General features: G+C 38.0%; 3 protein-coding genes and 1 pseudogene across 3 annotated transcripts; 1 reads left to right on the top strand and 3 right to left on the bottom strand.

Annotated features, from left to right (window-relative positions):
* The first annotated feature begins 18,240 nt into the window (after positions 1-18,240).
* On the top strand, positions 18,241-20,026 carry LOC125264465 (gastrula zinc finger protein xLCGF3.1-like). The gene has a single exon (XM_048183803.1). The coding sequence runs from the start codon at positions 18,290-18,292 to the stop codon at positions 19,397-19,399; it is 1,110 nt and encodes a 369-aa protein (XP_048039760.1). The 5' UTR covers positions 18,241-18,289; the 3' UTR covers positions 19,400-20,026.
* A 1,916-nt stretch (positions 20,027-21,942) lies between these two features.
* LOC125278843 lies at positions 21,943-31,569 on the bottom strand (annotated as a pseudogene).
* An 11,913-nt stretch (positions 31,570-43,482) lies between these two features.
* LOC125264420 lies at positions 43,483-51,858 on the bottom strand. Its single transcript, XM_048183704.1, has 4 exons — positions 51,780-51,858; positions 51,615-51,690; positions 46,003-46,066; positions 43,483-45,744 (listed from the first exon to the last, which is right to left on the bottom strand). Exons 2-4 carry the CDS (start codon positions 51,640-51,642, stop codon positions 45,018-45,020), a joined length of 819 nt encoding a protein of 272 aa, XP_048039661.1. The 5' UTR covers positions 51,643-51,690; positions 51,780-51,858; the 3' UTR covers positions 43,483-45,017.
* A 4,290-nt stretch (positions 51,859-56,148) lies between these two features.
* On the bottom strand, positions 56,149-64,329 carry LOC125278190 (intracellular protein transport protein USO1-like). Its single transcript, XM_048207485.1, has 7 exons — positions 64,072-64,329; positions 63,563-63,664; positions 63,155-63,214; positions 62,306-62,938; positions 60,677-61,285; positions 58,408-60,461; positions 56,149-58,293 (listed from the first exon to the last, which is right to left on the bottom strand). Exons 2-7 carry the CDS (start codon positions 63,582-63,584, stop codon positions 56,149-56,151), a joined length of 5,523 nt encoding a protein of 1,840 aa, XP_048063442.1. The 5' UTR covers positions 63,585-63,664; positions 64,072-64,329.
* Between the last annotated feature and the right edge of the window lie 7,760 nt (positions 64,330-72,089).

Here is a 72,089-nt window from a genome sequence, read left to right as displayed (position 1 = left end):
TTTTACATTTACAGACATAGACATCAATTTATCTGCTAACTCTTAATTAACCATTAATATAGGCTAATATATATCAATGAAGCAAAGATGTAATATGTGTTGCATATAATTTAATAGGTCATCAAACGCATGTGTGATTAAACTTTCATGACATAATCGAAACTTACAGCCATAAGCGCGGGAAATGGGGGTGCTGGGGGTGATGTAGCACCCCCTGTTTTCACAGGACAGGCAGCCTCAAAGCTGGGTGCAATTTTGAAATAGCCTACTGGATATGCATTTTGTATTTTATCTCAAATGACACTACCCACATTATTTTTGTATTGTAATCCATTATTATACATTTACATGAAACACTGATGCAGAAGTTGCACTAGTTAATTATTAGGATATCCATCACTCTGACGGAGTTAGTTGAGTTTAAAACGTCTTTTGTTTTTATTCATTATGTAATTTCCCATGTATATAATGCCACTCTATTTTGTGTTTGTAGATTTGTGTATCATTTAAATATAACATAATAAAGATAAATATTTTCAACAATTAAAAATGACTTTAAATGAAAGAAAACACGGGTTCGCATGACTGATAACACCTCAGTAAAGTCAAATTATTCATTAGTTGCTTTTCACACCATGATCTAATACAAAAAGCCTCAAAACAATATTGGAGATCATAAGTTTAATATAACATAAGTTCTAAATATGGTGCATGCTTGCCCAATTTGGTTAAACAAAACTCCCGTTCAACCTGTTAATCAATCCCCCGTCCAAATATTAATTAAAAGAAAAGTCGTGACAAGATCATTTTTATACAGTGGTGTAATAATTCATAGAAGTATAATCCATACTGCTGTATGATATTCATTTCAATTTGACATTTGACTTTTTAATTTGTGGTGCGTTTTTCATGTGCCTATTCAAAATTTCGATTTCAAAATGTTTGCGTATGAACTTCTGTGTGTCATTTGTTATTTAACTGTATATTCTTGTTGAAATATAAGTAAAAAGAGTGTTGTGGGCTGGTTTTGGACATATAATTTCTGGCCAACTTTGAAAATGGGCCGGTTAGTAAGAAGTTACAGTCAATCCACTGTGTGCAACAGGTTCCCTCGCAGATGAAACGTCGAAATGAAGATGAAAGCACAGTCTGGCTTGATCGCCATCTTTACTCCCCGCGTCATGCACGTCCGCACCACAGAAAAATTTTGGTTCAGTATACTCTAATCTGTAACCAAAATCTTTATTATTATTATTATTATTATTATTATTATTATTATTATTTTAACTCCGATGTGTTTCCTTTTGGTCCCCGACCAGGTAAGTGTTATTTCTTTTCTTTTTAAGGTTTCAAAATAAAAAATTTATTAACAAGCTATTTCAAGCTATTTCACTCCACTTCTTCTCTCTCTTTCTCTCTCCTTCAACCATTCTGCTGTTGCACTCTCGCTTTCGTGCACGCGAGTGATTCTCGTAAAGTTGAAGTGTCAATACAATCTCTTTTAGGCATATTATATTATCTTTCATATTATAATATTCTTAATTGTTGCAATTATTTAGGCTATACACTCATTTAAATCACATTTTAACCACTTTTTTTAGAAGGGGGTTGATTGACAGGTGGGAGCAGAGGTTGCTTTAAACAAAACTAGTAATTGTTGGGTTTTTAAAAACAAAAGAGCAAATTTAAATATTCCACTTAAGATTTTTACAACTGTTACTGGTACTGTATACATGGATTCTCTCTTTCTCTTTGTGTGTGCAAGAGAGAGAGAGAGAGAGAGCGCTGTCTGCCAAGTGACACGATGTTGCATAGCTTAAGTAACGTAAGATGCGCAGCTTTAAATACAAAGTAACAAGTGTGATAAATTACAATTTAGTTATCAGTCACGCAATATGTAACAAATGCTTTTATCAGCACGTGTGAAAGCTGGATCTTTCCCGGGAGTGATAGGGCTACGCCATATAATAATATTTAGAACCACCACAGTGCGAAATGTGTACTCAAACAATAAATATTTATAATATTGCACACGTCCTCCACCAAATAAGCCTGTGATTTGCGCTTTCCATGTCTTTCTGATAATAAACACTTCTGCTTTCCGCGTCCCGTGTGAAACCTCCTTTATGTTGTAGTGGTACTGCGGCCCAAACTCTGATAATTGCTAAATCGATCAAATTAAGCAATTAAAGTCAAACCTGAGTGTTGATGTCTCTGTGTGGGTATCATCTGTCCAACTCCAGAGGTTCTGAACGTTCTCTTCAGACCCCTTTATACTTATAGGAACAACGGTTCCTGGCAGTCATGTCAGAAAGTGAAAGTGTTTTCTGCGATGACACATTTCCTTTTTGTAGAGAACCGTTAGCCTATTTATTTTGTATAGGAAATATCTTGTCACACAGAGATGTACAGATTATTTCATAATGTCTGTACATCTCTGGCTGACCAAATCTGTAAAATATATAGTATAAAGGGTTAAAGCATCTTTGGGAGCAAATCAATACTATGGCAAACACACAGTTGCAAATGTGGTCCGATTTACACTAAATTAAGAAGATGCAATTGAAAATTGCCCTTAAAAGAAGGCACACAAACCTGTTCTTCACAAGATAAGTGTGAACCTTGCCTTATGACAACTTTAACAGGACCTGAGAGAACACAAAATGATTGCTAAAGACCTCGTGCTCATCAATCAATCCACAATAAGATACATTTACCTTGAAAAGCAGTTAAGTACAGACTAGAAAGGATTTTTTTTTTTTTTTTTTTTTTAAGTGAAAGTTTTAAGAGTGATTTTTTTTTAAGTTATTTTTTTGGCCTTTTTGTGCCTTTATTAGGCAAGACTGTATATCAAACAGGAAAGGGAAACAGGATTGACAGTCAAGCTGAGACTCAAACTCTGGTCTATATGTTGAAACACTGGCTGCACTTTATGAGCAATGACTGCACTAATGCCAGTGACAAGTAATATCTTTGTTCATTCATTTTACAAGCTAATTCCTTTGGCTCAAATTAATTTCTTTACAAGTTTTTATAACTCAAAAGGACTGATGCAAACAGTTGTGTAAATTTACATAAATATTATTTATATTTTTATATATTCTGTCAAGCTTAGAATGTTTTAATTTTGTTTTTATTCTCTGACTACAGGATGTAGGTTTGTAAGAGGAAGTGGGGGTGGGAGGGTGCGGAGCCCGTGGCTGTTCTGTACACAAGCATCAATGTCTTGAATTTGATGCGAGCAGCGACTAAGAGAGGTGTGACATGAACATCATGCTCAGTTAGGAAGGGCCTGATCTTCCTGATGTTGTACAGTGCATGAGATCAACCATCAAAGATCATTTCAAGAGCACAAAACCCATCACAAAACACTTCCAAAACACTTATACATTTCTGTGTTCTGTTGAAAACAAAGGAAGATATTTAGAAAAAAGTTTGTAACCAGGTACTACTATGGAAGTCAATGGTGGCCAAAAGCAACCTTTCTTCAAAATATCTTCCTTTGCATTCAGCAGTACAAAAAATATATATATACAGGTTTGGAACAAACCTAAGGTTGAGTAAATAATGACAGAATTTTCATTTTTGGGTGAACTATCCTTTTAAAACCAGATATAGGAGCTATTTGTTTCAGTTTGTGTAGTTTTTCTTTCATGTTGTATTTTCTTTCATGATGTTTTTTGTTGTCAAAACGTGAAGAAGGTTAAACAAACTTTTTGAGCTTGATGGACTTCTTTATTGTTTGTTGCGGTTTGAATTTTGAGCAAAGAAAGATACAATAAATGGATTGGAATATCCAACTTTATATTTTGAGGTATGGACATTGTATTTTATAGTCAATCTTTTCAAGAACCAAGAATGCATTAAAACCAAGATCTAAAAATTGGACAATTGTCCACCTACAACTTAAAGTCAAAAAGTTTGACAGTACAGGAGCTGGTTTTGATGTAGCTACGCTTTAAGTCAGACATTTGGTTCCCATAACGTAGGGAATACACACACACACACACACACATTCATTCAGTTACAGGGAAATGGTGAGGTTATTGTTCGGAGGTGAATGGATTCCCCAATTGTTTAGCTTTTAAGTTTCTTTGATCGTAACCTGAGAGAATTAATACACTAGCAATTCAACAATAGTTTCATTTGCTTAATAAAATTGCACCAGCTCAGCACAATTACGAGTCCTTGTGTTACTTGCTTGGCCGCTGCTTTAAGCGCGTGTTCCCTTCGTGACAGAGTGGAAGGAAGCGGCGTGGCTTCTGAAGGACGACGTCCGTGGGGAAATAGTTGGCTTTGCAGAAAATGGAGTCTTCGTTGAATAGCCGCAGGGTTTACGCGTTGTTGTGTGGGTGTCTCTCTGCGTCTCAAGGAGTTGTTGGAAACAAAGGACTTTTGGTGAGTCGAAGGTTCTTGCAGGGGTTTGAGTGAGTCTTGAAATGGTTTGGCTTGCAGGCAGGACGATGTTTGGTCCGCCGCCTCAGCGAATGCCAAGACGAAGTGCAAAAGCCGAAAGCAAAAAGCAAAAGCCATTTCACAATGCGCGGTATTGAGTTTTGAACGGTTTGTTGGTTCCGCCTTTCCTATTGTTTTAGCCAATCAAGGTCCTGCTTTGGGCGGGGTCCAACGCCCAGTTCTCCTGTCTTTGTATACAATTAGCATACTGTCCTTACAGTCCTTTGTTCTCAAACTTAGGGATTTTGGTCAGAACTTAGAGAAGTTAATTTTGCTGGTTCAAAAGTCATACATCTGACATAAATCAATTTTGCACCAAAATACTGGAAAGCATTCATCCATCACAACCATACCAAACAGTACACACTTTCTGTAATTGAGGTAGATTTTCTTCAAATTTACCAGTAATCAATATTTAAAACACACAGAAAGAATTACATACGTTCCACGAACAACACAAAAACATACTTAATACGTATGACATATTAGAGACTGCTTTTTGGTGATAAGTTCATATCTTTAGCAGTATTTTTCTAAATTGTCTCTGTTGAACTTTGGAATGTCTTTTGAAATGCAAAGCTGGGCAAAGGGAAGGTTTCTTGTGGGTGATTCCCATGGTGCCCTGCTTTGATCTTCACCTCGAGATGTGTCGCAGGTCTAAGTTTTCCTGCGGGAATTTACGCCTTGTATCTTGGACTTTGTTGATCCACCTGTTCCTTCGTCAACAAAGTGAGAGATAGTCTTTTTGATCTGTCCCTTCAGTAAATGGTCTCCAAATGGTGGCAATTGGAGAACAGGATCTTTCAGCAATACTGTGATTCATGTAGGTCTTGGTGAGGGAATGAGTTGATTCTTTTTGATCTTTTAATGTGTCATTTAATGTGCTTCTTTCAGTAATAATCCTACAGGCCATAAAGAAGACTTTGTAATAATTCATCAACTTGAGTTCTTTAGCAATCGCTTGGCATAAATCTGCACTTTTCATTGATTGAGAATCACTTTGAAGCAGTCTGAAGCGCTGTTGCGCGAGCTTGTAGAAAGCGCAACAGCGCCGCCTTGTGACTTTGCAAAGTGCAGCGCCTGTGGGAATGTCAGTGGGAGTAAACAGTTCTGACGCACACATAACGAGCAGGTATGAAACGACTAGTTTATCGATCGCGGATGGTTTCGTTATCTTGCGCGGATATAAAAGTATAAGAGGATAAAAATAATAAAAGCAAAAACGTGTCTCTAAATATACTTGGGCAGCCGTTATTAAACGTGGGCGGCCTGCCCAAGTAAAGTCTATGTGTGGGAAGCACTGGATTCGATATATTGTGATAAATTGCGATACTGTAAGAAAGGCGATATAGTGCGATATTTCTTGTTTTTTTTCTTTTTTTTTTTTTTTTTTTTAGAAAAATTTAATTTTAGAAAAAACGGTCATAAAGAACACACCACCATTTGCATAAAACCTTACAACTTTATTTTATTTAATCAATACAGTACAATTTGCATTTATATAACTAATCACTATTTTGTGCAATCTAAGGGAAAAAAGTAAAGTGACTGCAGGATTGTTTAGGTGTATGTTTTAAAGGTTCATAGTATAGCAGTTTTAATTTCTAAACTATTTAACAACTAGTGCATAGTCCATTTCATGACTGAATGTCTGTTTGTTTTTTTATTTAATACTGTAAAGCTGCTTGCTTTAAAGCAGTCTGATGTATAGTGCTATTTAAAGATGCCCTCGAATGAAAAATAGAATTTATCTTGGCATAGTTGAATAACAAGAGTTCAGTACATGGAAATGACATACAGTGAGTCTCAAACTCCATTGTTTCCTCCTTCTTATATAAATCTAATTTGTTTAAAAGACCTCCGAAGAACAGGCGAATCTCAACATAACACCGACTGTTACGTAACAGTCGGGTGTACGCCCCCAATATTTGCATATGCCAGCCCATGTTCCCAACATTATGAAAGGCATTACACAAGGGCAGCCAGTATTAACGTCTGGATCTGTGCACAGCTGAATCATCAGACTAGGTAAGCAAGCAATAACAACAGCAAAAAATAGCAAGTAAACTGTCTTTCTAAATGTTTCGTTAGCATGTTGCTAATGTACTGTTAAATGTGGTTAAAGTTACCATAATTTCTTACTGTATTCACGGAGAAAAGAGCCGTCGCTATTTTCATTTTTAAACACTTGCAGTCTGTATAATTCATAAACACAACTTCATTCTTTATAAATCTCTCCAACAGTGTAGCATTAGCCATTAGCCACGGAGCACTATCAAACTCATTCAGAATCAAATGTAAACAATATAACAGTATGCAATACTCACATAATCCGACGCATGCATGATGAACACTTTGTAAAGATCCATTTGAGGGTTACATTAGCTGTGTAAACTTTGTTTATGCACTGTTCAAGGCAAGCGCGAGCTCTGTGGGCGTGGAGCACGAGAATTAAAGGGCCAGTAGCCCTGAATCGGCTCATTTATAATGATGCCCCAAAATAGGCAGTTAAAAAAATGAATTAAAAAAAATCTATGGGGTATTTTGAGCTCAAACACATTCAGAGGACACATTCAGGGGACACCTTAGACTTATATTACATCTTTAAAAAAAGTTCTAGGGCACCTTTGCCTTCTCTGAAGTGCTGAACAGAGCTGGTGCAAACATATCCACATCGCTATGATCAGATGCTTTCTTTATGCTGTCACCGCTGTCATTTTTTGTTTTTTTATTTTGTTACTGCATCGCCAGATTCAATGAGTTTTGGATTATATAACAGTCTATTTTGCAAACAACTGACCCTTGTTGATCTCCTTAGTGGGTTCTTTATAGTTGAAGCCAAAATGAGTCCACACTTCAGCTCTGTATGCCGCAGGAGAGGAATAATTCTATCGTCTTGTGAGCTTGGTTTGCTAATGCTAACGCACTTCTCCGGCTATGCGTCAGACCTCTACTTAATAAGAGATCACACTCAATTTAAGTATATTTTAAATGATTAAATTCTTCTTGCTGACAAATGAGTGAAATCTAGTGGTTTGAAGGAAAGTGGCAAAGTATAAAGATTTAAAATGACAATTAAAGGCTCTCTAAGCGATCCTGAGCGGAGTAACTTCCTGTTGACGTTCGAAGTGTTGTCAAACAAAACAGAGGCTAGCTAGACCCTCCCTCCTCCTCCTCCTGGCCCTCCCCTCCGTGCTTCCTGAAACAGTCATGAACGCGCATTTAAAATGTAAGTAGCTTGCGTATTGACGCTGCTTGTCTGTTATTGGCTGGAGCATGTTTATTATGTTAAGTGGTCCAGGCTGCATCAGTTTGTTTTTATTGCCGTTTTCGACTTGGGTAAAGTTGGTTTTATATTGGCACATTCGGACATCCGTATTCAATAGCCTTGTTAATCACACTACATTGGACATTCAGTGGACATTCACAAGTAAATATGCCATTAAAACAATACTTGCCTATTTTGATCGACTGTGAAAAATGTTGTAAGTTGACAATCGTTGGTTGTCAATATCATGTCGCTGCTTAAAATTCGCAAACATTAATTTATTGCACATTTATTGGAAAGTCTGAATTTATCAGAAGTCCGAATGTGCGAATATAAAACCAACTTTACCCAAGTCTCCTGGAGGGCCACTGTCCTGCAGAGTTTATCTCTAACTTGCCTCAACACACCTGCTTGGAATTTTCTTGCCTATAGTAAGAACTTGATTAGCTGGTTCAGGTGTGTTTAATTAGGGTTGGAACTAAACTCTCGAGACGGTGGCCTTCCTGGAGCAGGATTGGAGACCCTAGAAATAAAGAGTGTTTTCAGCAGTTTCTCTGTTAATATTGATGATCCTCAGACTATCAACACTCATTCAACAAGACAATCAGATCACCTCACTTTATTCTGAGTGTTTGCTGTTAGAAACTGATTATTTGAGTCAGGATATATGAGATAAGACTATAAAACTGATCTATTGAAAGACAATTATTTCTCACAACATCGAAACAATCACACAAACGAACACAAAATCGCTCAGAGGTGCGTTTCCCAAAGCGAACTATGGTCGCAAGTTCCGTCGTTACCAATAGAGTTCAGTGGGACTTACGACCATGGTTCACCAACGATGCTTTCGGGAAACTCACCCCAGGTCTGAATGAATTCATCATATTTTCCTCACATGCTGCACTAAATGCTTATTTCAGCAGGAAGACGACAGAAAAGACACACAAGTATCGCTGTGCTCGATGAAAACAACACAGAAGTGAGCCTGTCGCTTGATCAAACTGTATAAAGTGTGTTTGATGATCGTGTAAATATGAGAAATACAATGAACTGCTCGACTCTCCTCAGAAGACTCGACGCTGAAACTGAAATGACGAGCTGTGACGTCATCGGTCAGAGACGCGCCAAATAGAGGGGCTGCGTCCGACAACTGGAAAATGCTGCCTTCCGAGGACACATTTCAAGGTAGTAAGGCATCAAGGCACGTCCGAATCCAATGTTAGCTTCACTTCCTCTCTCATGAGATACCTTCATCTGATCGATTTTTGAAGGAAGCATAGATGTATCCTTAGCTGCCTTTGATATCCCACAATCCTGTGCTTTCCATTCTGTGACAGTTGAGCTAGAAAAATAAAGATGGCGTCCGAAAGTTGCGTTTGCTGCTCAGTTTGTGTATAAATGTAAGATTTTGATCAACATATTTCAATTTTGATATCATTTCTATCGAGAAATTACTACTGTAGTAATTAAATCTTTGTTTAGTTCTTACCAAAGCTCGCGCTATATTGCTGTAGATCATTAAACCGTTACGCTGCCTCAGAAGTCTGTCCGAAATCAATTTCGTGAGGTACCTTCATGCACAAATGCTGCCATACAAGTCATTCTCTTATAAGATAGCGAGGCAGCAAGACAGCTACCTAGGTTTTCGGACGCAGCCAGGGTATGCATCGACGTCAGTTTCCCACCGGAACGCGCTCCCTCAGCTGGACTGAGTGGCAAAAGAACCTGCTGCGTGACTGGATTTAATAGGGGAAACTGAGAAAACCGAGTAAATCAAACGAATTACACTAAAGGTTGGACTCGAATAAACCTAATCCATGGATATTGACATGGAGGAGTGGTGTTTCCTGACATGTGCCTGATTTCGACGCCAGGGAAATACATAAAGCAAATCTGCCTGTGAATATTTTATATTAAAAAAATAATTTTATAATATTTTAAAAATTCGTTTTCATAATATTTTATATATTCAAAATTCAACCGTTAGAAATGGTAACGAATAGAACTAGAAGGGTAACACATTTTAAATATTTAGGTTTATGGTTTGACTTCAAATTAACATAAAATTCATGTCAACTATATTCAAAAGAAATGCAGCAAAGCACTAAATCTAATGAGATGTATAGTAGGCCAAGAATGGGGGACTGAAAAACAATCAATGATCAACAGTCGTGTGCTCGTTTATGATCTGTTTTAGACTATGGATGTGTTATATATGGATCTGCATCAATCACTATGCTTAAGAGGTTAGATTTAATTCAAGCACGAGCTCTGAGATGTATCACAGGAGCAATTAAAACAACTCCAATCTCAGTCCTCATTAGATATTAGACGTCAAAAATTATCTGTTGCTTACTGGATCAATTTACAAGGGCATAAACTGGATCAATAATAGTTGGGAGACAATAAACTTAACAGGAACAGGTTTTGCATGGAAAGCAAAGGAATGGGCTGCAGAAATGTCGCTAAATAATATATAATTTTCATTAATGGTAACAATTTCCCCAATACCTTCTTGGTTTCTTAGTCAACCTGAAGATGATTTACAAATTCAAGATAGTATTCAAAAAGGACAAAATGACACTAAGAGCTATACAATATAATATATCAGAACAGTTTATTATACATTTCTTCCAATATACACAAATGGATCAAGAAACCCAGAGATAGTTCGTACTTGATCAACATTTTATATTCCTGAATATAAAATAGGAAAATATGGGAGGTTAACAGATGGGACTAGAAATGGTGGCAATTCAGATGGCACTTAGTTATAGGAGAAGTGATGCCAAATAAGGTTGTGATTTGTTCAGATTCAATGGCATCACTACAAACATTTCAAACAGTTAGATGTGATGTCTTAATAGAAATACTGAATATATTGTATAGATTAAGGCAAGCTGGAATAATAGTTAATTTTGTTTGGGTACCAGCACATATAGATATACCTGGAAATAAAAGATCTGATAAAATGGCTAAAGAGTAAACTGAACATCCCTACTATTACATTTTCATTAAGTAGGATGGGAGGAAAAAGTATAATTAAAGAAGCTTGCAATCAGAAATGGCAAAGAAATTGGAAAGAATGTAAAACAGGAAGACATTTTTATAATGCACACAATAGCGTAAGACAAAGTGTAATGACACAAAATTTAAGTAGAGAAGATCAAGAAAGGACTGAACTACAAAGAGGATGCAAAGAATTACATATTAAACACAAAACAAGGATCTGGTAAAATTGTAAAGACAGTTTTAAAATTAATTTAGCATAGTAGACTTAAGAATAGAATATAGATAACATATTTTTGCTTACACCTACACCTAATAAATCCACAGAATAGAAGAAGAAACCCACAGTAGAGGGCGCCAATGCTTTATGTGAGAACACGAGATGATGAAGAAGAAGAAGAAGAGCCGGTGAGTCGAGCAGTATTTCTCATATTTACACGACCATCAAACCATCAGTTTGATCAAGCGACAGGCGCATTTCTGTGTTGTTTTCATCGAGTACAGCGATACTTGTGCGTCTTTTCTGTCGTCTTCCTGCTGAAATAAACATTTAGTGCAGCATGTGAGGAAAATATGATGAATTCATTCAGACCTGAGCGATTTTGTGTTCGTTTGTGTGATTGTTTCTATGTTTTATAGTGAAAACTGTAAAGTCAAAGTTTGAGATCTGTGAAGGGGAATTGATGGGAATCGATCTCTAGTGTTTGCTGCTGCCATTTTATTTCTACTCTTTTAACATATTTGACAGATCAAATGTGTTAGTCACTTGTTCAAAATATACTGGAACAGATACTGTTAAAGGCTCTCTAAGCGATCCTGAGCGGAGTAACTTCCTGTTGACGTTCGAAGTGTTGTCAAACAAAACAGAGGCTAGCTAGACCCTCCCTCCTCCTCCTCCTGGCCCTCCCCTCCGTGCTTCCTGAAACAGTCATGAACGCGCATTTAAAATGTAAGTAGCTTGCGTATTGACGCTGCTTGTCTGTTATTGGCTGGAGCATGTTTATTATGTTAAGTGGTCCAGGCTGCATCAGTTTGTTTTTATTGCCGTTTTCGGAGCTTGTGGCGACTACAGAGACCACGTTTTTTACAGTGTGTTCAGGGGACAGGCAGCTAGCGGATAGTGAGGAGATGTTTGCTGTATGTGACAAAAAAAAATTGGGCCTAAAAACGCGTCAAATCGCTTAGAGCGCCTTTAAATACTGTACATTGAGCCTGTAATGAGCCATCTGATGTGAGACTTTTTAAATACCTAAATAGCTTAATATGAATATAGATTAACGCTGGAAACATACAATTTTGCTTTGGTGCTTTTTTATTTTTGGAGGTTTTATGATTGCTGTTGGTTTCTGCACTTTAAATATTCCAGTTAATTTATTGTAATGTATTTATTAGAAAAATCAAATTACATTTAGATTTAATTTAGCTGTAGTGGCTGATAAACATAAGTGTTTGTTGTTGTATAATGTCATATTGTGAGAAATAACAGTATTGTCTTTCAATAGAGCAGTTTTATAGGATCTTTTCTCATATATCCTGACTCAAATAATCAGTTTCTAACAGCAAACACTCAGAATAAAGTGAGATGATCTGAATGTCTTGTAGAATGAGTGTTGATAGTCTGAGGATCATCAATATTAACAGAGAAACTGCTGAAAACACTCTTTATTTCATGTCAATAGTTCCTGTTTTCACCTCATTTATTATGCTGATGTCTTCAGATCTGCTGTAAATTGACACTTAAAGCTCATTTCATTGCTGTCAACAGACTGAGAAGATCTGATGACTACAAATGATGATTTATCCGTTCAGTCAAGGTTGATTTTTCAGTCACTTTGTGGATCATCATGCTTCCTGATCTTTGACTGCTTCTTTCAGTTCTGGCATGTTTGTATTCAGCCTCTGATTGCATCCAATCAATGCGTGACTATGCCGAGCATTAGATTTGTTTCCAATGAATTAGCTTGCATGATATGACCGAAGTATGAGAGCCACTGCTTAGTAACTTTACACACCAGCGATAGCTTTGTTTTAACATGCTCTTGTTGTGACCATTGATGTCCAAGGCACTCAAAGTCTCCAGCACCACAGTATGAAGGCATCAATTTTCCTTCTTTCCCCCTTTTTGAGTGTCCAGCTTTCACATGCGTACATGAAGACTGGGAAATAATTGTGTTGATTATTCCCTATATAGTCCCTATATGGTTCAATCTCATAGATATTGTAATGTCAATGCGGTAACGTGTAGTTACAATACTGCATATTTGGTAGTTTCAGAAGCTGTTAAAATGAACAAAATCTTTCACGTATCCCTAAAACTGATTCAAATATAGATTCTTAAAAATACACATTTGAGAGCAGGTTATTGTGCCTCAACTTGGCCACTTTCAGTGGATATTTGGTACTCAGAGAGGTATGTTTAATGTGATTGTTTTGAAATAAGATAGAGTTTCTAGTTTAAACAATTATTCAGACATTCCTCTTTAAATGCAATAAGGTATCAGCTGTGTGTAACCATGAACAATGTTTGGTTTTCACTGAAAATGGGTAAAATTCAACAATTTGGGCATGAGCCACTTTGAGGTCCCCATATCTATGAAATTGAACCATTTAGAGCTTTAAAAAAATGAAGATTTCAAAAGAAATTTTTAAGAACCAGTTTTTAGTTTGAATGACAGGCATGCAAGCTTTGGAAAAACTATTTATGGCACTTGGAGAGGTATGCTGTCTGCAATTGTGTTGACAGAAAAACATGAGATGCATTTTTAGTTTCAACATTATTTGTTGTTCAGATATTCCTCTTTAAATGAAAAAGTATCAGCTGTATGCAAAATGACCCACATTTGGTTTTCGACCAATGGAAATGCATGCAATTGACTCATTGAGCTACATTGAGATCCCCACATAGCTGGAATTGACTGTGGGCCTTTAAAATGAAAAAATGGAAAAGGAAAGTGTAAGAACCAGAATCTTAAGATATCTTAAATACTACTTGAGTTACAGTCATGCAAACTTGAGACAAAGATCACAGCAAGTGCTTTTTTCTTCTCTTGAACTGTCAACCTTTGGCATATAATGCACAAAGATTTTGTTAAAGTCAACAGATTTTATAAAATAAAATAATGATGCTGCCAACTTTCTAATGTCATTTTTACTCGCCTGTAAATTGGCTCCAAATCTCAATTGAAAAATTGTCATTTTGACCCTCATCTACAAAACGGTGGATTATTCAGTACATCTGTCAACATTTAATATTTTGGCTTTCATCACTATGTTTGTCTTTCTACAGAAATAAATATGAATCAACAACAACAAAAAAAAATTGTCCCTGGGAAAATTTCTGAAATTTGGTTGATTTGACAGAATGACCCAGTAAAATCATTTAAATGTACATAAATGCTTAAATTCAGTAACTGATACAGTTTTGATTTTGACAGATCAGCTCCACATCAGTTCATCAATAAATGCTGGAATATTCCCATCAGACGAGCATCAGAGCATCAGGAAGAGCTGAAATCTGCAAAGACTGAGTTTATTAAAGAGGACAGTGAGAACATGAGTGATCCAGAACCCTGCAGAATGAAACACACTGAAGATACTGAAGAACAAAGAGGTTGGTGTTTATTCTTCATTCATTCATGATGCTGAACAACATTCACGATAGAAAGATTCAAGCACTTCTGCACATTTAGATACACAGTTAAACTATGAAATGGGTACAAATGTTTCTTGTTTGATTTTCAACAAATGGTCAGTAAAGTGCTGTTTGAGAAACTTTCATATTGAATTGTCAAAGTAACTTAAACAAAACCTGATTTTGTAGTTGCTAGTAAAGTTGTATTTCTCATAAATAATAGAAGTACCTTGTGAATGGGAACTCGCAGTGCATCCTCTAGTGGACACTGTGGGGAACACCTGAAGCGTGACCGGTGTCTGAAGCACATGATTCAAACGCAACAATGTCATTGGTCCTTAATGAGTCTTTAAATTAGAGCGTTGTTACTCTTTTTGTGAAGAAATAGTACATACTTTTGAGTGTGTATAGTAGGCAAGCTTTGGGATACACAATGCCGTCATAAAATTGCATCTTTAACGCTCTCTGTCGACATAGTTACATGCATCCTGTGACCCTAAACTGGTTCTGTCAATCATCTTGTCGCAGATAACATCCTCCACATTTCATTTAATTTCCTACCATGTTGGATAGAAAAGAGGGTCTTTTATGTGGACACTCTCCTCATATTAATGCATAATGATGCATTTAAATGTTAATGGCCAAACGGATCTTTATAAAAGTTCACATTGTTATTGCAGATAAAATATATGACATGGTTAACATTAAATGTTTTATTGGGTTAAATTTTGATTATTAGTCACTCAAACCTCTTTATCTAAACCTCTGTCGGTTGCACACATCCGCCATGCATGCTTTTAAACACTTTTTATGGTAACACTTTAGTATGGGGAACACATATTCACTATTAACTATGACGTTTGCCTCAATGAAATTACTGCTTATTAATAGTAAGGTTGTTTTTGTAGTGTTTTATGTTTAGGGATTAGATAAAGGTATGTAGAATAAGGTCATGCAGAATAAGACATTAATATGTGCTTTATAAGTACTAATAAACAGCCAATATACTAATAATATACATGCTAATAAGCAACTAGTTAATAGTAAGAAATGAACCCTAAAACAAAGTGTTACCCTTTTTACTTGTGTTTGTAGTTCTGACACGAATCCTCCTCCAAAGTGCAATGGGTTTTGGGCAGTATTAGTGTAGCCCTTCTAGCTCCAAGCGGGATGTGAACCCGGGCCCGTCCACATGGGAGGTGGGCGCTCTAACAAGGAGACTAAAGACCGCAGTCTCTAGCATCAGTCGCTAGAGCACCTCTTGAGTTAAGGGGAGTGAGGTTTACACGAACCGCTCTTACTAGCCTACATCTGTTAAGCTCATCCCCCTAAACCTCACTCCCATCTGGGTCACGGCACCAATGTAGCCCCTCCGGCTTCGCACTTGCCTGCTCCAAGCGGGACGCGAAACCCAGGCCCATCTGCATGGGAGGTGGGATTCATATTCTAGACTAAAATTGCATTTTTACAGCAGAAGCTCGTGCTCTATTACTTGCCTTGGAACATATTGAAATTACAAGAGAATGAAACTCCATAATGTTTACTGATTCAAAATCCTGTCTACAAGCTCTAGAGTCTTTGAAGACAAACAATCCAATAATCATTGATATATCAATCAAAGCAAATCAGTTACGGAGACTTAAGTACAGATGGTTTTCTGCTGGATTCCAGGACATAGTGGCATTATTGGAAATGAGCAAGCAGACATGGATGCAAAACAAGTTCTTGCAGAAAGAATCAGTGAATGACAAATCCCACCCTCTGACATAAATCCCTTAATCAACCAATATATATTAGAGAAATGGCAAGCAAAATGGATAGAATGTCAAAATAACAGATTATTTGAAACAAATTCTGTGGTTGGGAAAATATGTGCCTACCCTTTTAAATCAAGACACGACCAAGTGGCATTTACAAGGTGTCGGACAGGTCAGACTAGACTGACTCATGGGTATTTATTGAAGGGTGAAGAAGCACCAAAATGTTAATTGTGTAGTACCAACTTGTCTATAAAACATATACTTTTGTACAAGATCTTGACCAAATTTTGATGCACCTCTTGATGGAAATAACATTTATTTCCATCAAGAGGTGCATCCGATTTTGGTCAAGATCTTGTATTGACAATACAAGAGGTGAGCACTCTAAGTCTCCTCCAACACACCTCTATCAAACATAAACCAAACATCTACCAAACATTGGCTACATCTCTAGCCAAACATAAAACATGCTAGAAACATAATAATCACTGTAATAATGATTCATAGATTATTAAGTATTTGCCTTTTAAAACCCAAACAGCGACAGGCAGTGTATTTATGAAATTATGTTGTTAAATGTTTAATATGCCATGTAATAGCCAGTGATGCTGATATGGAAATAAACTTAAATACTACTACTTTTTGGGCTGCTATGATAAGCTCTGTCTGCAAGGTTGAGTTTGGTCTTGTCTTCTCTCATTATGAGAGTTGTTCTGCTAAGGCATGGCTGAGCAACTTCAGTCCTGGAGAGCCACTGTCCTGCAGAGTTCAGCTCCAGACCCTGATGATAACTCTTTCTAATAATCCTGAAGACCTTGATTAGCTTGTTGAGGTGTGTTTGATTAGGGTTGGAGCTAAACTCTGCAGAGCAGTGGCCCTCCAGGACCAAAGTTGCCCAGCCCTGTGCTAAGGCTTCCACTCACCTGAGCTCCATCTAGACCAGAGTTTCCCAACCCTGTTCCTGGAGGCACACCAACACTACACATTTTCCAACTCTTCCTAATCAAGCACACCTGAATCAACTCATCAGCTCATCAGTAGATACCCCAAGATGGGAAATAAAAGAGTCAGATTTGGAGATATCCAAAATGTGCACATGTTTTTGTGTCTCCAGGAAAAGGGTAGGGAAACTTGACAGTCCTTCACAGACCTTTGTGAGGGAATCTGACTCCAGCACCATGTCTGTTGAGTTGATCATATGCTGATCATAGCCGACATGGCAGTCAATTCCTCTGTATGGAGAAGTGGGTATTTTAGTCGACTAGGGGACGCAGTGTCTTGATCCCCTTCTCAGGGAACCATGGTTACATGCCTAACCTAAGACATTATTCGTAGCTAAAGATATAATTGATAACAGCGTTGATAAATGTGGCCAACACTGTACAGTTTGTGTAAAAACTGAGACAATGGATTGAGATTATTTTCTTATCCTCCTATCATGCTGTAGAAAGAGCCCAGATGATGTCACTTCCTGAGTGTCACAGTTCTAAGATATCCACTGTTTTTGAAAGGAGGAAAATCATGTCAGAAGTAACAGGGTTGAGTGAAATGTAGGGCACAGATAATGCTGATAAAAATTGTTAATTTTAATCTTGTTAAAGCTGTGGTCATGCTCAACTGTCTGCAGCATCACTCTCTGCAGCATCTTTTGCAGATAAATTCAACTTGTATACAATAAACAAAAATAAATCCAAATGTAAAAATTTACTCCACTTGACTGCATAGAGTTTTCCTTCTTTTAAAGGGCAAGTCTTTACTTGATCTACACTACATTTAGTCAAATAGATTAAATAGCAGTCCAAAATTTACTGTTAAAATTATGTCACTATTCTCAAATTTTCTATGATAGTTTGACATTAGATTATTGTGTCATTGTTCAGATATATTTGTAGATCTCACTACTCTAAAACTGGATTTGTTACAAAACAATAATTGGAAGACTTACTGATAAACTAGTTTTCCTTTTCAGACCTGATGGAAGTGAAGGAGGAGAATGAAGAACTGCTTGAAGTGGAGGAGGAACATCATGTCAAACCTGGAGAAAAACCTTTGAATCGCTCAAAGACTAAAAAGACATTTTTAAAGGAAACAAGAGCCAAAGAATCTACAACCTGCACTCAGTGTGGAAAGAGTTTCACATTCAAATATAATCTTAATGTTCACATGAGAATTCACACTGAAGAGAAGCCGTTCACATGTGATCAGTGTGGGAAGAGCTTCAACCGATCATCACACCTTAAGAGACACATGAGGATCCACACTGGAGAGAAGTCGTTCACATGTGATCAGTGTGGGAAGAGATTTGCATATAAAGACAATTTTAAAGCTCACATGAGAATCCACACCGGTGAGAGACCGTTCACATGTGATCAATGCGGGAAGAGATTCGCATACAAAAAAAGTCTTGAGGTTCATGTGAGAGTTCATAATAGAGAGAAGCCATTCACATGTGATCAGTGCGGGAAGAGCTTCACACAATCATCAGAGCTTAAGAGACACAAGAGGATCCACACCGGAGAGAAGCCACACACATGTGATCAATGCGGAAAGAAATTCACATACAAACACACTCTTGAAATACATGTGAGAATTCATAGTAGAGAGAAGCCACATGTATGCCATCAATGTTGGAAGAGTTTTACACAAATATCACACCTTACAATACACTTGAGAATGCATGCTGGAGAGAAGCCGTTCACATGTGATCAGTGCAGGAAGAGCTTCACAAACAAACAACAACTTGATGTTCATATGAGAGTTCACACTGGAGAGAAGCCTTTCACGTGTGACCAGTGCGGGAAGAGCTTTTCAAAGAAAGAAAGTCTAGACATTCACACGAGAGTTCATACTGGAGAGAAACCGTTCACATGCACTCAGTGTGGAAAGAGTTTCTCATACAAAGAAAGTCATAAACTTCACATGAGGATCCACACTGGAGAAAGACCGTTCACATGTGATCAGTGCGGGAAGAGCTACACGCACTTTGCACACCTCAAAGACCACATGAATCTCCACACCGGAAAGAAGCCGTACACATGTGATAAGTGCGGCAAAACATTTCTCTGGGCATCAAACCTGAAGAAACACCTGAGAGTTCATACGAAGATGAAGCCACATTCATGTTCTGTATGTGGAAAGAGTTTTTCAGTGCTGCAGAGTTTACAGAGACATGAGAAAATACATATAAGAGAAGACTTTTATTCATGTGAAACATTTAAAACTGCACCAGAGGATCCACACTGGAGAAAAACCTTACAAGTGTTCACACTGTGACAAGAGATTCAATCTGTTAACACATCTGAAAAGACATGACAGGATCCACAGCAGAGAGATTCCGCACACGTGTGATCAGTGTGGAAAGATTTTCACTATTAAAAGTGATCTGAAACGGATCTAAGAACTGTAAGGACAGCCTGAAATGGACACTTTTTGTGACATTAACCTCATCATTTTTGATCAAAGACTGAACTTCAGAATTTGAACTAATATTAAATATTGCTCTGAACATTTCAGACAGAGTTCAACAAACTTTAAATTACTTTTTTCACAAAATTAAAAAAATAAAAATGTGGGTGTGATGGGGTTGACTGTGACAGGGTTGTGTTTTGTTTTTTTGCCTAAATTGGCCACTGCTCTAATAAATGGAGAGCACATGGCATGCATGATATTAAGAGATCATGAATAATGTTGTAATAACAAAGATAATTTTCACAAGTAATAGTTTTCTATCTTTAATTGTTGTAACAGGGTTGAGTTGTTAAGCTTGACCAACATAATTTCACAACATAATTTAGTTATAATTATTAAAGAAGGTGGTAACTTGCCGGTGTATCGGTTCATTATTTTTATGGGGGAGAATGATTTGTGTAACAGAGTTGAGGGGTTACTGAGGTACATATCTAAATAATGTGGTTTTAATCAATAATCACGAATTTACTTTTTACATTTATGGGAATGGCAAAATGAATGGACTTTTTTCTCATTTTATTATTAATATCCCAAGTACACTTTCATAGAAGGCCTTGAGGAACGTGACAAAATAGGTGGTGCCAACTGAAAAAAAACAAAATAATTTCTAATATGAAGATAAAATGTATGTCATGTTTTTAAACATTATTAAAGGAGACATTCCAAATATACAAATATATTTTGGTGACCCAATAGATAAAATGCACTGAAAAAGGTCAGAAGGACTCAAATTGTACCGGTTTCGTGCAACGACTCATAGACAAATTCAGCCTGGTCTCATTACAGTTTTTTTTTTTCAATGTCTAACATACTTTTGTCCATTCTGTAGTCACATTTTCAAAACTCTAAACACATTTAGCAGAACATCCGTCTGTTGTGACCATACCATTAACACAATTAATGTCGTTTTCACACAAAATGCAGTCAATTAACACATTTCTAAAATGATTACATTTTATTTTCATGTAAGCTTACCTCATACCAAAATCATGGATCTTTCTCATCTTATTTGCAAATGCTTAAACACAGCAAGTCAGAAATGAAGACCCAATGCTCCAATCATTAAATATAGGATAAAACCTGTACTTTTGCAACAACAGCAGCTCAAAAGTATTGAAAAAATATATAAAACAAATACTGAAACAATTGATAAGCATTTTTAATTATCAGATCACTGAAATATTGAGAAATACCAGATTCCAGTCTCAGTTAGAGACACAGTCAGGGGTTGAAGTTCTTTCCATTACATGAACACACACAGTAAAATAGGACTCTTTGAATCGGATTTGTTCAGTGGATGAAGAACAACACAGAGGAGCAGAGAGAAAATAATATCTGGGTAAAGGAGAGGAATAGATGAAGCAGGAGAGGAGAAGTTGGATCAGGACGAGTGAGAACAGGGACCTTGTAACGCTTTATATAGAGAGAGAGATCGGATAGCTGGACCGAATGGTTGCAGCCAAGTGCAAGCAAAACACACGTATGCTATCTGACGTTTCACATGGGGTTTATTATCAGCGCCGTTCCCACGAACACATGGGGCAGTTTGCAACACTTCACTGACAACTGCGTTACTGAACAAAACAAAAGAAATAAGCGACAAAGAGCAACAGAGATAAATCATGCACACATGCGATGCTCACAGTTCGCGCTCCATCTATATACTGCCCACTCATCAGCGAGTGAGAGAGAGAGAGAACGGTCCGCCTTAAAGGAGCAGTACCTAATTCCACTTGTTACAACTGTCAGAGAATGAAAATCTGCTATAGAGATCTTCAGGTTTCTAAAGTCAAATCAAAGTTTCTCATAATACGAGTAAATATTAAACAAGTGTGAAAGGACACTTGACAAGGTCAATAAATTCATGATGTTGACAGTATTTGTGCGGAGTGAATCATATGAATATGAATCAATATGAATCAGATTGACAGGTCTGAGAGATTTGATTCACACATCTGTTTATTTCTCACACTTTCCTCCATCGTCTGATTCCAGCACTGAGCTTTAACAAACACACACTTCAATCATATTTCATCAACAGTCTGTCATTAATGTCCTTATCAAAGATCTTTTTCAGTTCATGATAGAGATTAAGCTGTTTAGATTAGTAATAAACTATAAGATACATCAATCATCTTGAGCTTTATAAATGAGGCATATGTTCAGAAATATGTTGATTTGATCATCTGACAGACACTTGTATGAGGAACTGAATCTCTTCTGGTGTATTTGATGAAGCTCTGATCTTCTGAGGTGTAGATGAGCTCAGATTCACTGATGAATGTCAGAGAAACTCATTTCTGACTGTGATCTGAATCTGAGAGGAGTCTCATTCTTCATCTGCTCCATTACATGTATCAATTCAAACTCCAAATAGCGTCATGTTTTGTGTATTTTCTCCATTCATCTGGGATCTTACCCCTCCTCTCAAATGTTTTATTGTAGTATTTTTCCAGATCTTTCTGGAATCTGCACACAAACCACTTCCAGTAGGGCAGTTCAGAGAGATCAGTTCGCATAAACTCCTCCTGCTCTTCTGTAGTCTCTCCAGAGAAATGGATAATCTGAGTCAGTGGGATAAAAGAATCGATCACTTGCTACTTCTGATGTGCATAAGTTAATTTGTAAGTTTGTTGTTCCTCTGTAAAACTGCCCATTAATTCCTCTCACTCTGTGGAAAGCAACACTGTGATCTCCATGATGGTTTTCTATGGTGTTGGTGCAGATGGCTCCACAGAACGGACACTGAACCCAACAGCACTGACAGAAGAGATCAATCAGAAGCTCATCTGCTCTGAACTTATAGTCCAGCTTTACTGGAAACATCTCTGTGCTGAATCTACTGCTGATCTCAGACATTATAGCAGTAAGTTCTTGTCTCATCACATCTTCTAGGAGTTTGAAATCATCAACATCATCATGTTTCACTCCTTTGAGGTCTTTTTCAGAGAAGATCAGCTCATCTGAGAGCTGCTGTGTGAAACTCTTCAACCACAAACCAACATCTCCTCTGTTTGTCAGGATTAGGGAGCGAGGACTCAAATTGCAGAAAGAAATAGGCTTTTATTAAACAATAACAATAAAACAAAACACAACAAAAACTACCCCGTGGGGGAAAACAGACTTGACTAGACTTGACCTGGCATGGCTTCTTGAATCAAATACAGGAACACACATGAGGGAAAATACAACAACGAACCAGCACAGGACTGCAAACACAAGGAGAATAAATAGGAGAGCAAACAAGGCAGGAAACGAGGGAGGACAGGTGGGGCAAATCAACCAATAATCAGGTAACAAGATGGGCGGGGTCAAGACAATAGACATGAGAGCACATGGCACAAAGAAACACATGACAAGCCATATGCTCACACCAAACAAAACAAAGACACAAGCACATGGCCAATGAAGACAAATCACAAGCTATGTGCTTACACAAGACAAGACATGAACACGTGACTATGAAAACTCATAAGCCACGTGTTCACACAAAACAAGACAACATGAGAGCACGCAGCCCGTGAACACAGACTGCGTGCTACACAACACAAGACAAAAACACAACATGAAAGCACGCGGCAGGTGGAAATAACCGCGTGCTACACAAAACATGAGACAAGAGTGCACGGCAAGTGAAAGTACACACAAACCGTGCGCTCACAATAAAGACAGGACTGGGAGCGCGAGTGTCCGAATCCCGACACGAAACCGAAACCAAACTAGACACGAGTGCCGGAATCCGAACGCCACGCTCCCAACATGAAACAAGGCACGCAGACAAGAGAGCGCACAGCTCGAGAACACTCGAGACCGTACGCTCACACAAAAACACGACAAGAACGGGAGTGTCAGAGCTCTGTCACAAAACCAAGAAATAAACTAGACTGAAGTGACAGAACCCTGACACTGTTCTCTTGAACATGTTCAGTAGATTCATGTGCTGCTTTCATGATCTTCTGCTGCAGGAGTTCAATGTTCTCCTTCATCTTGGGTAAAACACTGACACTGAAATTATCAGAGATGTACCGTCTGACTTCATCTCTGATGAAACTCTTGAAGTGATCTCTGGGCTCATTAAAGTACTTCATGTATTTGTCAAAATCCTCCTCTTCTGCCAGTGTCTTCAGGATGTGTTTCTCCAGATTTGATCTGTTTCCATTCAGTGATTCACAGTTTTTCATCATTTCATCTGTCAGATCTCTGGCAGTCTTCTTGTAGATGCTCTGATCAATGGACTCTTTCAGTTTCTGACAGATGATCTCTCCAAACATGACAGCTAATGTTGCTCCATGACAGTATTTCTGGAAAATACTATAGTACTCTTCTCTCTTCTTCTCAACATGTATTACAGGATCATTGACTTCTCTGAAGCCAAGTCTGTGTTGGTCAGTGATCTTCTTGTTTGATCTCTTACAGATGGAAAGAACCAGATCCATGAAGAATTCATTCTTGAACTCATATTTCACTTGTTCTTCCTCATGTTCTGTTACTCTCGTCTTGATGTAATCTGTGAGCTGATGAATGTAGCTGATGTTGTAGCCCATCTTTGAGATGTTAAATGACTGAATCATTCTGTCTGTCTGCTGAGAAACATCTGTGACAAATGATCTGATTTGAGCTTCATCCTCTTTAGAGAGAGTTTGAATATATCAAAGTGCTTCTTTAACTGTTCTTAATACACCCTCATTGATTCCTCCTTTTGTGGACCTTTTGAAAATAACATAATCTGAATAACTAATCACAGTGAAAATATCCCTCCTCTCCCTCCAGTGATCTACAGACACACTTTTATAGATGTCACTGAGGATCTCTCTCACATCTCTCATTACATCAATGTCTCTGATTTCAGGAGTGTCTCTGATGATCTTCTTCACACTCTTTTCCCAGAACAAATCAAACTCTTTCTTCAGTGTTTCTTCATCATTTGTTTTGTCTTTGAGTTTTAAGGCGTTCTTTGCTCTTTTCATAGAGAGTGTTTTCATGATGTTTCCTCTGATCATCAGTCTTTTTCTTCAGGTGGGACTTCACACAGCACTTACATACTGTTGCACTCATGTTGATTGTATTGCTTCTACTAATCTTATTTGTAAGTCGCGTGGGAGAAAAGCGTCTGCTAAATGACTAAATGTAAATGTAAAAGGTCTCGCTGCTGAAGAACCTCATTTAATTTCCTCTTTGTTTCTCTCACAATGTTCTCCTGAAGCTCTGAGATTTTGATTTCAAATGATGTTTTCCACTGAATCAGTATATCTTTATCTTTGTCTTTCTCAAAGAATTCAGACATTGATTTCTTCACTTCTTCACTTGTCTTCCTCAGTTCTTGTTGAAGATCAGTTTTCTCAACCTCATGAATTGCTTTATTTTCTATTTTGTTGTGTAGTTTGTTCTCAGTTTCCATCATGGCACTGCGAAGACTCCAGGACCACTTGCTGTATTCTCTCTCCAGTTTCCTGTAGACTGAAATCTCCAGAGAATTTCTAAAGCTGAAGACGAATCGTTCATTCAGTAAAGCCTCCCAGAGATCTTTAACACGGTCCCTTAAGTCTTTCAGCATTATTCCATGTGATTTTGAGGCATGAGACATAATAGTTTTCTTCAGTTGTTGAATATTCTCACAGTAGGTTGGGTTTGGTGGTGCCATGGGTGGGCTTCCCTCCCAGAGCTGAGCGATATACTTCACATCTTTCTGAACATCACATCTAATGACATCACTGAAACATTCTGCATCACAGTCTTCCTCTTTAGCAGCGAGTTTTGTCATCTCATCCAGTTTCTCCTGCAGTCGTCTCCTTCCCTCCATGTTTTTCTCTCCAGCTGTGACGTCTGAAACGTTCTGATGCACAAACACACAGCTGGGATTCAGTTGACCTTCTTCATCCTCAGGAAGGCCTGAACAACAATCTGAAGAATGTCCTGCATCTCTGACAGGTTTTCTCCAAAGATGTTGATCAATGTCAGATTTCCAAGACCAACAAAGAATGTTGCCAATTCATTGTCATGATGTCTTATTGATCTTCCAGTCAGATCTAGAGCACGAAGACCTTCAGTATTAACAACCAGAATATAGTCAAAGTTCATCTGTGTTTTCATCTCATCTGACACTTTGACCAGCTGCATGAAAGCTCCTCTGGTTGTCCTGCCAGGACCGACGACAAACTGGAGTCCAAACATGGCATTCAGCATGGTGGATTTCCCAGAGCTCTGATTCCCTAAAACTGACAGCACAAAGACTCTCTGGTCTCCCAGTTTCTGGATGAGTTCATCTAGAACAGCAGAGATCCAGATCAGAGGAACATGAGCAGCATCTCCATCCATCAGCTCCAGTGGAAATCCAGAGATCATCATCTCTGCTGCAAGACTCGGGAGAGAAGAGAAGTGAACCTGCAGGTCTTTCTTGTTCTTCTTCACAGATGAACATGATTCATAGATCTGACCGATCTCCCTCATGATGTGCTCCAGACCAAAGTTTGCAGCTTCAATATCCTCAGATAATCTCTCAAGTTCAGTTTGTTCAGCTCTGATATGAACAGATTTATCATGATTCTCTTTCAGCTTTAAGGCAGTTGACCACTTTTCATCATATTTGTGATGTAGAGCAGAAAGACCAGCTGATGTAAATTCATCCAGGAGGATTCTGAGCCATTTGATGAAAAACATCTTATTTGTAGCATCTGAGTTCATTTCTTTAATATATATCTTCATAAACTCACTGATGTCATATTTATGCTGCTGTTCACGGATTCTCTTCATCTCTGTTAGTTTTCTACTGATGTCCATTTCTGTCTCATCTTCTCGAGGTCGATGTAGTTCTTTGTTCTTCTGACTCCACTGATGCCACAGTTTCCCCTGATGAGGCAGAAATGACTCTTTGATTTCTATCAGATCTTTCTTCTCCAGTAAACTCATCATCTGCTGTGCTGCTTCTCTTCCTCTCCTGCAGTCTTCATCATCTTCCTCATCTACTCTGATGTCTGAGTGTTTGGACACATCTTCAAGTCTGAAAGTGGAAGATGATTCTGAGAGACAATCATTTATCGCTCTTCTGAGTTCTTCAGATACATATGACAGATTTCTGTCTTTCAAACCAATTTTGAATTTCCCTTTCTTTATCTCAGTTACAGAACATTCATCCTCAGTAAAAAGACAAATGAGTGGCTTTGAGTCCTCATAGAGTTCTTGAAGTTTTATCATGTTTCTGTCATTTCTGTCCAGTCGTGGCAGAAGAACAACATTGACTGAGCTCATTTCAGTGAGGATCTGCAGCTGTTTCTCATGGTCTCCTGCATCACTGTGTAGATTACAGAACGCAACACAGTCACTGAATTTATCATCATATGATCCAGAGGGGCAGAACCAGGCGATCTCCACCACTCCATCCATCAGGACTCTGGTTCTGCTGCTGTCTGGGCAGTTCCTGTGGAAGAACGTGTTGTGTTTCTCATTGATCAGACTGTTTATCAGCTGAGACTTGGATGAAGACACAGAGCCAAACCTGAAGAAAAACACCATTGGAGTTTCTGCCTTGTAGATCGGCTGGGTTTGACTGATGATCTCGTTGTTGGTGTTTCTGCTCTTCCAGCTCTTGTGGATTTGTCTGAATGTCCAGAGAGGAAACTCAATCTGTTGTGTGAATGGATCAGGAACAAGCAGAGGCAGAGCGTACTGACACTGGGACAGTTTAGTGACCATCAGCTGCTTCAGGAAAACATCAGAACAATGAAACACAGACATCTGGACATCCATAGGGTGAATATGGTCAGACTGACTCATTCCTTCATTAGACAAAGACATTTTATCAAAAATATCACCCTCATCTTCAGATGAATCATAGAAATGATCATGTTCATTCTTCTCTTCAGTTTTGATGTATCTTGCTCTGTAGTTCATCATCAGTAGTTTTTGTATGAAAGTGTGAATCAGCTCTTCTTCAGCACAAGACTCATGAGACTGTAATGAATGAACAGTTATCTGAAGAACATCTGCAGCTCTCAGTCTGTTGAGGTGTCTGTGAAGATTAATTCTGAGAAATAGATACTTCATTCTTTCTGCTCCGACTCCTGCGGTTCCAATGTGCTTGTGTGCTCTCTGTGTAAAAGACAACAAAACAATAATCTAAAACAAATCATTTAAAACAAATTATTATTATTAAAAGCAATAACACATTTCTTTTAAGTGTTTTCAGAATAGATTGAAATAACTCATGCCATCTGACCTCTTACATTTTAAAATAATTTAATCATGAATATTATTGAGAAAGACACTGAAAATCTATAAACATAATCAAAGCCTTGGTCTCTGTACTCAATAATAACAGATCTTCAGTTCAGTTCTGAATCATATCTGCATTGCAACGATTATTTCAGTTCATCAGAATACTGTAATTCTGACCCCTGGAAGTGATGTTATACTAGATTAAACTGTTTTTATATCTTAAAGATCTAAATTATATGCAAATATGTATTCAGATAAATATGAATAAACAGGCAAAACTAGAGCTACAGTGTTGAAATGACATGAATATTAATATCTTCTCTCCATGTTTCTCTGAATACTCACCTGTAGTGACTGATCAGTTTCAGAGCAGATCTTCTTCATCATCTCTCTTTCTCTCGTTCATTTTCCTCTCTCCACTCCACTCGTCTTCTCTTCAGTTCTTCTTCATGCTGTTCTTCAAGGAGTTTCAGTGTTTCTTCAGAAGTCTTTTGTTGATCTTCTCTCATGTTTCTTTCTTCTGTCAGTCTCTTCTCTAGATCTTCTAGTTGTTCTCGTCTCTCTCTTTCTGTTCTCTCTTTCTCTCTGATTATTCCCTCCATTTCACTCTTCAGTCTCTGAATCTGTTCATCACTAATCTTGTTTTCTTTCTCTCTTCTTTTCTTCTCTTCTTCTCTTCTCATCTTTTCCTCCAGTTTCTGTTTCTTCCATTCCTCTCGTTCTCTCTTCATCTGTTTATTATATCGTTCTTCTCTTTCTGTATATTCATCTTCTCTTCTCTTTCTCTCTTTTTCATGATTCTGTCGTTCATTCTCTATTCGGTTCATCAGTTTGTCTATTTCTGTGTCATATTTGATCTGAAGTTTTTCTTTTTCTTGCTTCATTTCCTCTATTTCATGTTTAAATTCCTCTCGTTTTTTCTTCATCTCGTCTCGTATTGTTCTCTCAAGCTCCTCTCTCTCTTTCATCTCTCTTTTAAATCGTTCTTCTCTCTCTTTAAATTCTTCTTCTATTCTCTTTCTCTCTTTGTCATGATTCTGTTGTTCATTCTCTATTCTTTTCATCAATCTGTCTATTTCTGTGTCGTATCTGATGTGAAGATTGTCTTTCTTCACATTCTCGTTTTCTTGCCTCATTTCCTTTATTTCATCTTTAAACATCTCTCGTTCTCTCTTCATTTCATCTCTCATCAGCTCCTCCTGTTCCTTTATTTCTCTTTTATATCGTTCTTCTCTCTCATTAAACTCTTCTTCTCTTCTCTTTCTCTCAGTGTCTAGATTCTGTCGTTCTTCCTCCATCATCATCTTCATTCTCTCTTTCTCTTCTTCATGTTTCTTCATCAGTTCTTCTCTTTCTCTGTTCAGTTTCTCCATCAACATCTTCATCTTGTTTTCTTCTTCTTCATGTTTATATTGAAGATCTTCTTTCTCTTTCATTAGTGTTTTATATCGTTCTTCTCTCTCATTATATTCCTCTTCTCTTTCCTTCCTCTCAATCTCTATTCTGTTCATCAGTCTGTCTATTTCTGTGTCGTATTTCATCAGCAGTTTTTCTTTTTCTTTCTTCAGTTGCTCTATTTTATTTTGAGATGTCTCTCGTTCTTTGTTCATTTCTTCTTCCAGTTTCTTCATCAGTTCTTCTCTTTCTCTGACTCTGTCCATTAGGATCTTCATCTGTTGTTCTTGTCTTTCTCTCTCCATCTCTCTGAACATCTTACATGAGTAGAAACTCCTCCGTTCACTCTCACCATGTTGTCTATCTTCTCCAGTAGATCAGACACCTGTGTTCGGTCTCCAGTCTGATTATTATTGAACACATGGAATCTGTTTCCACACACTTCAATCAGGTTTCTGATCACAGATCCAGGTTTTCCCAAACACTGTTCAATGGTTTTGTTCTTCAGGAAATCTCCTCTGGTGAAGAGCACCATGGTGAACATTAGAGATTTCTCACCGAACGTCTCTTGGATGATCTTCACTGATTTCTGTTCTTCTTGAGTGAATCTTCCCAGTGGAATCAGCAGGAGAAACACATGTGGTCCAGGCAGGATCATGGAGATGCAGTGTCTGATTTCTCTCTGGATCTCCTCATTACTCAGTTCAGTATCAAACAGTCCTGGAGTGTCGATCACAGTAACGCGTCGGCCGTTGATTTCAGATGTTTCTCTCTGACTCTCACTGGTCACCGATTCAAAAGATTCTTCTGCCGTAAACGCGTCTCTTCCTAAGATTGTGTTTCCTGTTGCACTCTTCCCAACTCCAGTTTTTCCCAGCAGCACAATCCTCAGATCATCTGTGTTTTCTCTTGAACCTGAAAATCATATTGAAATGTAAGAAAACATGACAAGATCAACAGGGGGATCAGGGTAAGATGAGCCACTTTTCAATTTTGAATGTTGCAGATCTGCTGTTTAAAAGCACAAATGTATAAAACACTATTATAGAATAAATCTATTGTAGAATTTAAGTTTATGAGTTTTAGTTCAGAATTTAGTTTAAGACTCACTGATTTTCTGCTCATTACCTTGTGACAGTAAATGTGTCTCTAGAGAGTTGATTTTCTTCTTCATCTCTTCATATTTCATCAGTTTTTCCATATGTGCCTCCAGAAATGTCTCTGTCGAGTAAAACTCTCCTCTGTTTTCTTCCAGCATCTTCTCAATGTTCTCCATCAATGTGGACACTTGTGTGTTGGGACCAAAGAAATGATGTCGTCCTCCAAAACTCTCAATGACAGACTGTGTTTCTTCATTGAGTTCTTCTGTCTGATGCTCTGAATTCTGCATTATGAGGATCATCATGTGTTTGTTGATTCTGGAGCTGAAGATCCTCTGGATCTCCTCCATTTCTGCTTTGTCTTCATTATTGAGTGGAGCATCAGGAATAATGAGGAGGAAAACATGAACTCCAGGATGACAGAGAGACACACAGCGGAGAGTCTGACGCATCACTTCCTCCTCTGAGAGACGAGTGTTGAACAGAGCTGGAAGATCCACCAGACTGATCTGACGTCCATGAAGATCCACGTCTGATCTTCTGTCTGTCTGCTGCAGGATCTGCTCTGATATGGAGGATTTTAATGTGCCGTCACTCCCACACACAACCAGATTCAGCTTCACACCCTCTGAAACTGATAGAAGAGCATTAAAAACTGTTCATTTATCACTAGAAACATCAAATATCATCACACTCACGTCTTTCTGTGGCCTGTTGCTTCAATGTGAAATACTGTGAAGCTTCAGCACAATCCAGGTGTCGTCCATCATTCATTTTCACAATCTCCTCGAACATCTGCAGAAGATCATCAGGAGATCTGCTTCTCTGAAGACTGAAGTGTCTGTTGAAGCACTTCTGAATGATCTTCTGTAGGATGTCATTGGTTTCAGTGGGCTCTTGTGTGGTGAGCACCATGGTGTGTTGATAAACCCTCTCAGAGAAAAAGTCCAGCACCTTCTCCACACACTCCTGATCTTCTGCTGAACACTGATCATGTTTGAGGAGCAGAACAATCACATGAGGTCCTGGATCAGACAGAGACACACACTCTCTCACTGTCTGTGTGATCTGATGATCTGAGATGTTTGTCTGGAGCAGCTGAGGACTGCTGATGACCATCACGTGTCTGTCCTTCAATCTTCCTGCGACTCTCTCTACAACATCTGGAGGAGCTTCACTGTCAAATGCTGCTCGTCCCAACAGGAAGTTTCCCACTCCACTGTTTTCTGACACGCTCTTCCCCAGAAGAACAATCCTCACTGCAAAGAGTCAAATCAGACGTTCAGAGTTCACGATCCTCACATCACACACTAACACATGACACATGTGATGACAAGATCTTGATCTTAATCCAACATCACAGATCTGAATGACCAGAATCCACCAGTAGGAGGCTGAATTTATCATGTGTGTTTTGATAGGGATAAATTACCCATAATTCCCACAAACTCTTCATCACTTCATGCATTTATGTAGATAAAGACTTACAGTAAGGAGGATGATCTATGCTCCGTCTTCTCCTGCGAGGAGGAATCGCTGTATGAAACAAAAGTCTTACATTATATTTGAATCTCATCATAATCAGAAAACATCATCTTGATCATCATCAAACAAATCTTTGAAACAAGTGAAAGTGTGAGATGCTGGAAAATCACTTCAGAGAATAAAATATCTTCATCAGACTTGAGGAAAAGAGAATAATTTAGCTGATTTTCACTGAGTATGCAGTAAAGAAATGAATATACTCAGATGTTATCTATACTTGTGTCTCTGCATATAAATGAAGTCCTTCAAGAGTTTGAATTCTATTGACAGAATTGAATAAAAATGTTCTTGAAGAATCACTTTAAACTCTGATCTGATTCTCACCTCTGGTGTCAGCGGCAGACATGTTCAGATTTTATTCTCTCCTCCATGTCTTTCTTCAGTCTTCATCTGATCATCTTCTCTGACTCCTGACATATGACGTCTGTCTCTTCATCATCCTGTAAGAGATTTCGTGATTTTCAAACATTAACACAGTCTATGATCATTTGTCCATATTAAGTAAGTAGAACATGAAGATCTTCCTGCTGTGGGTCACAGGATTGATTGAACAAACACACTTATAGCACTAATATATAATAGAAATAAGTAACTCTCTTAATTAAATAAGAAAGATTGAACTGACTGAAGATTGAACTCAATTATTCGAATGATTTAAAGAAGTTTCACGAGTTCACGTATCCATATAATTAAATAGAGTAAAGTTTTGCGTATTTGGCGTGCTGTCCGGGGAGAGGGCTCTGAGCTCGGAATTTTGGCCTGAACCCAGAGTACTCCCCCCGGTATGGTAAAAGTAGATATAACTAGAAGTGAGGAGATGAGGGTGGAGGAGGGATGCTGATAAACTCTCAGATGAACAGAAGTCAGTCTGCTGAATTTATACCTTTTGACATTGGTTGAGTTGATTAACTGAATGCTCTCCACTTGTGCTAATTAGGTTAATTATCTGAACTTGCTCCTCCCGAATTTTGTTAATAAAACATCATTTAAGAAAGTGTGTTGAACATGAAGTGAAGCTTTAATGCTGAACTTGTGCAGATATTCTGCATCATGTTTCTGCTCCATCATGTTCAGCTAAAGATCATGAACTGAAATCACTTCACATCTGTAAATAATCATGAATCTCCACACTGAACACAGACACACACAGATCTGTTTCTGTGACAGAAATGAAAGAGAAACTCAGTGAAGTTCCTGCTGCTCATACAGTTATTAATTACATTCAGGATTAAAATAAACACATGTTTTAGTATATCTGATATTATTAGAGTATTTATAAGGAAATGTGTTACCTGTAGTTTTCATCTTGTTGCCGTCATGAGATCAGGAAGAGATCTGAATGTGGGTGGAGTCAGTCAGTGACGTTACAAAGATAAAAACCTGTTTGAGAACCTGTCATCTCTTTCAGGTGCAGGTAAAAGTTCAAGCTACAGTTCCAGTGAGAATGAGGAGTAATCTCAATAAAAGACAAAGACAACAGCAGATGACCATAAACAACAAAACATGTATAATACAACAGAAAACTTGCAGTGACATTCTGTGAACTGACTCACTGTTCTGTTCATTACAGCAGGAAAACTGCAGTTATTATTTTATTCACTTATAAAGATGTCACAATGATTGTTTGATTTACTGTGATACACCGGTGAAGTTTCTGTGGGTCATATATCATTCAGAAATATGTATTGAATTAATAATTATATATATATATATAGCTTAGCTGATAATACCTAGAATATCAAAATCAACCGCAGGTGGTAGATCCTTCTCCTATTTGGCACCTAAACTCTGGAACAATCTTCCTAGCATTGTTCGGGAAGCAGACACACTCTGTGAGTTTAAATCTAGACTAAAAACGCATCTCTTTAACCTGGCATACACATAATCACATTATATATTTATATTTTCAAATCCGTTAAAGGATTATTAGGCTGCATAAATTAGGTCAGCCGGAACCGGGAACACTTCCTATAACACCAGATGTACTCGTCACATCAGAAGAAGAATGGCATCTACGCTAATATTAGTCTCTCTGTTTATCCCTAGGTTTACCGTAGTCAACCGGATCCAGGCCGGATCCAGCTGATACCAAGGACCGGTGCCATGACACGACCACAACGCAGCCCTGAAGTATCAGCAGAGATCGAGTCGACTAGATCATCCATTGTGAAGGCCTCATCAACACGACAGCCAGTGCCACAGTTCCTCAACAAACCGTCCATACCGGCGTGATGAATACGATCCTCAACTGGACACGACCACAATGCAGCCCTGAAGTATCAGCAGAGATCGAGTCGACTGGATCATCCACTGTGAAGACATCATCAACACGACAGCCAGTGCCACAGTTCCTCAACAGACCGTCCATACCGGCGTGATGAATACGATCCTCAACTGGACACGACCACAACGCAGCCCTGAAGTACCAGCAGAGATCGAGTCGACTAGATCATCCATTGTGAAGACATCATCAACACGACAGCCAGTGCCACAGTTCCTCAACAGACCGTCCATACCGGCGTGATGAATACGATCCTCAACTGGACACGACCACAACGCAGCCCTAAAGTATCAGCAGAGATCGAGTCGACTAGATCATCCATTGTGAAGGCCTCATCAACACGACAGCCAGTAGCACAGTTCCTCAACAGACCGTCCATACCGGCGTGATGAATACGATCCTCAACTGGACACGACCACAACGCAGCCCTGAAGTATCAGCAGAGATCGAGTCAACTAGATCATCCATTGTGAAGGCCTCATCAACACGACAGCCAGTGCCACAGTTCCTCAACAGACCGTCCATACCGGTGTGATGAATACGATCCTCAACTGGACACGACCACAACGCAGCCCTGAAGTATCAGCAGAGATTGAGTCAACTAGATCATCCATTGTGAAGGCCTCATCAACACGACAGCCAGTGCCACAGTTCCTCAACAGACCGTCCATACCGGCGTGATGAATACGATCCTCAACTGGACACGACCACAACGCAGCCCTGAAGTATCAGCAGAGATTGAGTCAACTAGATCATCCATTGTGAAGGCCTCATCAACACGACAGCCAGTGCCACAGTTCCTCAACAGACCGTCCATACCGGCGTGATGAATACGATCCTCAACTGGACACGACCACAACGCAGCCCTGAAGTATCAGCAGAGATTGAGTCAACTAGATCATCCATTGTGAAGGCCTCATCAACACGACAGCCAGTGCCACAGTTCCTCAACAGACCGTCCATACCGGCGTGATGAATACGATCCTCAACTGGACACGACCACAACGCAGCCCTGAAGTATCAGCAGAGATTGAGTCAACTGGATCATCCATTGTGAAGGCCTCATCGACACGACAGCCAGTAGCACAGTTCCTCAACAAACCGTCCATACCGGTGTGATGAATACGATCCTCAACTGGACACGACCACAACGCAGCCCTGAAGTACCAGCAGAGATCGAGTCAACTAGATCATCCATTGTGAAGACATCGTCAACACGACAGCCAGTAGCACAGTTCCTCAACAGACCGTCCATACCGTTGTGATGAATACAATCCTCAACTGGACATGACCACAACGCAGCCCTGAAGTATCAGCAGAGATTGAGTCAACTAGATCATCCATTGTGAAGACATCGTCAACACGACAGCCAGTAGCACAGTTCCTCAACAGACCGTCCATACCGGCGTGATGAATACGATCCTCAACTGGACACGACCACAACGCAGCCCTGAAGTATCAGCAGAAATCGAGTCGACTAGATCATCCATTGTGAAGGCCTCATCGACACGACAGCCAGTAGCACAGTTCCTCAACAAACCGCCCATACCGGCGTGATGAATACGATCCTCAACTGGATGGAACTGAAATTAATACTTTGAATGTTGTGATCCTATCAGACTTATGATAGCAACCTGAGTCGTAACAAAGCACTGTTCGCCAGAGGAGAACTGGCCCCCCGACTAAGCCTGGTTTCTCCCAAGGTTTTTTTCTCCATTTAACACCTATTTGCCACCTGATGTCACCTGTTGGACTTTGGGTTCCTTGCCGCTGTCGCCTTTGGCTTGCTTAGTTGGGGACACTTGACATTTGACTTGACATTTGATATTCAACAGTATTCTTGACATTTATTCAACAGTGCTTTTGATCTGCCTGCATTGACACTATTCTTTAAGAGCTGCTGTGCAGCAAAAATTATGTACCAGTTATCAATGTAAAGCTGCTTTGATACAATTTGCATTGTAAAAAGCACTATATAAATAAAGGTGACTTGACCTGACTTGAACTCACACAGTCATTGTACATGCACTTCGTTGGTTTGGTCACAACAGATTTCTGCCATCAATGTTTCCAGATCAGGGGTGTTGAGCAACAAAGCCCAAGTTCTTATGCAATTTACACAAGCATGTTTCCCTATCAGAAAGCAGTGGGTGCACTACCCAGTAGGGTCGAAGTCCACAAGGAACCTCTTTTGCATCCTGACCTTGGCTTGTGTTATGGTCTGCTTTTTCTCTGTTGTCACTCGGCTCACGTTTTTGAATGCCTCTTCCATGCAGACACATTTCTTTCTTGAGAAAGAGTGTGTATTCCCTCCTACTGTCTTTTCATCACCTTTGGGTGAAGCCAAGGGTACTTTGGGCATATTTCTGTAGCCTGTATTTCTTTACAATGTTCCCTGTCACCAGGTTACTGATCAGTTTTCTTTACTGACTATTACCTGCTTGTTGAATGTGTTGATGTAGGTCTCCAATCAATCATGTCTGAGTACATGACACAATCTAACATGTGGTATTTTAACAGTCAATTATTATGATGGCCTCTCTGTTGTGTCTGTCAAATGCCTCAATCGACATTATGAAAACAATGTCAAAATGAAGAGACATGCTCGTAGGGTAAACATGCCCAGGTGAAAAAATACGGTAACACTTTATAATAACGTTCAGTTATAAGTCACTTGTAAATTATTAGTTAATGATGAACTAATCATTTACAAAACGTGATTATATGTTCATAAATTATTGATAAGTGATATGTTAACATTTTATGAATGTTTTATTAATTCAGTTATAGATCATTTATAAATTATTAGATAATGTTCAACAAATCATTTACAAAACCTGAATATACATTCATATATGATTAATAAGTGATATACTAACATTTTATGAATGTTTTTTTAATTTGGCTATAAGTCATTTATAATTTATTAGTTAATGATCAGTGATTAGTTAATGAATATTAGTAAATTATCATTAGTAAATGATCAGTATATGATTTATTGATGAAGTTGTAAGCTGGTCTGTGTTAAAAAGCACAAACATGCAGGTATGCTAAAGCACTATTTTTAAGAAGAGTAATTTATTTGTTTTGAAGTGGATAAACATTTATAAATGCCTTACAGTCAGGTGATTCCAGTGGATTATATTAAATCCTTTCACTCATCAGCACAGACTTGTGTTCTGTGTGGAGTGTGTGGGGTCTAGTGATGAAGTCAACCTCTGATCCGGATTTACCTTCCACTGAAGCTCACATCAGGTGCACAGAGTTAAACACTCCATGTGTGTCAGAGAAGACAGCTGTCTATACCCTCACCATTCAGCAGTTACACTGCTGTACACACTACAAAGTGTTCAACACCTGTTATAGATGATGTGTAAACGCATGAATAAATCATTTACAAAGCTTTCTGCATCTACTATTCTAAAGTGTAAACTATTCATCACTTGTAAATGTGTTACGTATCATTTGTAGACCTTTCTTTCCTGTTACAAATTATTTGTATATGTACACAAGTCATTTATAACACTTTCTGCATACCCTATTCTAAAGTGTAAACTATTCATCACTTATAAATGTGTTACATATCATTTGCAGATCTTCTTGATAAATTATGTACAAACTGCAATTTGTAAATTTACCATTTATTTGCCATATGCAAAGTATACCTTTCAGTTACAGGATATAAAAATCTATATGAATCCAGATATTTAAATGATATATTTTTATATATTTTTTAAGATTATAATATTTTTATGCAAATATATTTTACTATTATATAGATATCTTTGAGCCCCTAAATCACCCCTTATACCTAAACATGACCACTTTTTAGCCATTTCACAAAAATAAAAACGCAATATAGATATATTAACAGTGACTGTTATCTTAGTTGATATACTGTTGTATAAAAAGAATAATTTTAAGCTCCCTACTCCACCCTATAACCTTAAGCATAATCATTTTGACAAAATACGCAGTGTAACAGGCAGATAAATGTACATTAGTCACAATAATTTATTTAAAACATTACAAAAAGCAGTATACAGAACAGACAAAACGACGCGTGTGCTACATTACCAGCGAAATGACAGCAAATCATAATTTTGTGTAAATTACAGAATGAAATTAAAGTGTTTAATCGCTGCAAACATTACTCTGATCTGCATTTCCATCCTTTTAAGCATAGTACTGAATGTAACCATGAATGTAACACAGTAACTCAAATTCGGCATGTCGCCAACACTCTATGGTAGTCGCAAATCACATGTGTCAGCCAATAAGGAGCGAGGTTTGACGTCACTGCCGCAAATCTGTGTCGTATTCTTAGATGCGCCAATTTTAATTTGAAAGTTATGAAACGGCGGATTGATACGATTATTAATGTATAATGGTTATATTACGTTATAAGAATCTTTTCCTCACACGATGGCATCGTACGACTTCTGAAGACTTGAAAAAAAATGCTCAAAATAATGGACTACGTTTATGATCAGTTTATGGTGCGTTTTCATGTTATGGTGAGGAGCTGTTCCATGAAAAACAAGATAAAAATTAAATGATTAAGTGCTGGTTAAACGGTGGCAGAGTGTTGATTTTTTTTTTTTTTTAAATAATGTACATTTTAGGCTTGGGTAAAGTGATGGAGTGTGATGGATCATGTAACAGGAACATCTGCAAATGATGTGTAACACATTTATAAGTGATGAATAGTTTACACTTTATAAAAGGGTATGCAGAAAGTGTTATAAATGACTTGTATACATATACAAATAATTTGTAACAGGAAAGAAAGGTCTACAAATGATGTGCAACAATTATAAGTGATGAATAGTTTACATTTTAGGGTATGCAGAAAGTGTTTTAAATGACTTGTATACATATACAAATAATTTGTAACAGGAAAGAAATGTCTACAAATGATGTGTAACACATTTACAAGTGAAGAATAGTTTACACTTTAGAATAGGGGATGCAGAAAGCTTTGTAAATGATTTATTCATGTGTTTACACATCATCTATAACAGGTGTTGAACAATTTGTAGTGTGTACTGCAGTGTAAGTGCTGACTGGTGAGGGTATAGACAGCTGTCTTCTCTGACACACATGGAGTGTTCAACTCTGTGCACCTGATGTGAGCTTCAGTGGAAGGTAAAATCGGTTCAGAGGTTGACTTCATCAATAGACCCCACACACTCCACACAGAACACAAGTCTGTGCTGATGAGTGAAAGGATTTAATATAATCCACTGGAATCACCTGACTGTAAGGCATTTATAAATATTAATCCACTTCAAAACAAATAAATTACTCTTCTTAAAAATAGTGCTTTAGCATACCTGCACGTTTGTGCTTTTGAACACAGACCAGCTTACAACTTCATCAATAAATCATATACTGATCCTTTACTAATGGTTTGTTCTACATTTGTTCATGATTAACAATTGTTTATTGAGATGATACTAAAACAATTTTGTCATAAATACTTCAGTTATTATAAGTGATAAATAATATCTTAATAACTTATAAACCATCTACTAATGATCTGTTTGATTTATTTAATTAAGATAACTTACAACACATTTGTAAATTGTTAGCATAACACGTATTAATCATTTATGAACGTATATGTTTTGTAAATGATTTGTTCATCATTAATAACTTATAAGTGTCTCATAACTGAACTAATAAAACATTCATAAAATGTTAACATGTCACTTATTAATCATTTATGAACGTATAGCCATGTTTTGTAAATGATTTGTTCATAATTAACAAATAATTTATAAATGACTTATAACTTAATTTATAAAACATTCATAAAATATTAGTATATCACTTATCAATCATTTATAAATGTATATTCATGTTTTGTAAATGATTTGTTAATCATCTAATAATAATTTATAAATTACTTATAACTGAACATTATTATAAAGTGTTACCTTGGAGGGGCTCTGTGGTTTCAGGGGTGCATGTGTAGGCGAAGACTACAAAATCGTATCAGTTGACAAACTAAAATATAACAAGTTGAGAAGCACTGATGTGTATCTGATCATATCTTACAGAAACAGTTACAATGTTTAACATGAGAGTGAAAGGCATCTTAGAGTATGACGAGATTGAAGATTTACACAGGTTAGTGTCATAATTCACATGAAATCTGAGATCTGTTCAATGTCTATGAAAAGCCACCAAAAGAATAAGAATAAGAAAGATACTTGTGTATATAATAATAATACACTATAATGTAGTCTATATTGTAGTATAATATACTCTATAGTTGTAGAAAACATAGTACAGTACAGTATTGGTATTGAATTGATTATGAACCACAAACCTGCATTTGATCTGTTTCTGACACCTGATGAATATGTGAATGAAGTTTATGATGTATTGATGAAGTTATTCCAGCAGGAGGCGCCAGATCTACGACGTTTTAACAGAGGCAGAGATGCATGAAAACGGATGTAACAAGTAGCTCTCGAGTTTTCCTTTTTGATGAAATTTTCATTTAGATAGTGTGAGTTTTTAGTGTTTTGTGCTGTATTTGTTTAAGTAAATGAACTCTGTCTGGTCTTGGAGTTAAAGCTGAAAGTGGAGCGACTTTCTTCATTTCCAGGTAGGCTGTGATGTTAACACAGGATCAACGACTGTGTTTTGTTGTTGTCAAATTAATTTTATTCCAACATTAGGCTATGTCAGATGTTGTAGCTGTTGTAGCGCATCAAATATGTCGGACTGAAGGAAAATCTTAATAATAGTAAATAACAGGAACACTTTCATCAACAGCACACATAAAGAAAGGAAGTCCAGGTTGCAGCCGAACATTTGCTTTCACTCACTTGCTGGTACAAATACAGTATGTGGTCTTGTTTCATTAAAGACAGTTTCAAGTAATATTGCAAAAATGTATAAAACAAAACATCTTCTTTAGCACCTTTAAGGTGGTTACGACGACGAACAGCAGTCAGGTCGAGACCCCGATGAGGATGACGAGCATGCAGATGAGCTTCCCTGAGACAGTTTCTGACAGTTTGTGCAGAAATTCTTTGGTTATGCAAACCGATTGTTGCAGCAGCTGTCCGGGTTTCTGGTCTCAGACGATCTTGGAGGTGAAGATGTTGGATGTGAAAGTCCTGGGCTGGTGTGGTCACACGTGGTCTGCGGTTGTGAGGTAGGTTGGATGTACAGCCAAATTCTCTGAAACACCTTTGGAGACGGCTTATGGTAGAGAAATGAACATTCAATTCACGGGCAACAGCTCTGGTGGACATTCCTGCAGTCAGCATGCCAATTGCACGACATCTGTGCATTGTGCTGTGTGATAAAACTGCACATTTTAGAGTGGCCTTTTATTGTGGCCAGCCTAAGGCACACCTGGTCAATAATCATGCTGTCTAATCAGCATCTTGATATGCCACACCTGTGAAGTGGATGGATTATCTCGGCAAAGGAGAAGTGCTCACTAATGCCGGGCACACATTTAACAACTAGCTAAAACATTCTAAGACTGAGCTCAACATACAGCGATTGTTTCCTGCGACTGAAGCAGATTTAAATACTTGTACATGGAATTTGAACACCGACTGAACGCAACTAGCTCTGACTGGACGCATTTGAGCGCGATCAGTCACAAGTATCAGTTTACATTCATAATCGCCCTTACAATCGTTAAGTGTGTCCTCGGCTTAACACAGATTTAGACAGATTTGTGAACAATATTTGAGAGAAATAGGCCTTTTGTGTACATTGTTCAGTGTAATGACAGCACTGACAGTGATCAGAGGAAAATGTCTTATGCGTTTGATCAACAGGATGAATGTCATGATTCATAATAATCTGTGTTGGGTTCACTCTTGATCATAATATGAACATCAGAATAAAATCATCTGTTGATTGTGTCTCATCAGCTCCTGTGATTCTGGATCCAAACACTGTAAATCCACGTCTCGTCCTGTCTGATGATCTGAACTGTCTGAGATTCAGTGGTAACAAATGTCCTCTTCCTGATAATCCAGAGAGATTTGACCATTATGAGTGTGTTCTGGGTTCAGAGGGGTTTAACTCAGGAACACACTGCTGGGATATAGAGGTTAAGGAGAGTAAATACTGGATTCTTGGAGTAACTACAGCATCAAACCAGAGGAAGGGACAGGATTTCTTTGACACTGATGTTTGGTGTGTGACATATGGATGGACTGTAGGTTCTGGTTTTCTTGTTAAACGTAAACTTGATTGTGTGAGAGTGAATCTGACAGAGGAACGGTGTTATTCTCTGATCCTGTAACTAACACACATCTACACACATTCACAACCACCTTCACTGACACACTCTTTCCATTCTTCAGTTGTTATGATGGATCTCTGAGGATCTTAGCGGTCAATAGTCAGTAAATGTGTCTCCTGTAGATCTGGATCTTCCTGCTTTCATCATGTTTAATCCATATCACACGAGTAAGAGTGCTGCTGGTCTGAATATCAGATCAGAATACAAGTACATTTATTCTTTACTCACCAAGAGACATAATCCCACAACTTTTTGTATGTGTCCTCCTATTATGCTGTTGTCGAATCCTAGGCAAAGTGTGATCCGATACCAGTCATCTATGAGAAAATATTGGTATAATTGTCTTTTTAAAAATTGTTTGTATGTTTCTTTTCTAATGGACCTTGAGTCCAGAAGTTGAATAAATGAATGAATAAAAAAATGGACAACAAGAACAAAGAAATTTAAAGTTTTTCAACTTTGTATCTCTTGTCTTCAGTTTCTGGCATCCTAGTGATTTACACAGGGCGATTACTTTGACGAGGCGCCTATCTTTAGCCAAGTAGCGCGGCGTTATGGAAGGCCAAAACGGCCAAAAACATGTGAATTTTAACACGTCAACAACACGTTAAATACGTGTATTTCACACGTGAAATACACATTAAAAATCTGTTTGAACGGGTCAGTGTCATTGGCTGCAAATGCCTGGGTCAAACCATTTCTGTGAGCTTAAGGGGGTGTACCATTCATTTACTTGGATGCCACCATTTAACATGCTAGATCAGCTTATTCTGCCTTTTCATTTTGTCTTTTTTGTAATACCTATAGAAATAATATATTTAAATTCCCTTGTCAAAAAATCCCTATTGGAACTTCACTTTGTCCTTTAGGATCTTACTTAGAATCTTATTGGACATTGTGATTTTATTTAATGGAATTCTACTTTGTCCTGTGTCCTTTTGTCCTATTTTAATATTCTATTAATTATTTTTTTAGAGTAACTTTACTTTTTTAGCGTAACATTGTGTGTGTAGGTGTGTGTGTGTGTTTCAGTTCACCTTCAGAAAACTGAGAAGTGTTGTTTTGGTAGTTTTTTTATTTACTTTTAAACTTTTATTGGCTCTGATGATACAATACACACAATGAAAATTATCTCTTGGCAAACAAAATGTATAACATGTTAAAATGCCCCTTAACAATAGTTTTCTTTAACACAATATTTTACCTAAAATGCATCAGACTGATAGCAACAGGACAAAATTAAGAACACTCATGAATAAAAGGAAACTATACATTTACATCATATATTTGTACATTTTAATACATCTTTTTTTGGGAACATGTTTGTATAAGTAAAGGTATTTTTTTTCACAGTACATACACAAAATAACAATGACAACAACAAAAATAAAGCAAAATCAAATGTCAAATAAAAAATTAATGTGATCTCATGAGAATAAGTGTGTATTTTTACCACACGTGCTTTTACTTACATTTTCATACATACTAAAATGTACAATATTGACATATTGACAGCACTAAAACATAAAAATAATCCCTTTATCTGGAGATCTTCATTCTCAGCAGCAACCGTAAACCTCAAATCCCACACTGCTTATGACAAATTCAAATTCAAAAACTGCGCCCTCAAGAAGTGTTAAGACATGGTTTATGGTTTATACCAAACACTTATTGGCTCTCGCCTGCTTCATCATGGATTGCAATATGACGTGTTACAGTTGATATACATTAGAAATTTGGAAATGCGTGCCTTAAGGGTGAAGCCGGTGTTACTGTTTACCTGGTTACTGTGCTAAGTTGTGACCTTAAAGTCAGTGCAATACGTCCATTACTATTAAACAGGCATTACATGCTGATATTAACAAATAAGGGATTTCATTGCTTGTAATGGTAAAAGTTTGTTAAACAAAATCACCAGTTAAGTCAAACATGTAACAGGACTCAAGCTGCATCAAAAACAAGCAGTCAACTTAACAACAAATCGTCTTATCAGACTTTTGAATGATTTGTACATCATCACACATTGTGTTGATATATTTCATAGCTCATTGCGATCAAAAGCTTTAATGTTAAGCTGACTGCTTCTTTTTGACGCAGTTTGAGTTTGACTTCACTGGGTACACAAATTTTAGCCATTACAAGTAATGAAGTCCCTTATTTTCTAATCTCTACAATAATACCAGCAGCATGTAGTGCAAATATTTAATTGTAATGGGTGTATTGCACAAGCGTCACACGGTAACCAATTAAACCGTAACACTGGATTAACATTCTATAAAGCGATAAAAGGGAAATTATACAGATATCTTTGTGATATAAAGATTTGTAAATATTTTGTAGCTGTAAAAACCTAATAATGCTATGTTTAAATGTTACGTCCATATTGTACATTTCATCATGTACTCAAACTTACAAAAAGTATGTTTTGTTTCTTTGGAAGTTACGTATTAATACCTACGTATTAGCAATGAGACCATTTTATTTAGAAATGTTTATATATAATGCTAATATTAATCATTTTAGTACAAGTCATTCAATCCAATAAGATGTTGGTCACTAGAAAGGCTGAAGTGTTTGGTCAGCTGTCTCAGCCGTTTCATTTTGTCAGGTTAACATGATTCCATCTATTCTGTCTTTTATATTTTTAATTTTATACATGATCTCCTGTAACTGGTTAATTTTGTTCCACATGTCACTGAACTCCTTGGGATCATTGCTGTTTAGGATTTTTTCAAGCACAGATTTGACCTGAGCGACTATTTCTGTAAGTGTTCCAGTCAAATGCACAGTTTCAGAAATCTGCACAGCCAATCCACCATGTTCATATATCTGTATGAAATGGAATAATTCATAGGCAGAGGCAAAATATTTATCTAAGTAACTGACCTCAAGCCTTGGGTCTTTAATGTCTGTCAATATTTCCTCAATAGGCTGATTAATGTCTTTCAACTTGCCAGTCATAAGCAAGATTTTATTCTGAAATTCATTCAGCTCAGCTTCAATTTCTTCTCTAAATTTTGTCAGTAAGTTTGATTTCTTTGAGTTCCAGACTCTACTGCCAATCGCACCACCTGTGACCACTGCTGCTCCTGCTCCACCGAGAACAGCGGAAGCTCCCAAAGTAAAAGGAGCTAAAGCAATTCCCACACCCATCATGACCCCTCCAGCTATTTTGGAGTTTTTTCCATGATTAGAGCCTGTAGCAGCACATCTGAAATTTTCTTCAAATGTTTTCAGGACATTACGCAGTGTCGACATGCACTGCTGGATTTGAGGGTAATTACTCTCAAAGCATTCAATAAATTCCTTTTTGGGATATTTAAAAGAATATCTAGAAAAAAAAAAATATTTTATTAGAATTACAGTATTATTATAGTATTATTATATACTGTACAATTTGCCCATAGTAACTAGCTGATACAAAACCAAGATTCTTTAAGTTTTAATCATTTATGCTACATAAATGTGTAGTCAACTTCAAATATAAAATTTTTATTATTACTGCTTCATAATACAATAATACATTTAAAAAAAAAAAACTCAATTATTCTCTGAATCAAGTGAGTAATGCATAAGAACGTTCTCTTACGCCATTCTAGGAGGTTGCTCCATGCTCTTGCACCGGCAGGGTTGATCAGGTGGTTCAATTTTTCCTATGATTAATAAAACACACGTTAAAACATTTTTATGAGAGATCAGATTATCCCATATTATAGATATAAACAAAACAGAATTCCAAGGTTTTTATTCAAACCCCTTTCTCATTTCACTTTTCCCTCAAAATTGTTTACTTCAAAAGGTTGTGATTTTGACAAAGTCTAAAGCAATCTGTTCAAACGAAATAAAAAGTGAACATTTTGTCAAATCTTTTATTCGGTTATTGACAAAATTCAAATGTATCAAGAAATTAAATCGGATGCATAAAAGAAACACTGACATTGTTGCTGCTTTTATTTCAGCCCAGTGCTTTCCTGTATACATTTAATTTCAATGCTTCTACCTCAACATATCCACTTGTAAGCAATGCAATCAAGAATATTCACATTTAGATTCGTTGCAGGAAGACACATTTGCTCTGAATTTACTTGATTTCTGTAGAATTCATATGGATGATAATTTCACATTTCTTCCCAGCAGGATTCATTAATCAGAAGTGAAACTATTCTATACAATTATCACTATTGACAATAAATCCAGTTCAAAGTCCCACACTGATACAAAGGTGATTTTGTTTACCCTTCCACTGCAATATATATATATATATTAGGCTACAATGAGAAATGATACAAGACCTACAAATGTGTTCTATTATATTGTGTGTATATATATATATATATATATATATATATATATATATATATATATATATATATATATATATATATATATATATATATATATATATATATATATATGTTATGTATTGTTTCTTATTGCATAAGAATACAATTACCCTGCCTCATTGTTGGACATATTTGGAAAAGCCCTATATAGGCAATTATGTAACTAGTACATGCAGTATTACATAAAGTATTCAGACCCCCTTAAATTTTTCACTCTTTGTTATATTGCAGCCATTTACGTTATTTTTTTTTTCCTCATTAATGTACACACAGCACCCCATATTGTCAGAAAAACACAGAATTGTTGACATTTTTGCAGATTTATTAAATAAGAAAAACTGAAATATCACATGGTCCTAAGTATTCAGACCCTTTGCTCAGTATTTAGTAGAAGCATCCTTTTGATCTAATACAGCCATGAGTCTTTTTGGGAAAGATGCAACAAGTTTTTCACTCCTGGATTTGGGGATCCTCTGCCATTCCTCCTTGCAGATCCTCTCCAGTTCTGACAGGTTGGATGGTAAACATTGGTGGACAGCCATTTTTAGGTCTCTCCAGAGATGCTCAATTGGGTTTAAGTCAGGGCTCTGGCTGGGCCATTCAAGAACAGTCACGGAGTTGTTGTGAAGCCACTCCTTTGTTATTTTAGCTGTGTGCTTAGGGTCATTGTCTTGTTGGAAGGTAAACCTTCGGCCCAGTCTGAGGTCCTGAGCACTCTGGAGAAGGTTTTCGTCCAGGATATCCCTGTACTTGGCCGCATTCATCTTTCCCTCGATTGTAACCAGTCGTCCTGTCCGTCAGCTGAAAAACACCCCCACAGCATGATGCTGCCACCACCATGCTTCACTGTTGGGACTGTATTGGACAGGTGATGAGCAGTGCCTGGTTTTCTCCACACATACCGCTTAGAATTAAGGCCAAAAAGTTCTATCTTGGTCTCATCAGACCAGAGAATCTTATTTCTCACCATCTTGGCAAACTCCATGCGGGCTTTCATGTGTCTTGCACTGAGGAGAGGCTTCCGTCAGGCCACTCTGCCATAAAGCCCCGACTGGTGGAGGGCTGCAGTGATGGTTGACTTTCTACAACTTTCTCCCATCTCCTGACTGCATCTCTGGAGCTCAGCCACAGTGATCTTTGGGTTCTTCTTTACCTCTCTCACCAAGGCTCTTCTCCCCCGATAGCTCAGTTTGGCTGGTCGGCCACCTCTGTAACTGAAGTTGGCAAATCGTTTTGGCATGTTGGGTCAGGACTTACCTCCTGATCAAACTCCCATCGCTTTACTTTCTACATCTCTTCTATCCTCACTAACAACGCCTGCCTCCACCGTGATAATCGGTGATTCCATCGTCCAAGGTCTCTCACTCTCTTCTTACGGAGCTAAAGCAGCAGTCCATTTTTTTCGTGGAGCTAAGGTACTGGACATAAACACACAACTTTCTGATGTGCTTGGAAAACACGCAAATGCAAACACTGTTATAGCGTATGTTGGTAGCAACGATACCTCATGCCGTGAATCTGAGACTTTAAAGGAACATTTTAAATCTCTGCTGATTTCTCTCACTAACACAGGGAAAAATATTGCTATCTCAGGTCCACTGCCTACTTACAACAAGGGTATTGAAAAATTCAGTCATCTGCTTTCCCTTAACACATGGTTAAAATCTACATGTAACAAATTCAAGGACATCTTTATAGATAATTTTGATCTGTTTTGGGGCACGTCCAGCACTTTTTAAGAGAGATGGCCTGCACCCAAATCACAGGGGCGCCCAGATGTCTTGCGCACCATATTGAACAACATATTTTATCATGACTACCTTCCGAATGTACTACCGTTGAATTCATAAAACCTATTGTTTCAGTTCGTCATTATATTGCTAAGAATAACACAGTGGGAATAAATATGCATAATTTATTGAAAGTTCCCACGTCTAGCTCAACACCTATGGTAATGAAATCAACTGAAATGAACATGCCTCTCTTTAATGTAAGAGCATTAACAAATCATTTTGTATTAATGATCTTATCAGTGATTTTAACTTGGACTGTGTTTTTCTTACTGAGACCTGGCTGGGTCTATACATTTTCAACTAGAATAGGGAAAAAGGGTGGTGGCACAGCAGCAATTTACAGAGAAACCCTCAAGGGAAGGGACATTGACCTTGGTACATTTAATACCTTTGAATATAATGCTATTTTTTTTTTTTTAATTCTCAACCTCGTCTACTTGCAGTGACATTATTACAGATCACCAAAATTACTCATCCCCCCTTCATAAAGGATTTCTCTGACATGCTGTCTGTCATTCATATGAGTTATGACAACTGTGTTTTAACTGGGGATTTTAACATACATGTTGACAATTCATCAGAGATTGGAGCTAAAGAATTTAAACGTAAATGTAAACGTACCCATCCATAAACGTGGTCACCCTGACAGCACCATAGTGTCGGCCCAGATCCGGTCCACATCTGGTCCGTATGTAATCCACATGTACCAGGTGTGGGCCGGATCTGGGCCACACTATGTTGCTGTCTGGGCACACATTAGATTTAGTTGTAACACATAGATTAAATATCAATATAACATCTTTTCTTGCATTATCTGATCAATTTTGTGACTTTTTTAAGAGTATTGATCATCTTGTAATAAATGCAACTGAACGCATTGTTAAAAAACGTTATAAGTGGCTGAAAATTTCACAATGCATTATAAGAGTTATGAAAGGAACATTTTACCATCATCCTGTGAAGATTTAGTTATTGAGTTTAATAATAGAATGAGAACAGCTCTTGATACTGTTGCTCCACTTAAAACTAAAAAGTTAACAACAAAAAAAGAAAATTCCTTGGAAGACAAATCAGACTATGAAACTTAAAGGTCCCGTTTTTCGTGTTTTTTTGAAGCTTTGATTGTGTTTATAGTGTGCAATATAACATGTGTTCATGTTTCGCGTGTAAAAAAACACAGTATTTTTCACATAATTTACTTATCTGTATACCGCTGTTTCCACTGTCATAAAAACGGGCTGATGACTTCCTTGTTCTATGAAGTCCCTCCTTCAGAAATACGTAACGAGTTCTGATTGTGCCAGCGGTTCCTGTGTTGTGATTCGACAGCAGCTTAGCGCATCTTGCCCGGAAAGGTCACGCCTCTTACCATAACGTGGAGATGCACGCGCTCAGTGTTATTGTAAACATGTCTTTAATTTTACCCTATCAATCTGAGCCAGAATCAGACCCGGTGATTGGACTGCGGGATGAAAATAACAGCGTTTCGACGACATGGCGACAAACACACTCTACAAACGCAACTCTTGTGTATTCCTGTGGGCGGAGGTTAGTCAAAAAACTGTTTTAGTGACGTCATTAAAGAAGGAAGTAGAGGGATGTAGTCCAAACTGGCCGTTCGATGTAGGCGACTTCTGTTAAATAAAATATCTCGCTTGGCATTGAACTTTGAGTTTTAAAATTTTACAGATTTTATTTATACTCTAACAACAACATTACACACTAACTAAAGTTTGAAACATGGGATCAAGAAGAACAGGACCTTTAAAAGAGACTGTAGAAGTGCCGAACAAAGATGGCGTAAAACTAAACTAGAAGTTCACTCAAATTCATAGAATGCGCCAAGCTTATTTCGCAAACCTTATAAATGCAAACATTAATAACCCCTGATTATTATTTAATACAATAGATTCACTAATAAATCATAAAATTGATAGCTCTGAGTTACCAAACGGGAAATGTGAAGAGTTTGCTGACTACTTCAGAGATAAAGTTATAAATATTAGATCAGGAATCTGTTCAATACGTGATAGTAGGTCAATTATGTTCCCTTCATTATCAAGTGTAGAGAATACTATCAAAATGGAAAGTTTTACTTTGGTTGATGTTGAGACACTAAGAAAGGTTGTAACAGAACTGAGACCCTCTACTTGTTCCTTTGATCCTATTCCTACCTCTCTTTTTAAAAGTATCTTTGATTCTATATCTATTGATATCCTTGAGATGGTTAATCACTTCCTGCAGCTTGGCATTTTCCCTTCTGACCTTAAATCTGCCCTAGTAAAACCTGTATACAAAAAAGGGAGCTCAGATATTTTAACTCCTAGTAATTATAGACCGATCGCAAACCTTAGATTTTTAAGTAAAATATTAGAGAAAATAGTGCATTCTTAAATGCCAATTCGAAACTAGAGATGTTTCAGTCTGGTTTTAGAAAATATCATAGTACAGAGACTGCTCTTATTAAAGTAGTAAATGATATAAACATAAACCTTGACACAAATTGGCCTTCAGTTCTGGTGCTTCTTGACTTGAGTGCTGCATTTGATACAATAGATCACCAGAATCTTTTAAATAGATCCAGTGACTATGTTGATCTATCTGGAACCGTTTTAAATTGGTTTTTACCACTTGGGGTTCCTCAGGGATCAGTTTTAGGACCACTACTTTTTAAACTATATATGTTACTTCTCGGTCACCTCATCAGGAGGCATGGTATCTCTTTTCATAGTTATGCAGATGACACACATTGTATGTAGCTGTGTCTCCTGAAGATCCGGTGCAAACTGATTCACTAGCAAATTGCATTAAAGACATAAATGACTGGATGTCACAAAACTTCTTACAACTCAACCAAAAATAGGCTACAAGCTTCAAATAATGCGGGGATTGTATGAATTTGTTGTGGCTAGCCTATATTTCAAAGGGTTTGTGTTCGAACGAAAAAAAAAATTAAATGCATTTTTCTTCCCATTTCATATTTTTCCCATCACCATGTTGCATTATTAGCTCTGTAATTTTGCATTAATTACCCCGATCACAAAATCCTGGAGGGAGTCTCTTACCAGAAGGTGATTCAGGCCCCGTCGCCATCTTAGGGTATTGTATCTGACTGCAGATCACAGCGCAGGAAAATGCTTTCTAAAACAACAATAAATACATTCAAAACATAAAAAAATGTCTATATGTTTGTTTACGATCTCAATATAATTTTAAATTATTTATATTACCAATAAATCAACACATCTGCACAAAACTCGTTGCAGGAAATGTAACCAGGAGTCGAGCTGCTGTTCACTTCGTTTAGATTTTCTTTCACTTTCGTTTCTACGTCAGTCTCCCACGAGTCCCACCCCTGCTCGCTGCTGCGTGTGCGTGTGCGGGAAGGTTAATAATGCTGTTATTACTGGAGAAGAAGGAATAGCTCCACAACATTGCTTATGACTGAATTATCTCTAATTTTCATAATTGTGATTTAGATGCTGATAGGCTATACACCCGTCTAGTTTTATCATTGTCGAATAAATGTTTTTTATTCGACAATAAAAAACATTTATTCGACATTCGCGACCTGATGAACACCTTATTAACCTATATTCAAAATCTTCATACATTTCTCTTGTCTTATTTGTGTCCATGTATTTTTGTGTTCAAACCACATTCAAAGAAATATCATCACTTTAACTTGTTCTAATTCCTTATTATATGATATTAGATGTATGTCTTTACTTATCTTTTTATTTGTATATATTCAGTAGGGCTCATGGCTATTCCATTGAGGACACGAGGTCATGCCTCGGTATTTTTTCCCTAAATTTCAAATTAGTCAAAGTAAATCCAGCAGTGATGATCAATGCCAAACACAGAACCCGGTCCGTGTCCGAATCCATATGTCGTCTGTATTTTCCATGGGCGTCGGAACCATTGTATGTGGGTGGGACAAGACCCACCCACTTTTTAAACCAATGATATTGGACCCACTCACTTTTACCGCCATCCCCCCCAGGTGTTGCTACTCCACAAACCACCAACAGCTAAAAATACCAAAAATAAAATATTTTTTAAAACATCACCAAGTAAAACGCTGCGTTTATAAAGAAATGTCTCTTTACGCCACAACAAACGGGACAATTTCAGACGCGCATTCCACCTTCGGCTCAGCGCCAGGCGCAAGTAAACGACGCGGAAAATGAGCTTCATTTGAACAACAGTAACTGTGGTCAGATGAGATGTTGTCAGGCTATGTCATAACACTCCAATCAGCTGTTAGGCATAGCCTACTGTGCTCGAAGCGTGAATCAAGAATTGCTCGCGCAAATGCGCGGCGCGTCTGCACATTATCATTATAGTTTAACTAAAGCGCTAAAGAAACTACGGGCATGCACCATCATTATTCTGAGGTAAATGAAGTCGATACCAAACATGCGATTACGCCTCAAAACTGTGCATGCATTTGTATTTGTTGACGTTTTAAAGCTATTGTTATCCAATTTGTTGGCTTAAAACGTCTTAAAATGTATATGAACAAGGAAATAAAATTTTCGGGGGAACTGCCCCCGAACCCCCCTAGCAAAACACATGTGACTCGGTATTAAAACCCTGCGTACGGCCCTGGTAGGGCTGGCGATTCGCATCGATTCTCAGCGCATTTCGTCAGAAAGCCGGTTCCCTGTACCTCTAACCCATCACCTGCTTTAAAATGGAGCGCCTTTTAATAGACAGAGCCGTATTCACTGATAAGCCCGCAAAATCGGGTTCATATCGAAGTCGATTATCTGCGATACTGAACGCGATTTTGGTGGCTTCTCCGTGAACACGGCTTTGTCTATTTTGCTTTCTCCAGTGAGAATTTAAACCCATTTAAAGACCATTTCCCAACATAATTTAAAGCTGGTTGCATTAGCAATATAATCCACATTTCTGTCTCTAATCCAAAGCCCAGTCAGCTGTCTAGGAATGATGGCTAGATGAATAACTGTCCTCCTCCTCCATAAACACCAGTATTTGCTCTGTTTCTGACAGCTAATGAACCTGTGTGAAAGTTTCTCTGAGTGTCCTGCAGGTGGCACCAAATCCTCTTCATTCGAACTCTCACTGATGACGTTTGACGTTTGCAAGTCTCTGAACGAAACGAACAGCAAAACCATCCGGCCACCTCCCCCAGTCTCTCATGAAGCCAATACGGAAGTGACTTAAACTGCGATTCATCGACTGGCCGCTAGGGACAGGCTCCAAAAGAGAGCAGAATCCCATGTTAAATTGGCCAAGTTTACAGCAGAAAAAAACATGTTTACAGCCTGGTTCAAATTGTGGTTTTGGTCTATACTGCTAATTTTGCCCTTCATGACAACTCTGAGGGGGGTGAATTTTTTTCTAACTCATTCTTTTAAATTATATTAAGCCTTAAAGTTCTGCATAATTAAGGGCGTGGTCACTTGAGTGACAGGTAGATGCCGCTGCTGTCTGTGAGCCGTCACTTTACCTCAACTAATTCCAGCCGCTGAATTTGGCATCTCAGCCGTATTTGTGCTCGATTATTTTATACAATTATAAAATATGGCTTGCTGCATAATATTCGAGACTGATGTGTGTCTGTGTAGATGTGCATGCATGGGGAAGAGACACAGAACACACGTTGTTGGATCGTGGCATTGGCTGAAAGTTTTGGTTGTGAGATTTACTACAATGACAATGGCGGGAGGATATCAAAATCCGACAGCACTGCTTGGATATTATAACTAAAACTGCTGCACTATTTTGAAAAAATATACTTTGGACACGGGCTCATTTGTTTGTTAGATACGATCGTATACAGTTTTACAACATAAAGGCTGCTCAGATTGCATTATTTCTTGAAGAACGATGACAGAGAGCAGATCATTCAGAAGAAATGTTATGCAAACAATGGATAATATATCAATATTTCATGGACAAAAAGTACTGTTTTTTGTTTTGCAATGGACATTTATATTTTACCCAAGTGCCACAGATTGGATTCATCTCGTGATCTCTATTATAAAGGTATGAAGTCCCATTTTGATTTTCCATGTTGTTATTTGCACACCCAACACAAATTACTGGATTATCTTAGAAAGACTCAACTCTAGTGATGTCCGGTACATTTCTCATCAGGAAATAAACAACTCGGCAGGTTTTTCAAGTAGGTCCTTTTTTCTACAGTCCTTTGACATGCTAAATTTCTGTGTACCCTCACCTTTTTTGTTCGGACCTGAGTAAACTTCCCTTCTCGAAAATGAAGCTCAAGAAACACCTCCACATACCTCTCCAAAGGCCCTCCCTTCTGTCACAGTTTATTATTTTATTTTTTCATCTTATGTGGTGGATTATGGGTCTCTATACAATTGTGAGTTTATATCTCAGAATTCTGACTTTATATCACGCAATTGTGAGAAAAGAAGGCAGAATTCTGAGATAAAAAGTCACAATTACTGTTTTAATTTATTTTTTTTTATTTAGTGGCAGAAACAGGCTTCCATAACAATGAGTGTGAAATGATCCTGATGAACTCTTGTGACACTGAACAGAGAATGAGACAAATATGAACTGTCAAAGATCATCAGTGAGAGTTTGAGTTCAGATCCTGTCCACACTCAGAACATTTCTCTACGTCTCTGATTTAAACTCTTCTGAACTTCAACTTTATACTTGTTTTTATTATTTCAGCTTCATTGTGTTTCCATGAAATACAGAAACTAGTCTAGATGAAGTAAAACCTGAATCTTTTCACTCAACATTGTGAATGTGAGACTTATTTACAAGTCATGTATTTATTATTGATGTCACAATACATATTTCAAAGCTTTACAGAGATCTGTGTGTCTCAGTGTCAGTATCTTCACAGAAATTATGATTACAGTCATTGTTATATTTTTGCTATAATTCACTGAACATGGAGCAACAGACATTTGGATCATAGTATTGTGTAATAAACATTATTAGTGATGTTTTATCAATGGTTAAGTGATGAATTTGATCAAAGACTGAAATACTGTCAGAGAATGAAAATCTGCTATAGAGATCTTCAGGTTTCTAAAGTCAAATCAAAGTTCCTCATAATACGAGTAAATATCAAGGTCAATAAATTCATGATGTTGACAGTATTTGTGTGGAGTGAATCATATGAATATGAATCAATATGAATCAGATTGACAGGTCTGAGAGATTTGATTCACACATCTGTTTATTTCTCACACTTTCCTCCATCGTCTGATTCCAGCACTGAGCTTTAACAAACACACACTTCAATCATATTTCATCTACAGTCTGTCATTAATGTCCTTATCACAGATCTTTTTCAGTTCATGATAGAGATTAAGCTGTTTAGATTAGTAATAAACTATAAGATACATCAATCATTTTGAGCTTTATCAATGAGGCATATGTTCAGAAATATGTTGTTTTGATCATCTGACAGACACTTGTATGAGGAACTGAATCTCTTCTGGTGTATTTGATGAAGCTCTGATCTTCTGAGGTGTAGATGAGCTCAGATTCACTGATGAATGTCAGAGAAACTCATTTCTGACTGTGATCTGAATCTGAGAGGAGACGCAAGAGTCTCATTCTTCATCTGCTCCATTACATGTATTCCTCCAAACTCTCAATAGCTTCATATTTTGAGTATTTTCTCCATTCATCTGGTATCTCACCATAACCCAGAAATGTTTTACTGTAGTATTTTTCCAGATCTTTCTGGAATCTGCACACAAACCACTTCCAGTAGGGCAGTTCAGAGAGATCAGGAGTGATGCTCCAGTCTGCATAAACTCCTCCTGCTCTTCTGTAGTCTCTCCAGAGGACTTTATCACTTGATCCTTCAGGATAAAAGGGTTGATCACTGACTGCATCAACTGTGTCAGTGGGATAAAAATATCTACCACTTGCTACAGCTGATGTGCAAATGCTAATTTGCAAGTTTGTTGTTCCCTTGAAAAACTGCCCATTAATTCCCCACAGTCTGTGGAAAGCAACACTGTGATCTCCATCATGGTTTTCTATGGTGTTGGTGCAGGTGGCTCCACAGAACGGACACTGAACCCAACAGCACTGACAGAAGAGATCAATCAGAAGCTCATCTGGTCTGAACTTACAGTCCAGCTTGGATGGAAATGTCTTTCTGTTTAATCTACTGCTGATGTCAGACATTATAGCAGGGAGTTCTTGTTTCATCACATCTTCTAGGAGTTTCACATCAACATCATCATGTTTCACTCCACTGAGGTCTTTTTCAGAGAAGATCAGCTCATCTGAGATCTGCTGTGTGAAACTCTTCAACCACAAACCAACATCTCCTCTGTTCTCTTGAACATGTTGAGTAGATTCATGTGCTGCTTTCATGATCTTCTGCTGCAGGAGTTCAATGTTCTCCTTCATCTTGGGTAAAACACTGACACTGAACTTATCAGAGATGTACCGCCTGACTTCATCTCTGATGAAACTCTTGAAGTGATCTCTGGGATTACGAATGTAGTCCATGTATTTGTCAAAATCCTCCTCTTCTGCCAGTGTCTTCAGGATGTGTTTCTCCAGATTTGATCTGTTTCCATTCAGTGATTCACAGTTTGATCTCATTTCATCTGTCAGATCTCTGGCAGTCTTCTTGTAGACGCTCTGCTCAATGGGCTCTTTCAGTTTCTGACAGATGATCGCACCAAAAACAGCAGCTGATGTTGCTCCATGACAGTATTTCTGGAAAATCCTATAGTACTCTTCTCTCTTCTTCTCAACATGTATTACAGGATCATTGGCTTCTCTTAACAGTCTGTGTTGGTCAGTGATCATCTTGTTTGATCTCTTACAGATGGAAAGAACCAAATCCATGAAGAATTCATTCTTGAACACATATTTCACTGGTTCTTCCTCATAATCTGTTACTCTCGTCTTGATGTAATATATGAGTTGTTGAATGTAGCTGATGTCATAGCCCATCTTTGAAATGTTAAATGACTGAATTATTCTGTATGTCTGCAGAGAAACATCTGTGACTAATGATCTGATTTGAGCTTCATCTTCTTTAGATAAAATTAAACCATACTTCTCTTTATTTAATCTGTTGTAATTTCTGAAAGTTCCTGTATATCCACTGAATCTCTTTACCTTCACATAATCTGAATAACTGGGCACAGTGAAAATATCCCTGCTCTCCCTCCAGTGATCTACAGGAACACTTCCATAGAGGTCACAGAGGATCTCTCTCACATCTCTCATTACATCAATGTCTCTGATTAGAGGAATGTCTCTGATGATCTTCTTCACACTCTGTTCCCAGAACAAATCAAACTCTTTCTTCAGTGTTTCTTCATCATTTGTTTTGTCTTTGAGTTTTAAGGCGAGTTCTTTGCTCTTTTCATAGAGAGTGTTTTCATGATGTGTCCTCTGATCATCAATCTTTTTCTTCAGGTCTCGCTGCTGAAGAACTTCGTTTAATTTCCTCTTTGTTTCTCTCACAATGTTTTCCTGAAGCTCTCTGATTTTGATTTCAAAAGATGTTTTCCACTGAATCAGTATATATTTATCAGTGTCTTTCTCAAAGAATTCAGACATTGATTTTTCCACTTCTTCACTTGTCTTCTTCAGTTCTCTTTGAAGATCAGTTTCCTCAACCTCATGAATCACTTCATTCTCTATTTTGTTGTGTAGTTTGTTCTCAGTTTCCATCATGGCTCTGCGAAGACTCCAGGACCACTTGCTGTATTCTCTCTCCAGTTTCCTGTAGGCTGAGACCTTTTGGAGTTGAAACACAAATCATTCAGTAAGCAAATACTTGACAGAAGAGATTTCTTAAGACCTGAAATTTTTATTGGGTTTGGAGGAAACAGAACAAACTCAAAGACTCACCTGTAGTGACGGATCAGTTTCAGAGCAGATCTTCTTCATCATCTTCTCTTTCTCTCGTTCATATTCCTCTCTCCACTCCACTCGTCTTCTCTTCAGTTCTTCTTCAAGGAGTTTCAGTGTTTCTTCAGAAGTCTTTTGTTGATCTTCTCTCATGTTTCTTTCTTCTGTCAGTCTCTTCTCTAAATCCTCTAGTTGTTCTCGTCTCTCTCTTTCTGTTCTCTCTTTCTCTCTGATTATTCCCTCCATTTCACTCCTGAGTCTCTGAATCTGTTCATCACTAATCTGTTTTTCTTTCTCTCTTCTCTTTCTCTCAGTGTCATGATTCTGTCGTTCTTCCTCCATCATCATCTTCATTCTCTCTTTCTCTCTGATTATTCCCTCCATTTCACTCTTCAGTCTCTGAATCTGTTCATCTTTTTCTCTTCTTTTCTCATCCTCTTCTTCTCTTCTCGTATTTTCCTCTAGTTTCTGTTTTTCCCATTCCTCTCGTTCTCTCTTCATCTCCTCACACATCTTTTCCTCTCTCTCATCTTTCTCTTTCATTTCTCTTTTATGTCGTTCTTGGCTCTTATTAAACTCTTCTTCTCTTCTCTTTCTCTCAGTGTCATGATTCTGTCGTTCATTCTCTATTCTGTTCATCAGTATTTCTATTTCTGTGTCATATTTGATCTGAAGTTTTTCCTTTTCTTTCATCATATTCTCTTTTTCTTCCCTCATTTCCTCTATTTCATGTTTGAATGTCTCTTGTTCTCGTCTCATCTCATCTTGTATCTCCCTCTGATGTTTCTTTTCTTCTCTTATTTCTCTTTTCAGTTCCTCTTCTCTTCTCTTTCTCTCTTTGTCTTGATTCTGTCGTTCTTCCTCCATCACCATCTTCATTTTCTCTTTCTCTTGTTCATGTTTCTTCATCAGTTCTTCTCTTTCTCTGTTCAGTTTCTCCATCAGGATCTTCATCTTGTTTTCTTCTTCTTCATGTTTGGATTGAAGATCTTCTTTCTCTTTCATTAGTGTTTTGTATCGTTCTTCTCTCTCTTTAAATTCATCTTCTCTTTTCTTCCTCTCATTCTCTATTCTGTTCATCAGTCTGTCTATTTCTGTGTCATATTTGATCTGAAGTTTTTCATTTTCTTTCTTCAAATTCTCTTTTTCTTGTCTCATTTCCTCTATTTCATGTCTGAATGTCTCTCGTTCTCGTCTCATCTCGTCTCGTATCTCTCTTTGATGTTCCTCTTCTTCTCTTATTTCTCTTTTATATCGTTCTTCTCTCTCATTAAATTCTTCTTCTCTTCTCTTTCTCTCTTTGTCTTGATTCTGTTGTTCTTCCTCCATCATCATCTTCATTCTCTCTTTCTCTTCTTCCAGTTTCTTCATCCGTTCTTCTCTTTCTCTGACTCTGTCCATCAGGATCTTCATCTGTTGTTCTTGTCTTTCTCTCTCCATCTCTCTGAACATCTTGCATGAGTAGAAACTCCCTACGTTCGCTCTCACCATGTTGTCTATCTTCTCCAGTAGATCAGACACCTGTGTTCGGTCTCCAGTCTGATTATTATTGAACACATGGAATCTGTTTCCACACACTTCAATCAGGTTTCTGATCACAGATCCAGGTTTTCCCAAACACTGTTCAATAGTTTTGTTCTTCAGATCATCTCCTCTGGTGAAGAGCACCATAGTGAACATTAAAGATTTCTCACCAAACATCTCTTGGATGATTTTCACTGATGTTTCCTCATGTTTAGTGAATCGTTGTCCTAAATTGAGCACAATGATGAACACATGTGGTCCAGGCAGGATCATGGAGATGCAGTGTCTGATTTCTCTCTGGATCTCCTCATTACTCAGTTCAGTATCAAACAGTCCTGGAGTGTCGATCACAGTAACGTGTCGGCCGTTGATTTCAGATGATTCTCTCTGACTCTCTTTAGTCACTGACTCTTGAGATGTTTCTGCCTTAAACGCGTCTCTTCCTAAGATTGTGTTTCCTGTTGCACTCTTCCCAACTCCAGTTTTTCCCAGCAGCACAATCCTCAGATCATCTGTGCTTTCTCTTGAACCTGAAAATCATATTGAAATGTAAGAAAACATGACAAGATCAACAGGGGGATCAGGGTAAGATGAGCCACTTTTCAATTTTGAATGTTGCAGATCTGCTGTTTAAAAGCACAAATGTATAAAACACTATTATAGAGTAAATCTATTGTAGAATTTAAGTTTATGAGTTTTAGTTCAGAATTTAGTTTACGACCCAAAATGATTGTCTGGTCATTACCTTGTGGCAGTAAATGTGTCTCTAGTGAGTCGATTTTCTTCTTCATCTCTTCATATTTCATCAGTTTTTCCATCTTTGCCTCCAGAAATGTCTCTGTGGAGTAAAACTCTCCTCTGTTTTCTTCCAGCATCTTCTCAATGTTCTCCATCAATGTGGACACTTGTGTGTTGGGACCAAAGAAATGATGTCGTCCTCCAAATCTCTCAATGACAGACTGTGTTTCTTCATTGAGTTCTTCTGTCTGATGCTCTGAATTCTGCATTATGAGGATCATCATGTGTTTGTTGATTCTGGAGCTGAAGATCCTCTGGATCTCCTCCATTTCTGCTTTGTCTTCATTATTGAGTGGAGCATCAGGAATAATGAGGAGGAAAACATGAACTCCAGGATGACACAGAGACACACAGTGGAGAGTCTGACGCATCACTTCCTCCTCTGAGAGACGAGTGTTGAACAGAGCTGGAAGATCCACCAGACTGAACTGACGTCCATGAAGATCCACATCTCTCCTCTTCTCTCTTATGAGTTTTGAAACAGAGTTCTTCAGTGTTTCATCACTTCCACACAGCGCCAGGTTCAGCTTCTGTTGTCTGGTGGCTCTTAAACCTCCTTAAACACAGAAACATGTGTTAATACAACATATTTAGATATTGTTTCAGATCTCCATTCTACTGAATTGACCCTTCGCAAAGACCCGCCCCCCTTAGTTACTGTTGCTTTGTCCGACAAGCCATGTGTCACGCCACACGCAGTGATAAATACATCGCAGAGCAAAGAGGACACTGACAACATGTCAACAGACAAGACAGAGCAGGCTACTTATGATTTTAAACAAAGTCCCAGCTTTCAAAATGTGTAGTTTAAGAAATTCAAACAATAAAAACCGTGTTGTGGCTCTTTAATGTGTCGTGACAGATCGCTGTAGCGCCTCAGCTCAAGAGGCTCGTGAACCGATCATCTCTTCCTATTAGTTCATTTATAGCATCAAATAAACATGAATGAACATCAGAAGGAATGTTGTTTCAAACACGGAAAGACATGAAATTATGAATCAAATAAGTATCAAACTCACAGCCTTACTTCTTAGTTTAATACAAACTTCATTGACTTCATATTTCACTAAATCAATTAGGGCAATATAAAAGTGATTGATTTTGCTTGCATGCATTTTGCTGTCAAATACTAAACGTGTTGATATTTTTTTAATACCTTAAAAATACCTGAATTTTTTAATAGGTTATGTATAGAAACTTAAAGGGTTCTGTCAGACGCTTCATAGAACCCTTTAGAGGTTCCCATCATGAGATCATTTTTATCAGTTTAGTTTTAATTCATTTTTTTTTATTATTTAATTACATATTTAACTCATATTTAGTGTTTTAAAGTATCATTTAATACATTAATATAGAAACTTTTAGGCATAAAGGTTCTTTAAAATTGAATTAAGAGCCCAAGGTTTCTAAACAGAACCACAGTAAACCTTTTTTTCCCAAAAGCGTACACTCTCAGGCTAAATCTTCATGTCTGCACCTGATGTTCAGTAACCTGGTGTCAGAATATAGTTCATTAATGGTTTTCAAAAGGTAACTGCAAAGAAAACTTATTATGTTCTTATATGAGTGTCCTCACCATCAGAATCTTCCTCCTTTGTTCCGGGTGAAGCAAAAGATCTGCTCAGATCTTCATCCACCAGTGTTTCTTCTGCATCATGATAGAGCTCACATGTGACAAATTCTTCATTGTTTTCTCTGAGTATCTTCTCTAATCTTTGCAGTATTTCAGATATCATTGTTTTTATTTCATTGTCAAGTTGAACATGTCCTCCTCCACACTCAGCAGTTAACTGTTGAATGAATTTATTAGTTTTCACAGGTGCTCCTTCAGCTCGGTGTGTCTCTTTATCAGTCGTGATCACTATAGTGTGTTTGATCGCCTCTTCACTGAATTTTTCCAGCACATATTTCAGTCTTCTCATGACCTTCTTAGTGAAGTCTTTATATTGCAGTATGATAATGAATGCATGAGGTCCTGGATCAGACAGAGACACACACTCTCTCACTGTCTGTGTGATCTGATGATCTGAGATGTTTGTCTGGAGCAGCTGAGGACTGCTGATGACCATCACGTGTCTGTCCTTCAATCTTCCTGCGACTCTCTCTACAACATCTGGAGGAGCTTCACTGTCAAACGCTGCTCGTCCCAACAGGAAGTTTCCCACTCCACTGTTTTCTGACACGCTCTTCCCCAGAAGAACAATCCTCACTGCAAAGAGTCAAATCAGACGTTCAGAGTTCCTCACATCACACACTAACACATGACACATGATGACAAGATCTTGATCTTAATCAAACACAGATCTAAATGACCAGAATTCACCAGTAGAAGGCTGAATTTATCACTTGTGTTTTGATGGGGAAAAATTACTCATAATTCCCACACTCTTCATCACTTCATGCATTTATGTTGGTACAGACTTACTCGTAGGAGGTTGGTCTCTACTCCATCTTCTCCTGCGAGGAGGAATGTGAGCGACGATCACTGTATGAAACAAAAGTCTTACATTATATTTGAATCTCATCATAATCAGAAAACATCATCTTTGAACAAATCTCTGAAACAAGTGAAAGTGTGATATGCTGGAAAATCACTTAAATTAAATATTTAGAATTAATAAAATAGAATACAATTAAATATCTTCATCTGACTTGAGGAAAAGAGAATAATTTAGCTGATTTTCACTGAGTATGCAATAAAGAAATGAATATCCTCAGATGTTATCTATACTCGTGTCTCTGCATATAAATGAAGTCCTTCAAGAGTTTGAATTCTATTGACAGAATGTAATGAAAATGTTCTTGAAGAATCACTTTCTGATCTGATTCTCACCTCTGGTGTCAGCGGCAGACATGTTCAGATTTTATTCTCTCCTCCGTGTCTTTCTTCAGTCTTCATCTGATCATCTTCACTGACGTCTGTCTGATCATCGTACTGTAAGAGATTTGAGTGATTTTCAAACATTAACACAGTCTATGATCATTTGTCCAGACTAATGCTGCCTTCACATGCTCTGAGAAGTATCATAAATACGAGTTTCCTAGGTAAAAACTGCACATGAACACTCTCCCACTGCATCATATTTCTGCTCCAGCATGCTCAGCTAAAGATCATAAACTAAAATCACTTCACATCTGTAAATATTCATGCATCTCGACACTGAACACAGACTTTTACACACAGATCTGTTTCTGTGACAGAAATGAAAGTGAAACTCACTGAAGTTCCTGCTGCTCATACAGTTATTAATTACATTCATGATTAAAATAAACTCATGTTTTAGTGTATCTGATATTAACATGTCTTATTACATATAAAGTATTTATAAGGAAATGTGATACCTGTAGTTTTTTCATCTGCTTATATGTGTCTTTCTCTGTTGCCATCTTGAGATCAGGAAGAGATCTGACTGTGGGTGGAGTCAGTCAGTGACGTTACAAAGATAAAAGTCCTCTTTCTGTCTGTCTTCTCTCTTTTATTTTGAAACCTTACAAAGACTTTCAAACCGCAAAGCAATCAGAACTATGGACATTTACAAAGACTTAAATTCATCTTCTTTAATTTAAATATACATGTATACCCTTTTCTGTTCTTTTTTTTCTTTTTCTTTCCTTGTCTTTTTTTTCCGTTTTCCTCTATTTCTGAAACTATTTTTATAATATCTTTCATATGACTAAGTATAACTGACTCATGGTGATATCAAACTCATCAAAGCATTATTTGTGAAACATTTATATATGTTGAATACATGTGAAATTTGTTCAATAAAAAAGAAAAAGTCTGTCTTCTCTTTCAGGTGCAGGTAAAAGTTCAAGCTACAGTTCCTGTGAGAATGAGGAGTAATCTCAGTAAAAGACAAAAACAACAGCAGATGACCATAAACAACAAAACATGCATAATAAAACAGAACAGGAGAACTTGCAGTGACATTCTGTGAACTGACTCACTGTTTTGTTCATTTCAGCAGGAAAACTACAGTTAATATTTTATTCATTTATAAAGATGTCACAATGATTGTTTGATTTACTGCGATACACCTGTGAAGTTTCTGTGGGTCATATATCATCCAGAAATATGTATTAAATTAATAATTATATATATACATTTATATGTGTTCTCCCTGCCATTGGGGGGAGCTGTCTGTTGTGTCTCATTGGGGAAGTGACACCTTCCTTACCCCCAAAGACTTATTTTCTTTATGAAAAGGTAAGGAAGGCAATCACTGTTGTTCCATGATATTGGTTTAATTGCCCTAATTATATTAGCCATCTGTATTATTAAAGGAAATACACTGCGTTCCAAATTATTATGCAAGTGACATATCAGTAAGATTTCAGTACAATAAACATTCAGATTTTAGTTTTTCGAAGAAAATGTTTGTTTGTTTATTTATCCATGTCTTTTTAGATAACTGGTATTAATCTCAGACAAAATAATTTGCCAGGTCTCTGGAAACCCTACTTAGAGGTTGTTCCTCATTATTAATTAAGTCACAGTTCTCATGCAATATGAGGAGGAAGAAAGGCAAGGCAAGTCAAGGCAATTTTATTTGTATAGCACATTTCATACACAATGGTAATTCAAAGTGCTTTACATAAAGAAGAAGAATAAAAATAGAACATAAGGAATAGAAATAACAGTAAAAACAGAGAATTTTGCTATCTGGATGGATGAGCTAGGAAGTCTTAGGGAGTTTGTTGTTGTTGTTGTTGTTGTCCATCAGAGTGGATCTAAACGGATCTATCCATCAGAGCAGATCTGAATGGATCTTCTTCACATGACAGGACTGCTACCTGTTAAGGCACTTCAAACTGATAAACAAAGTTTCAATCTCCCCTTTTGCCAAGACACCTCAAACTGCGCCACACAGCCCTAATCCCCCTTCCGGAGATATCTTATCTATGCAATGCAGTTCAAATTTCCCCTTTGGAAAGTGTCCTGACTGTAATCCAGAGATATTTTAACCATGCACCACAACTCAAATTGCCCTATGGTTTGTCACCTTATCCAAATTTACCAAATTTTAACCTAATCACAAATGTTTTCTTCCCAATTCCCCCAGCTCTTTCAACCAGACAGCAATATTTATAATGCATTAAAAGTCAGAAATAACAAAATGATACATAAAAGATATAAAATGCATTAAAAATTAAATTAAAACAGGAAAAGGAATTAAAAGAATAAAAAGATAATACATATAAAATAAAATGCAAACAGTTCGGACATAGCACAGTGTTCAATCAGCAAATGCATAGATAAAAAGATGTGTTTTGAGTCTGGATTTGAATGTTGCTACTGTTGGAGCACACCTGATCTCTTCTGGAAGCTGGTTCCAGCTGCGGCTGGCGTAACAGCTAAAAGCAGACTCTCCTTGCTTTGAGTGAACCCTTGGTATTTCTAAATGGCTTGATCCTGATGATCTGAGTGATCTGTTACAGTTTTTCTCAGTCGCTTTGGTGCATTTCTCACATCACTATTTACATTTGCACAACAGTTAATGCAGTTCTCAAAACAATTAGTACAAACTGCAAAACCTAGTTGATAACCTGCAAAAGCGTGTCACTTGCTCAAAATGGATAGGTCATTCCTCAAAAGCAAGTATTTGTGTCAATGAAAGTGTCAGCGTCATCAAGATGAAAAGTCCTGACACCATTGTTTATGAACAAGATAGTCAAATGGCTTTGTCATGTTTTCATTATGACAGTTTACTCTGTCAATGTTTTCCAATGTAAAAAAGTCAGATCTTGGTGACACTACCTGAAAATGCTCAAGACAGCACTATATACTATTTGCACAGCCATTTGAAAAATACAGTAAAGTTACACATTACTGTATTTAGTGAGGTAACTGAGTACAAGACACTGAATATGTATGTTTCACATTTTTACTGCATATGCTCTTTGCAATTCTAATTTGTTCACAGCATTGTGCAAAAGAAAAAATACACCCTTATTTGCAACAAACATAAACTCCCTTTGGGTAGAGCTGTGCACAACTGCAAACAATATTGCAGTACATATGGCAAATCTTTACTGTAACACTACTGTACACTACAATACACTAAATGTGTGATGCAGTAAAGCTGTACGTCTAAATGTAAAATGTACAGTGACAAGTTCTTGTCCCACTGCAAGCTTCATGTATGACACGATGACAGTAGTGCAGTGCAGATTGTTTAGTGCTGAATTACTGTCCATTTACACACACCTGTTCTCCCAACGAAATGTTTGAATAATTGAATTTACAGTGGTTCTCCCAACATTTGGCTGCACCCTTCGACCGGCCTCAGCCATTGTGAGGCCGTGATTGACAACATGATCCACAATTGTAGCCCTGATTTCATCAGGGATCTGCCTATTGGCCTCTTCTTCCTCTTCCCCTGTTTTGTCCCCTTCCCCTTCCTCCCCGCACCCTTACCCCTCTTCCACGAGGCTGACCTTCCACTTCTGTGTCACAGTATTGTAGAAATGGTACACACTATGTCCTGCTTGGTTCGTATATGCTTGTAAAGTGGGGGTTTATGGGATTCAGCTCTGACAGTGATTGTAGAGAAGTGGCTTATCATTGGTTGCAACTAATGCTTCACACACCCCTTCTCATCAGTGAAAGTTAAGATTCACTTGAGAGAAATTGTTCAATTTAGGAGACATTTTCAGGAAAAAAAGATTTTAAAAAAATGTGTAAAATTTGCTTGACAGATTTTGACAACTAGTTCAACATTTTTGTATGTAATGACTCAAGCAATGAAATGAGGACTATTAGTTTTATATGGAATGACTATTCAGCATTCACAAGTATAGTTAATTTTGACTGACATGACATAAGCAAATGATAATGTTATAAAACAGCAGAGAGTTGTATGAAAGCGATTGATGCATGTCCAAAAGCATTTGCAATTTGTTCGAAGGAATGAGAAACTGCTACTATGATGTGCACAAATGACTAAATGTTGTGGAGGTTGAACTAACTGTTGTGCAAATGTAAATAGTGATGTGAGAAATGCACCAAAGCGACTGAGAAAAACTGTAAGTTTATATTCTATGAGCATATCTGCAATGTATTGAGGTCCTAGGCCATTGAGTGATTTATAAACAAGTAACAGTACTTTAAAATCACTTCTAAATGCAACTGGAAGCCAGTGCAAGGACCTGAGGACTGGTGTGATGTGTTCATGTTTTCTGGTTCTGCTCAGAATCCTGGCAGCAGCGTTTTGTACGAGCTGCAGCTGTCTTATGGTCTTTTTGGGAAGACCAGTGAGGAGCCCATTACAATAATCCACCCGGCTGGTGATGAAAGCATGAACAAGTTTCTCCAAGTCTTGACTGGAGACAAAGCCTCTAATTCTTGCAATATTTTTGAGATGATAATATGCTGATTTAGTTACTGTCTTTACAAGGCTACTGAAACTCAAGTCTGACTCCAAAATCACTCCAAGATTCCTGACTTGATTTTTAGTTGTTTGACCCCTAGAGTGAAGGTACGTGTTCACTTTGAGAACTTCATCTTTATTTCCAAACGCAATTACTTCAGTTTTGTCTTTGTTTAACTGAAGGGAGTTTAGGCACATCCAGTTTTTAATTTCATCAATGCATTGGCACAGGGAGTCAATGGGGCTGTAGTCGTTAGGTGATAGCGCTAGGTAAATCTGGGTGTCATCTGCATAGCTGTGATATGCAATTTGGTTCTTTCTCATTATTTGGCTCAGTGGCAGCATATATAGGTTGAACAGGAGGGGTGCAAGTATTGAACCTTGAGGGACTCCACATGTCATGGAGGTCCAGTTGTCAAAGTATCCATTCAAGCTTAAGAACTTGTTAAGCTTGTTAAGCTGATTAAAAACAACTTTTTCAACGATCTTGCATATGAAAGGAATATTTGAGATTGGCCTGTAGTTGCTCAATATGGTGTTATGCAGATTGCTCTTTTTCAGGAGGGGCTTAACAACTGCAGTTTTCAGGGATTTTGGAAAAGTCCCAGAGAGAAGTGAGGCGTTTACCACTTCTAGGAGATCTGCTTCTAAACAGTTAAACATGCTTTTGAAAAAAGATGTGGGAAGTGTGTCAAGGGCGCAGGTTGATGTTTTAAGGTGCTGTACTGTTTCTTCCAAAATTTTACCATCGATTGCTTCGAAAACAGACATAATAGCTACTTTCTGAGCTGCTGTCTGAGAGCATTTCACTGGGAATCTGACTTGGGGGGTTTGTTAGTCTCTCTACTGTAGCAAAAAGAGTGCGGGTGTTGTTTAAGTTTCTGTTTGTAACATTTGAGAAGAAGGTCTGTCTAGCTTTGCCTAGTTCCACATTGAAAGCATGAAGGATATCTTTATAGATGTTATAGTGGATTTCAAGTTTTGTCTTTCGCCACATGCGCTCAGCTTTTCTGCATTGTCTTTTCATATTTTGCACTGCTGTTGAGTTTCTCCAAGGTGCTTTTTGTCTGCCACTTTTCTTCCTGACTTTCACAGGAGCAATGTTATCAATAACATTCTGTACTTTTGAGTTAAAAGAATCAAGGAGAAAATCAACCCAGTCTGCAGATATGCTTGGTGTTAAAGATATAGCCTTCATAAACAGTGCACTAGTATTCTGATTTAAGCATCGCTTTTTGACTGAGATAGATCTAGCTTCAACAGTCAGAGAGATCAATATATCAAAGAAAATACAGAAATGATCAGATCCTACATCCTTAATGACAATGGATGAAATGTTTAGACCCTTACTGATAATTAAATCTAGAGTGTGTCCACGATTGTGTGTAGGTCCATGTACATGTTGTGTCAGATCAAATGTATTCAAAACTGTTAGGATTTCTTTTGCCATATTGGATTCTGCATTTTCTATGTGGATGTTAAAATCCCCAGTAATAGCAAAACAGTCAAACTCAGAGGAAATTGCTGATAACAGTTCTGTAAAGTCCTCCACAAAGGCTGGAGAGTATTTTGGAGGCCTGTAAATTACTGTAAGTAGAATGCGAGGAGCACCTTTTAATACAATACCCAAATATTCAAAAGACAAGTAATCACCAAATGACACTTACTTGCATTGATAGACATTTTTAAATTGAGCAGCTACACCTCCACCTCTCCTAACAGCTCTGCAGACACTCATAAAAGTAAAGTTAGGAGGGGCTGTTTCATTCAGGATTGTTGAACTGCAACTGTCTTCAAGCCATGTTTCATTTAGAAGCATAAAATCTAGGTTGTTTGTGGTTATTAAGTCATTGACTAGCAATGATTTATTTTTAAGTGAACGGATGTTTAAAAGTGCTAACTTAACAGTCTTACTTTCTGTCTCTACAGTAATCTTAGTTTGACGTGTAATAGGCAGCAGATTAACTGAGTTTGCCAAACGGTTTGAGATGGCCTTTGGCTTTCTATCACGTAATAAAACAGAAATAGAGAAAGCAACAGGCACACTGGGTTCCCACTTGTTCTGTAAAATTTGACAAAGTCACTGTTATCATAGCGGGGACCCGGCACACATCACTGAGAGCTGTTATCGGTTGTTTTTGGTTCACCTAGAACAGATGGAGGAGGGTGAGGGCCCTGGCATTGTGGCAGGGGCCGCAGAGCTCTCACAAGAGGGGGGGGGGTCGAGCTCACAGGTTTTGGTGGTTGCGGGGCTCGCCTTTTTGTTGATATATGGGGGATTGCAGCAAAAGAGTGGGAGAGTTTGGTTCCAGCATAAACCAGTTCCTCCATTTTCTCTGAGAAGCACAGAAGAGGGGATGATGGAGAGAGGGATAACGTGTCCGGTGAGAGAGGCTGTTGCTCTGGTGTTACAGGAGGCTGTAATTTGTTGTACTGGCTTCCCTGGCTGTTTTCGCTATAGTTGTCCTTGGTTGCTGAATCTTGGAGCAGTTCTAACACGTCACTGTCTATCGGTGAGCTCTGTGGGCAGGGCTCAGTCAGGATTGTGTATGTGAGCAGTGGTTGTTGTGGCTGCGTGGTGTTATCATTGACCTTGTGGGATGTGTCAGCCGCATGTCCATTCAGTACACTGTCCAGGTGTGTTAGTGCCGTTCAGATTGAGTGGATTTGCACACACTGCTGAAGGATGGTGGAGGCAGAAGTAGATATTGTCCTTTAGCACTCTTGAGCCCAGTTTGTTTGGGGGCAGGCCATCATGTGTGAACATTTGTCTCTGACTCCAGAACAGATTGAAGTTGTCGATGAAATTCAGTCCTTTTAAGTTGCAGGTTTTTTGCAGCCATGTGTGTCAGGGAATGAACACAGAGAGAGGATCCAAGTGCAAGTAAAACCGGATTTATTGACAGAATACGCTGTACAATAACTTCACTCCAAAAAGGACAGTAGTTGCAGTCACAAAGACAAGCTGACGCCGTGATGTGTAGAAACAGAGGAATTGGGTGGCGCAGGGCTGCAGTGGGTATCAAAAGCCAAGGGATAATCCAACCCAGACGCGGGCACAAGGCGGAGATCCAGAACCCCAGGATAACAGGAGGTGAAACACAGAAACACGACAGCGGGACAGCCTGCAACGAACTGACAAAGACACCACGTAGACACACACATTAAATAGCAAACACTGAACAAGACACGGCTGGCAGCACATCACAATCAGACAGGTGGGTGATGCCCACACAATCACTCACTCAGTGCAACACACACCACAACCACACGAGGGCGAGTAAGTGAACCCATGAACCGTGACAGTACCCCCTCTCCTACAAGCGCCTCCTGGCGCTCCCAGGAGAGCCTACCTGTTGACGATATTCATCAATAAGAGAGTGATCCAGGATGTCCCTGGCAGGAACCCAACTCCTCTCCTCCGGACCGTAACCTTCCCAGTCCACCAAGTACTGGAATCCGCGTCCCCTTCGCCTAGCGTCCAAAATACGACGGACCGAATAAGCAGGTTCCCCATCTACGAGTCGCGGCGGGGGAGGAACCGGGGCTGGCGGATTAATGTTAGAATGAAAAACGGGTTTAATTTTGGAAACGTGAAAGACGGAATGAATTCTGGTGTACGCTGGTGGTAATTTGAGGTGGACAGTCACCGGGCTAAGAATCTTGGTGACCGTGAACGGGCCAATGAATTTGGGTGCTAATTTGTTACTCACGGAGCGGAGCGGAACGTTCTTGGAAGAAAGCCACAATTTTTGACCAACGACGTATACGGGAGGCTTCAGCCGGTGGCGATCGGCCTGGGCCTTGGTGCGCGCCCCCACCTGAAGGAGAGTCTCTCGGGCTCTTCTCCACGTGTGACGACACCTCTGGACGAAGGCGTAAGCGGAGGGGACCGCGACTTCGGATTCCAGACTGGGAAAGGCAGGTGGCTGGTAACCTAGACTAAACTGAAAAGGCGACAGGCCCGTAGCCGACACTGGTAACGAATTG

Source organism: Megalobrama amblycephala, linkage group LG1 (assembly GCF_018812025.1).
Source record: "Megalobrama amblycephala isolate DHTTF-2021 linkage group LG1, ASM1881202v1, whole genome shotgun sequence".
In the NCBI taxonomy this organism is placed as follows: Eukaryota; Metazoa; Chordata; class Actinopteri; order Cypriniformes; family Xenocyprididae; genus Megalobrama; species Megalobrama amblycephala.
Note: the sequence above shows the minus strand (reverse complement) of the source record. Positions and strands in the feature narration are given on the sequence as shown.

Bases quoted from the DNA above. Each gene is read 5' to 3' on its own strand.
- LOC125264420 (XM_048183704.1), bottom strand. From the start codon at position 51,642: ATGGCGACGGGGCCTGAATCACCTTCTG. The intron at 46,067-51,614 runs GTAAGAGACTCC...TATTAATCATAG, and splicing joins GGGGCCTGAATCACCTTCTG to GAAAAATTGAACCACCTGAT. The intron at 45,745-46,002 runs GTAAGAGAACGT...TTTTTTTTCTAG, and splicing joins GAGCAACCTCCTAGAATGGC to ATATTCTTTTAAATATCCCA.
- LOC125278190 (XM_048207485.1), bottom strand. From the start codon at position 63,584: ATGTCTGCCGCTGACACCAGAG. The intron at 62,939-63,154 runs GTAAGTCTGTAC...GACTCTTTGCAG, and splicing joins TAGAGACCAACCTCCTACGA to TGAGGATTGTTCTTCTGGGG. The intron at 58,294-58,407 runs GTGAGTCTTTGA...CAACTCCAAAAG, and splicing joins AAACTGATCCGTCACTACAG to GTCTCAGCCTACAGGAAACT.
- LOC125264465 (XM_048183803.1), top strand. From the start codon at position 18,290: ATGAGAATTCACACTGAAGAGAAGCCGTTCACATGTGATCAGTGTGGG.